The sequence below is a fragment of the Thalassophryne amazonica genome, chromosome 16 (assembly GCF_902500255.1).
Source record: "Thalassophryne amazonica chromosome 16, fThaAma1.1, whole genome shotgun sequence".
Taxonomy (NCBI): domain Eukaryota; kingdom Metazoa; phylum Chordata; class Actinopteri; order Batrachoidiformes; family Batrachoididae; genus Thalassophryne; species Thalassophryne amazonica.
In genome coordinates this window covers 35,004,793-35,076,881 of record NC_047118.1, presented here as the reverse complement: position 1 = coordinate 35,076,881, position 72,089 = coordinate 35,004,793, and the positions used below count along the sequence as shown (strand labels likewise).

The 72,089-nt window shown below is 41.5% G+C and overlaps 2 protein-coding genes across 2 annotated transcripts; one reads left to right on the top strand and one right to left on the bottom strand.

The window, feature by feature from the left end:
* The first annotated feature begins 14,911 nt into the window (after positions 1 to 14,911).
* On the top strand, positions 14,912 to 16,595 carry junbb (JunB proto-oncogene, AP-1 transcription factor subunit b). The gene has a single exon (XM_034190193.1). The coding sequence runs from the start codon at positions 15,199 to 15,201 to the stop codon at positions 16,192 to 16,194; it is 996 nt and encodes a 331-aa protein (XP_034046084.1). The 5' UTR covers positions 14,912 to 15,198; the 3' UTR covers positions 16,195 to 16,595.
* A 12,569-nt stretch (positions 16,596 to 29,164) lies between these two features.
* On the bottom strand, positions 29,165 to 57,987 carry rtbdn (retbindin). The gene is made up of 6 exons (XM_034190618.1): positions 57,872 to 57,987; positions 52,736 to 52,932; positions 52,519 to 52,618; positions 49,075 to 49,203; positions 38,013 to 38,109; positions 29,165 to 29,687 (listed from the first exon to the last, which is right to left on the bottom strand). Exons 2-6 carry the CDS (start codon positions 52,893 to 52,895, stop codon positions 29,334 to 29,336), a joined length of 840 nt encoding a protein of 279 aa, XP_034046509.1. The 5' UTR covers positions 52,896 to 52,932; positions 57,872 to 57,987; the 3' UTR covers positions 29,165 to 29,333.
* Between the last annotated feature and the right edge of the window lie 14,102 nt (positions 57,988 to 72,089).

Here is a 72,089-nt window from a genome sequence, read left to right as displayed (position 1 = left end):
AATCATACTATCATCTGTCATTCCCTTTAAGAGTTGTGTGTGCTGGAACTTGGCACACGGTTATTTCGATGGTGGTAGAAGTGAGAGATTATCTGGTGGGGGATCAGATCTGCACACTGTGCTGTGCACTGCTTTACCCCGGGTGTAATTTTTTTTTCGAAGCAAAACCTGCCGTATTCTTTTGAATGTACAAAATAAGACATTTGCTACTCAGCAGAGGACTTTTACCCAACAATGCAATTATAGTTGTGTGTTTAAAAAATTGCTGATGATGGTTGGATGTCACGCACAGAGAGCTCTAGTCAGTCATGAACTTCAGACTTTAAATCAGAGACAAACATCAGAAGGTGAAGTGTTACTGGACATCAGCTATTTGGGACAAATAGAGTGGTGCAGAGGAAAACATCATCAGGCTATCATGTGATGTTGACGGGGATGATGATGTAAATGATGATAGATCGCTCTATTAATAAACCTGGCAATAAACTGACCACAGTCACAAAAAAGAGAGAAGCTACAGACTTACAGATGAAAGGCCTCATTATGTCCAAATGAAGGAGTCAGCTGCTGCTTGAAGAGGGCACTTTACAAACACCCCTGATCCGACTATGCCTGCCTTCTGTCTGCGCTGTTTTCTGCTGAGTGGGTGTTTTGAGGAGTTGTGAAGGTCAGGAGAGAGACTGTGGGGTGAGATGGACTGCAGAGCTCCTCAGCTTGGAGCTTTGACCTCTGATTGGCCCTGACTCCTCTAGCTGAGCTGACTCACAGAGAATAAACCATCAAGCCGACCAAAGGGCTCGGCCATGTGGACAAGCAGAGGACAAATGGGCTGTTGCCTGGCTATGACAAACGGAGAGCTGTGCAGAGGTGGTGAGACACAATGGGATGGATTGAGAGGAGGAGGTGAAGAGAACTCAGTCTGTGCCATATATGCACCTCACTGTGAAAGCCTGCTTTGTTAAAGGCAGAATCCATAGGGGGAAAAAATAAGGGGAATTACATCTGTGTAGAAATGGTTCATTTGCATATATGCAGAAAGACTCCCTTCTTCTTTGTCTTTTAGTGAATCTTATATGCTAACCATTTTTTGAATAAGCCACAAAAGGTCACATGTTGATCCAATTATTACCTCCACCAACAGACAGGGGGTGCTAACTATTTGCTTGTGTTTGCAATAATTCCCAAGGCAGCAGGGTTGGAGTGGCCATTGAGAGTACCAGGATTTTTCCCGGTAGGCCGATCAATAAATGGGCCGATGGCTGCCTATTTTTTTTTCATTGTAACTCTCCCGGCCAGCAAGATTTGTTTTGTAGGATACGTCTGCCATTATGTAACTCTCCCGGCCTGTGAAATTTTTTTCATAGGATACTGCTGGCATTATGTACATTTCTCAGCCAAGCAGAAGGTCAGAACTCATTAATGCATAAAGGGGTGGAGCGCGCATGACTCTACATGTGACAAAAAACACCCAAACATGCCTTTCTATGAAGCCTGAACCACCTAACCTGGGTTTGGGTGTTTATTAGATCACTCTTGAATCTTAAATCCTTTCTCCAGCATCGTTTTTAAGACCAAGTGATCAACATACTGTGTAGTCATCATTTATTTTTTTCAAGGCTCCAGAATATAAAGGGATATTGTTCTGTATAGTACTGTCATTAGGGGCTTGTGTGTTTATATGTACTTCATTGGGGGGGAGTTGGCACAGTATCTGCTCGTGGATTGTAGTGGTGGGCCAATCTGGACCAAAAAGTCCAGGGCTGAATTTTTGTCCCAGTCCAGCCCTGGAAGGCAGGTTTTGGCAGAATTTTTTGAACAGATAGAGTTTACATTTTCTCCGTATTTTTGAGTGGGTTCCCTCTGGATACGCTGGCTTCCCGCCTCCAAAGACATGCAGGTTGGGTAAATTCGAAACTTTAAATTAACCACAGCTGAGAGTGTGAATGAGTTTGTCTGTTTGGGTGTGCTCACTGTTGGCCTATATGTGGTGCAACCCGCCTCTCACCCAGTGAGTGCTGGGATAGTCATACATATTCCAAAAAGCAGGGCTTAATTTGAGGGGAGCAAGCCAGAGCGCGCTCCGGAACCTCTGACGTTGGCTCCACCAACTATTTATACTGGATCCGGTGATCCGCCACCTCTCTTGACTAAGAAAATATTTTTTTAAAAATCACCGCGATTGCTCTCACTGCCACTCATACCGCCCTCCTGTCTGCTGTGCAGAATTGCGCCAAATCTGGCAACAGGTCCAGAGGCTACGTGTGCTGTTTTGATCCGGATGTTGACCGCAGCCGCAGAGCTCCGTGGCCACCGAGAGAGGACTTGGATTCTTTGCGGGTCCCGCATCCGTACCCCGGAGGCAGTGAGCGAAGGGAGAGCGGCGCATTGTGTTCTGCATGTGTCTGTTTATAATCTTCTCGCACAGAAGAAAAACAGAGTGTTTACACAGGAGAGAAAAGTGAGAAAATGTGATGGATTTCGTTTATCGCGGGTTATTTTTAGAACGTAACTCCCGCGATAAACGAGGGACCACTGTACATCATTAAACAGGAATTTGTACTCTATCCGGATTTGGTGTGACTAGTGTTATTAGGCCTACAATACATGCCCAGTTTATTTTCAGTGTGGCACACAGCGTTGTTCGCCACCGCCCTTCTTTTTTTTTCTGCACCGGAGCCACCCATCCTCTGCGCTCCAGGACCTCTCACTTTACAAATTAAGCACTGCCAAAAAGGTATAGTTTGGACTATTTGTGACTGAATGCTGTGGAGTTATTTGGTAAAAACAGCAAAACTGGTGCCAAAGGTCAATTTCAATTTGCACAGTGGTCAAAAGTTAAAGTTGCTTCAATTTTGGTAAAAAGGTTATGCAAATTAATGACTGGGCTAATATGAGTTTAAAAAGAAATAGTTTGGCTATCGTACATTTCTGTGTAAGCCACGGTAAACTGAGATTGGATTATAAGTGTTGCTTAGTCCAGTGGGTGGTACAGATTAAGTCAAAATTGGCTTTGGGCTCATTGACTATGCAACATATGAGCGGTGACTGAGAAGTTTTGAGCCTGATCCAGAAAAAGCAGGGTGTGGTTCTCCATCTTTTACATTCTGAGAAACCAACCTTTCTCAAAATTGCACCCAGTGAGTCAAAACTTCACACATTCTTGAGAAATGTTGGGTTCTCAAAACATGGAGGATTATGCCCCTACTTTTTCTGGGTCAGTCTTAAAACTTCTCAATCGCCGCTCGTAGCTGATCTCACTACCGACTTGTAAACTTTCTCCTTCACTCTTACAGATATCGTTCAATCACGTCACTCCTCGCACTCTCCTCCATCTGCTCCACCCTGCCTGCACTGTATTCTTCACCTCTCTACTGCAGTCTCTATTACTTTGAACAACTGACTTCAAGTATTAAACTCACTTACCTTCACCAATTACACTCCTAGCAATCTCACTGTTCCACTACGCTCCCTCTCATTTGCTGACTTTTGTTCCTCTTCTGCAGAATTAAAAACAAGAGATCTGCCCTGGGGGACCACTAGCTCCTGCCAAACTGGTATTGTAGAGGACAGGACAGGTATTCAGGCACTGAGTGACACTTGAATCCTCCTTGATGTCACCCAGCAAAAAAAGGAGGTGAAGGTCGGCACCCTCTGAACTTACATGACAGGGTGTGAGATTTTACGAGTATCCTAAATATTTTGGGTCTGTGGTGATTTCATGTCAAGTGTAAGTAAGTAAGTAAGTAAGTAAACTTTACTTAATTAGCGCTTTTCGCAGACAGGGGTCACAAAGTGCTTTTCAAGGTAAAACAATAAAAATATACAGTAAAAATACACACTCAGTACTAAAAGATTATTGGCCATGAAAAGCCTGTTTAAAAAGTGGAGTCTTTAGTTGCTTTTTGAACATCTCAGCAGAGTCCAGGGATCGCAGGGACAGAGGGAGTTCGTTCCAGAGACGAGGCGCTATGGCTTTAAAAGATCGGTCTCCTCGAGTTTTAAAGCAGGTTCGAGGAACCACCAACAGGTTCTGACCTGAAGATCTGAGGCTGCGGGCTGAGGTGTCGGGCTGAATCTAGTCAGCAATGTAATCATGAGCCTGACCATGTAGTGCTCTGAAAGTCAAGACCAAGATTTTAAAATTAATTCTGGAGGCAACAGGGAGCCAGTGGAGAGATTCCAAGATAGGCGTGATGTGGGCTCTCCTGTTGGTGCGGGTCAGAAGCCTCGCAGCAGAGTTCTGGACATACTGCAACCGATTTAGCTCCTTCTTACCCAGGCAAGTGAACAGGCTGTTGCAATAGTCCAACCGTGTGGAGACAAAGGCATGGATGATTTCCTCTAATTCTTTCTGTGACACCAATTGTTTAAGTTTGCCGATATTTTGCAGTTGAAAGAAGCAATTCTTCACAAGCTTGCTTGCTTGCTGAGCAAGAGACATTCCTTCATCGAAAATAACGCCAAGGTTTCTAAGGCTTGTTTTTGCCGTTAAGCCCAAGTCACCAAGGAGCCTCCTGATAACAGGAACAGCACTGTCAGGGGCAACAATAAGTGTCTCAGTTTTTTCAGAGTTTAGTTGCAGACGGTTTCCATTAAGCCACTTCTTCACCTGTGACAGGCAGTCAAATAAAGAGTTCAGTTTGTGGACTTCTGAAATCTTAAAGGAACAGTACAGTTGTAGGTCGTCCGCAAACAGGTGGTAGGAAATATCCCTAAAGCCCTGAATCATCTGGCCGAGGGGAAGGACATACAACTGAAACAGCAGTGGCCCCAAAACAAAACCTTGCGGGACACAATACTGTAAGGCTGCTGTTTTCAATAGTTTATGGCCAGCCAACACACTAAAGGTCCTCTCCTCCAAGTATGAGGCAAACCACTTCAGCACGGACCCCAACAACCCTACTAGATCGCGCAGCCGGTTGACCATAATGCTGTGGTCGACGGTGTCGAAGGTTGACTGTGCAGCAAAGGCCTATTTTAAAAACTGACCTGAATTAAACACTTAAAAAGTAGGCTATGGTTATTTCCCTCTGAACTTACATTATTGTGGGATATAGAGTATTGTGGGACGGACCTATATTGCAAATATCTTGAGTTTGCAACAATTTGGTGGCAAGAAATCTCATGGCAAAGGCCACGGATGCAGGCAGGGAGGCACACTAAGTATTTTTGCACAATGCAGCGCATTTTAAAGGATGATTCTTCATGACTTCACCAAATTGTACTTTTCAGCCACACTCTAGTATTTCTGTTTTTGAATAACTATATTTGATTTGGTGTAAGTGTTTTAGCCTTGACCATAGACTGAATATATATTGGACAAAGCCTCCTTGACGCCATCCAAAAGTTTCTGAACAGCAAGTTTGAAGCTCAAATGGGAGGCATCTCCAAATGTCACCATCTTGGCAGTGCTTGACTCCTGGCCAAACCATAAATGGGTAAAGAGGTGGCGCAGAGTGACCTGGGTGGGACAGGTGATGCCCACGCATGCCCCCATCTAAGCTTTACCAAACAAGATATAGCACTGTACTCTATTTATAACCTAAAACCACAGTGTTGGTGCACTGATACTGTAGCAAAACCCTTCAGTGTAAGTGATTGCACATCCTCATTGAGCCTCACCTGGGCTTATAGAATGGAGCTAAAGTCTATAAAGGTACAGAAACTTGAGATATCAACTTGTACTGCACCATACTGGGGTGCTATCCAGGGTCAGGGCCTGTCCATCAGTGAAGGCCTAAGCTGTAATATATCAACAGTTACATCCTGTTTTCCAGTGCTGTCTGTAGTAAATAACTGTCCTATACTTAAAGCATGGAGGAAAGATCCCTGTCTTTCCACAGGAGGAAGGGAGGTGAGCATTGAGATCTTCATAGCCTTGGCTGTGCAAAAGCCGGTACCTCTGCTAGTTTGTAATACAATGCTCAGAAACAACAAACACGGTCAAGTTCACAGCAGCCAGCAGCTTCTACCTACCTCAGCTAGCACCTGGCTGCCAGGAGGTGCTGCTCCATAATTATTCATAAATAAATAGGTTACAGTAGCTTAAACTTATCACTTATATATATATATATATATATATATATATATATATATATATATATATATATATATATATATATATATATATACATATATATATATATATATATATATATATATATAAAATCACCCAATACAGTTGTCATGAATGGAGAAACTAGCTTTAGTGATCAAAAACTTTTTTTTTTGGTACCAGGCTGTGAATATGTTTATTTCTACTTTAAAATAGGACATTTTAACATGCGCTTCTATGGGGAGTGACTTGCTTTTGGAGTCAACCTCAAGTAGTCATTGAAGGAACTGAAATATTTGGCACTTTAGTTTTGGTTTTATTTTTCAGCACCAGCTGTTGTTTGGTTTTGACCTTTCATGTACGAGTGTCTCAGCGTGATAAAGGTTTTTGCTGTTGACACATGGGAGCCAAAGATTAAAACTATGTGTGTTTATCTTTGTTATTGTTCTCTATCTCAGAGATGTTTACACTATGGTTAATAACAAACAAACAAACAAATGAAAAGTCAGTGGTACACTGACAAGTCTTGTCGAAAACTCTTTTTGCTCTTTTACTTTCAGTTTTTACGACTGATTCATATCACAATCCAGTTTTAAACCCTTAAGAATTATATCCATTTTGCTCCGTGAATATCATTAGTTTGCACAGTCTTCTTTCTTGCAGAATTTACCACCAGACCTCCTGATGGCGATTAAAACCAGGGTAAAAGTTGAACTGATATACGGTAGATTACTAGAAAGGTCTTTTTTGGTCTTTTTGCTCTGTTACTTTTGGTTTTTACCACCAGGTGGATTCAAGTCAAATTCCATATATAAATCCTTCAAAATTGGCTTCTTTGATTTGTCTTTCATCACATTTACTTCTGGTATTCACTCCCATCTGGATTGCTATGAGAAATTGGATAACTTTGTAACAAATGTTTCCATATAATGTTACAATGTGCAATAAAATTATCTTCACAAAAATTTGGTTAAACCTCATAACGCACATCTGTATCAAATAGCTTTAGTTATTTTGATTTTATAGAACTGCAACTGGTGCAAATATAGGTCGATGTGTATTTGAGAGTTTATATAAATGGGGAAAAAGTATTAAGATCTGGGTCAACTGTTTCATAATGTTTTGTGAGAAATTTATCATAAAACATTTTATCCCACATCTGCAAAATGCATGCAGTACAATATTTGAATCCAGGCAGTGTGAATGTACATCCAGTATTGATTGATTATGTTAATCTTTTATGTAATTTCAATGCATTACAGTTGTGCTCAAAAGTTTACATACCCTGGCAGATTTTTTTTTTTGGCCATTTTTCAAATAATATGAACAATAACACAAAATTTTTTTTTTTACTCATGGTTAGTGGTTGGGTGAAGCCATTTATTGGCAAACAACAGTGTTTACTTTTTTCAAATCATAATGACAACAGAAACTACCCAAATGAACCTGATCCAAAGTTTACATACCCCTGTTCTTAATACCATGCATTGCCCCCTTTAACATCAGTCTTTTGTGGTAGTTTGTGGATGAAGCTCTCTGATGACAAAGCTGCCACTGAATATGTTTTGGACTTTATTTACATCAGTTATGAAGAAATACAAACAATATGGCACTCTATAGTAAATCTGCATGGAGTAGACAGTTCTCAAAAACTGAGTGACTGTGCAAGAAGTAGAAGAGTGAGGAAAGCCACCGAGACACCCAGACAACCCAGAAGAAGTTATGGGCTTTTGTGGCTGTGATTGGAGAAATTATGCACAGTGCAAGCTTTGCATTTTGTATCATCAGTTATCCATCTTCATGATGAAGTGGTATAGAGGAGGCTTTTCTTAAAAAGAAGACCTGAAAGTTTAGCTACAAATTGCCAGAAGGTACATCTGAGATGCAAGCCTGGATTTGATCTGTTTTGGTGAAAGAAATTCCTTCTCTGCTCTACTCCACTATGAAGCTAAGAGTAGTGATGCAAAATGCAAAGCTTGCACTGTGCATAATTTCTCCAGTCACAGCCACATAAGCCCATAACTTCTCCGCCCACCCTCAAATGATACTACGGTACCCAATAGGCCCCAATTTACTTCATATGCACATGGCAAAGGGGGGATACAGCCAGCGACAGCTTTCGACTGCCTGCACTAAAATGCTGAATTTGCCGGCCGGGGTGTGTCAAACTGTGACCGACACGTGTCTATTGCTTGTATCAGTGACCCTTCGTGGAAAAATCTGCCTGCCATTGAGGCCACCAAACTTCACAAGTATTTTACCTGAAAGGAAGCCTGTTGTAACGACAAGAAAATGTAAACAACAATAAATCAACTTCATAAAATATTGGCAAAGAAATAGTCATTTCCTTTGCGGTGGTGCATTGCCCACAACACTCAAGATGGGGTGAGAGGATGAGGTGTTGAGAGCCGAGTGTGAGAAAGTTGGATAGAATGATCACAACATAACAATTAAGACCAAAAGAAGCACATTAATAAAAATAAATTAACATGGTATAAGCTTTGATTATACAATTACGTCCTCTGTTTTCTCTCTGATTGACCGTTTTTAAGGTAAAACTGTACTTTACTTTTTGCCACCAGATGGCCTTTGGTTTATTTTTCAAAATTTTGTGAAGTTTGACCCAATTATCAGTGGTAAATATTATTGAAACCACTTCAAATACCACAGATCTATAGACTCCACCACTCTGCATGCTTTCACCAAATTTCAAGCCAATCAGATGAAAAATACTCCAAATTTAAGGTGAACAAACAGACAAACAGACCAACAGACTCTTGTTGAAGTCATTCGACAAATGCTCATGAATACTCAGCCCAGTTTTTTAAAAAAATGTGTCACGAAAAGCACCCTCTTTTTGTGACACATTTTTTTTTTTATTTTTGCTATTCATAATCTTTTAATAAGTGTAACCATAACCATAGCGTAAGTGTGTACCCTCGCCAAACGTTAACCATGACTCCCCCATATCACCCCATATTTTGTACCCCCGTCATGAAATAAATTTGTGCCCCCATTACAAAAAAAATGCCCCATTTTCGTACCCCCATCACAAACCCATAGATTAATGTACTTTTTGTAACCGAGTCCCACGAACTGCCGTGAGACTGGGTTGGAGTACTCCACCTTATCCATGCCTGTTCTCACACATACACACTTTTTCTAATCTTCTGGTAAACATCTTTCTTCCACCTTCAGGCTTTGCCTTTCTCAAACTCACGCTGGAACAAAAGCAGGTAACACTCGGTTGGTTTTGGCTCCATTCCATGTGATCCCAAGTGCTAACATCGGGTTTGCTGCCAAGCAGCTCATCTTCCCCTGAACCTCTACAAAAGTTTGCCCCCCCTGCAAAAAAACCCCATAAAAACATCAATGCTGAAGCCTAGAGCGGCTCCCCTGTTAACTTCTGCAGGAAAAGCAGAACTCAGATGAAGGAATTTCTGTACATGACTAGATGGGAAAAACTCTAAATCTAAACAGTCTAAACAGAGATGTGACGAATCAAGATGTGACTAAGACGTCAACCACGTTTTTCTTTCAGTTTGCACAATAATTCAATAGCACATTTTATGTTTGCTCGATGATTCCACTCAAACTCCACTGCACATCTGTAATATCTACAAATCTATAACACCATGTGCATCTGCTGAGTGCACGTTTGTCTGTAGCACTGCTGGAGTAACTGGTGTGCGTTTGTCTTAACGTTTGGCCGCGTGGCACAGTGCCACTTCACAAATGTTCCCGTAAACACTCTGGCCCCTCTGCTGCTGGGCTCTGCCAAAATGTCACTGGCACTGTGGTCAACCTCTACCGCAATGCTGAGTAAAACCTGAAGCCATGCAGAGCAGAACAGAGCAAAAAGAACAGGCAGCTGCACACAGAATAGAATTTATTAGGGAGGTGGCAAAGTGGAAGCACAACACTGCCAGGAACTGTTGTTTTCCTCTGTTTATCCATATTCCCATGGATACTGACAAAAAGGCATTGAATTAATATAGTCATCTGGATACCAGACAATTACCTGGGATGTGCTCTTTATTATCAGGAGGAGAGACCCAAAAAACATTGAGTGGTTGAGTTCGATTTTAGAACGTAACTTTAGCCAACTTTCCGGCTCATTTCAAGAACATTACTGACTAACTTCTGTCCTAACAGGAGAATTAGCTTTAGGCCTAAACATGATAACAGGGTCTGGCTGAGCAAATATCTCTGTGTGTACCTTTTATAACAAGTACATGTTGTTACAGAGGAATTGTTCCAGCTCAGTGCCAAAGGGAAAACCTGCTGAAAGCTTCACCAGCAGTGGCGGCATACACACTGACAAAACCTCAAAGGTTAAATAATGAAAGGCTTTCAAGTATTTTAAAATTGCATTCTTGTTTGATTGTTAGTTTATGTCTGATATCCAGATTGCTGTGTTGCTTGTTATTGTTCATTTGTAAGTCAGTAACATCATGTCTGTTCTGTTCTTTGTCTCCACTGAACATCTGCAAAGAACTCATATGTTCCTGTTCAGTTTTCTGCTATAAATTATGATTATTGTTGCCAAGAACGTTATTAGTGGCGAAGATAGGTACAGAGTGACCCCCCGCTCCTCCACCCCACCCCCCCCCAAAAAAAACTAAACAATAAAAAACAACAACAACAAAACAAAAAAAAACAAAAACAGAACCCATAAAAATTGTAATAAATCCTGTAAAGGTCCATCAAACTTCAGTCTGTGTATGATCATTCCCCAAAGTTTTTGTTATCTTAGTTGCTTTGCATAATAAAAGTCATGTTCTTTTGAAAATGATGCTCCAAATAGGCCTCCAGGAAAAATGTCTTTTCATGGTTGACCAAAACATGTTGGGGAAGATGACTGGAGAAAAGTGACCAAGATAACTGATACTTTAGGGAATGATTGTACACAGACTGAAGTTTAAGTCCAGCAAGTTTAAAGAAATTCATGGACCTTTATAAGATTTATTACAATTTTTATGGGTTCTGGTTTTCTGGGTCACCCTGTAGAAAGCATCACTACAGTTATGTGATTTATGGAAAAAGCACCAATTCAATTTAATTTATTCAATTTATTCATTTTATATAGCACCAAATCACAACAGAGTTGCCTTAATGCACTTCACACAAAACAATTCAGAAAACAAAACAAAATGAATTAAAAGATTTAAAAAGCACAGTTAAAGAGTAAAAAAAAAAAGAGTAAAAAGCATAGCAACATACTATGCCAGTATGCTAGCCATACAAAAGGGAAAATAAGTACGTCTTAAGTCTGGACTTGAAAGTCTCTACAGAATCTGACTGTTTTATTGACACAGGGAGATCATTCCACAGAACAGGGGCATGATAAGAGAAAGCTCTATGACCTGCAGACTTTTTATTCACCTTCAGGACACAAAGTAGTCCTGCACCCTGCAAACACAGAGCCTGGGCCGGTACGTAGGGTTTAACTAAATCAGCTAGGTAGGGAGATGCCACTCCATGAACAATTTTATAGACTAGTAGAAGAACTTTAAAACCCAATCTCACAGGGACAGGAAGCCAGTGAAGAGATGCCAAAATGGGCGTAATGTTGTCAAACTTTCTGCTTCCTGTCAAAAGTCTGGCAGCAGCATTTTGAACCAATTGGAGACCCCTAATGCTGGACTGCAGTAAACCAGAAAATAGAACATTGCAGCAGTCCAACCTAGAAGAGATAAACACATGAATCAGGGCCTCAGCATCAGCCATAGACAGGATGGGATGAATCGTCGCTATATTTTGCAGGTGGAAGAAAGCAGTCCTCGTAATATCTCTAATGTGGAGGTCAAAGGACAACGTAGGATCAAAAATTACCCCAAGGTTCCTCACCACATTTTGCACAGAGATTGTTTGACATGCAATAAAAAAATAGATATCATGCCATCATTTTTTGGGGGGGGGTGCCCATCAACACATTGTTATTTACACAGTGCATCATAAACAAGGAAGTTGTGTGCAAAGAGGCTGGATTAAGTCTTTACATTGTACATGTGTGTGTTATAGAAATATCATAAAATCAGCCAAATAGAGCAGCACCTGACTATGGCAGGGTTTAGACCAGGTATGGCTCAAATGCCTCCTGTCTCCTCATTCACATTCTACATACAGTGTGCATGGCAACGTCTCATTTTTAGACAAACACACCCATGGGCATGCAGATGAAGTCAAGTATGTTTGGGATTTAGAACGTGGGCAACCAGTGTGAAACCCACAGCTGTGTCATTATGCTGGGCAACATTGGGCCTAAAGACTCACTCACTCAAGTCTCTGTAATCTCAGTGAAAGCAGATTGTAAGATTTAATTATGCAGTGACCCCAAGTTTATATTTAATGAAATAAAAATGACTGGAATCTCTTATTTTGATCTTTTATCCCAGGTGCTACTGTTTCACTAACCAGAATCAGAAATCAGAATAGCCTTTTTTCACCAAGTATCTACAAGAATATAAGGAATTTGACTTCAGTCTGAGCTGCACTCTCTCTGTACCACTGAGTCTAGATGCAAATTTTAGGCTTAAATCCCTCCACATTTGTTGTTTTAGTTGTTAAAAAACCCATTCATTGTCATCATAATCCACAACATTATTATTTTCATTATGTCCAAAAATGTATTTAAAATACAGCACATCTTCAAAAGTGGGTGGACCTTTTCCCTGGACAGGGGGAGGGGGGCTGCTTCCAATCCTTTGCCATTCTTGCTACGGGCCTGTTCTGCACTTGTTAGCAGAAAGAAAAGAGAGTACTTCATGATTGGCCAATAAGAAGTGTATCACATGTGCCAACTGTCAAAAACGGTCTTGGATCAGGTTTCATAATGCAGTCTAATCTTTTAGTCTACTAAGCATACTTAGTCAACTAAAGTTAGTCGCCCAACATTATCCGTCTAATCTCCGTTTCACACCGACGGCTAAATTTATAGATTAGCCATTTTACATTAGTCGCCAATTTTCACAGTCATAGCAGCTTCCATGAGTGCTGTTGCCAAGAAATGCCTCCAATGCGTGACAGTTTTGTTTATTTCCGGGTTGTCCATCTGCTACAAACATGGCCGTCCACTGCAGCAGAGGAGAAGCACACTTGACCTCAGCATCCGTAAGCATCTCCAATGGATTATTACGGTCCCGGAAAACCTGCTCTCACCGCAAGTTTCTCCTTCCTTCCTCCTCCATCAAGTGGCGGTACATGATAGCCACCTTTTTTGAGGTAAGACACTGAAGTTTTGTCGACTAAAATAAGATTAGCCTCCTCTGTACCAGGCTAAAAACTTCAGTCGGGTAACGCAAAACTTTAGCTGACTAGGCACTTTGTGCAACGACTAACGTCAAAAGATGAGTTGACTAAGTGAGTTTAGTCAACTAAAGAAGATTAGACCGCTTTATGAATCCGGACATTGGTGCTTATTTGAAGGGCAGCCAAGTTTAAAGATGCTTTTAAGGCGTGCACCATGGCGTGACTGATGAGCGAGTAGAAAGCACTGATGGAGCTCTTAGCTCTGCTGACACGGAGTTTATAAAATGGAGTGAGAGAGAGCACAGACTGAAGACTCTTGTTTAATTAATCCAATGCCAGTCAATCTAAAAATGCCTCTAACAGCCCCTATTACAATCGCTGTATTCAGTTCAGCACATTCCTACTTGGATGTGCACCATAGAAAAAAGTGTTCTCAGTTATAACAAAGCATAAAACTAAACAAGTTTCATAATCCTTGCAGAACAGATTTTTAGTACCTCCCCGAGAACAGAGTCACAGAGTTTTTGGAGAATGCACTCTGAGTGCTCCTGTAGTTATTCAACATAAAATACCTTGTTTGGGTATTGGACGTGTTCAACACACAAAAAGTTTCCCTTCTTCACAACAGTCAGACCTTTGAGGAATCACATTTCCTTTCTCTGTGATCTCAGATCATGAACTTGATAAGTCTACCAAACTCAAACATCAAACATGTCAGAGTTGAGGACAAAGTTCCTACAGTATGATCAAAGGAGGAGTACTTCCTGCAATATGTTCATCACCATACCTCCAAACCTGTCGAGATAATGATCACAGACACTTTTCTGTCACTCATGCATGTTTTTTTTTACCACATTTAAATGAATGTTGACGCCATCACTTAAAGCTACAAACAGTATGTTCGATCTTGGCGGTTTCTCTGGCCTCCTGATCAGTAAACACGGGCGGACTGATCTGCTCCTCCTGCTGAGACAGAAAGTCCCTCACTGACAGGACACGGATAGTGTTTTGAAGGAATGCTGCTGGAGCGAGGCCCTGTGGGCGTGGTTTCCCGGTTCTCCCAGAGAGGAACTGACACGTCACTGTGACCATATAAGGCTTCAGGACTTCCTTCTCTGGATGGATCGGTAGTTTATTTCATTCAGTTTATTTTAAATCGACGCCTTTGGACGCAGAAGAGCCAGTCGTTTCTCCAACATAACCACCAGTCTGATGCTGAATGAGATTGTGAAGAAAGCCGCGTTTATTGCAACGTAACAACGCATCTATTACACAGTCACAGCGCACGAATAAAGCACTGCGCTGATCTGAGCTATTTGATCTGACACATGTCACCGTAAAAGCGCGTATTGGAGACGCGCAATGCGCAAAAACCGGCGTTAAATCCAGGCGCGCTCCTCCTGTGTTTGTGACATGCGCTGCGCTCTGGTCGCTCCTCGGCGGCTCTTTCTTGCCTACAGGCTTGTTTACAGCAGCTGTTTCCCGGCATTAGCGTCATATGACGTCGTTTGAAACGGGCGTGGAAACTGGGGCCGCGTGGCCAATCACAGTGCGCACCGATCCTTGGCACCAAGCGTGCGCCCGCGTGTATATAAAGGGGCGCGGATCGCCCGCCTGAACACACCTCAGCAGGCACTAAGAGCGTCCAAAGATTTAAAGTTTTCCGACAGACACTGGACGAGACTTAAGTGAACTGAAACTGAAGGCAGATTTTTTTGTTTGGACGTTGGATTTTCACTGGAGTTATCCTTTATAGAAAAGAAAAAATATCCAACTTGCCTTTGGGACATTCGAGAGAAACGACGCGCCACGTTTGACGCGCGCGTTCTGCTGACACTGACATTTGTTGAGAGTTTCTATAAACAGCCGGTAAGCACACTTTTCCTGACTTTATGTCTACAAAGATGGAACAGCCTTTCTATCATGACGACTCTTTTCTGTCGGCTTACGGCCACTCAGATGCAGCAATACACGACTACAAACTGCTAAAGCAGAATATGAATTTGAACTTGACAGAACCTTATCGCAACCTGAAATCCCAGCTGAGACCCGAGACGGACCCGTACCAGGGGGGCCAGCAAGACGTGGGGTCCTTGAAGCTCGCATCCCCAGAGCTGGAGAGGCTCATCATCCAAAACAGTAACGGTGTGATCACCACTCCCACACCCGGTCAGTACTTCTACAACCGGAGCATCACCGATGAGCAGGAGGGCTTCGCCGAGGGCTTTGTAAAAGCCCTGGACGAGCTGCACAAGATGAACCAGATGCCTCCTCCAAACGTGTCGATCGGTGTCGGTGGAGTGACGACGTGTTCGCCGGCGGCCTCTAGCGTCTTCGGCTCCGCTTTGCAGCCCGAGCCTCCCATTTACACCACACTGAACGCATACTGCCCGAACACCAGCCTCTCTTCTTCCGCCTCCAGCTACCCCACGGCCACCATCAGCTACCTGCCGCCTCACCCGCAGAGCCACCCGCAGCAGAGCTCGACGCACGGCACCGCGCACCCGTTCCAGCACTCCCTCCCCGGATCAGGCCTCCATCCGCAGCGGCTGGTCGCTCTCAAAGAGGAGCCCCAGACCGTGCCGGATCTCCTCAGCAGCGACGGCTCCCCTCCGATGTCCCCGATCGACTTGGAGACCCAGGAGAGGATCAAAGCGGAGCGCAAACGGCTGAGGAACCGGTTAGCGGCGACCAAGTGCCGGAGGCGCAAGCTGGAGCGCATCGCCCGGCTGGAGGAGAAGGTGAAGGTGCTGAAGAGCGACAACGCGGGGCTCTCCAATACAGCGTCGGTGCTCCGGGACCAGGTGGCCCAGCTCAAACAGAAGGTCCTGACGCACGTCAGCAGCGGCTGTCAGCTGATGCTCACGAGCAAGTTGGAGGCGTTTTAAAGCGCAGAGACTTAAAGTGACTGAAAAGTGATAACACTGGAGTTGTGCGTGTGCAGCACTGGACTGTGACAGTAACACAGAGCTGTGTGTACTCTTAGGGTGAAAAGACTCTCTCAAATGGTACTTTCGGATGCTGGACACCTCAAAGGACCATTTAACCCTATAAAACATCCCAGCAGACACTGAGAAACACACCAAGTCTGGTTTACTAATTACAATATGGGAATGATTACTGTGTTTCTTTGTACTTTTACAATTGATAATGTTGTCATGCAATGCTGCATTTATTCATTGTGTAAATTATTTTGTTTGGTTGAGCCAAACTATAATGATGTCCAATGTTTACAATGTCTTTTTTTTTATTTGTGATGTGTATTTAAGTAAAGTGTCTTAAAAATGAAGTGCCTTTTTGTCTTTACTTCTCACAAACTAAAAACACCAGAGGAAAAAGTGGGGAAGAAAACAAAGGGTTTTGATGACATATTGAAAGCCAAATTCTTCTCACAATAAAATAATCTCCTTCCACTTCAAAATAAATAAATAAATAAAACCTCAATAACAATAAATAATAAAAATAGATTCCAGATAAATCAAATAAATAATCAAAAACATTAAAAAAAAGCCACAATCATGAACACGTCTCATTGGGAGAAAAAAATACATTCATAATTTTCAGGTTCAGTTCACTTTTAAAAGCAACAACAACAATAAAAGTGGTTGGTGGCTGCTATTTTTTTTAAATAAAAGAAATTGACACAAGATGCCCTAAATGTGAATGATGCAAATACTTTAAGGGAAATATTGCAGCACAATCATGCTAAACAAAGTGCTTCACATTACTTGCATACACAGAAAGTCTATATTTATATTTATTATATTTATTATTAGTGTTTGGTTGCTGTTTGTCTACCTGGATGTTAAGTGCAGAGCTTTACAATGACAATAGACCCTTTTTATTCTATTTACATATGAAAACCCATGTTTATCTTAATAAAACATCACATTTCTACAAACAAATCTCCAAAAAATAGCAAAAGGCACACAAATCCGCAATAAATTGAGCTTATGCATCGTTATCGTTGCAGGAAAAGGGCAGTTATTATCTCTAATGTGAGGAACACTTCCACAAACGCTATGGTTTCCGTGTTTTTACGCACAGTGCGTAGCTACGTAAACAGGCCTTTCCTATTTACGCACGGGGGTCTCCATATATGGGCATGTTGGTGAAAAGTTCGTCACAAGGGAGGATTTCTGGGAATCCCCGCCCAGGTCGAGCAAACTGGTTTCTTCACAGTAATCTTCCTCTGTGTCGATAATAAGGTTTCAAATATGCGTAAGGGAGGCAGAATTTCATTTTCTTATGCAACGCTGAAGCAAAGTGCAGCTTTGAAAGCTAAAAAAGAAAAGGTCAAATTGAAGAAACAAATTTTTAAACTTGTGCGACAATTTAAAAAAAATCGCACTACATTTCTCTTTTTTGGGGTGCGCGTAACCTTTAAGTGGCGCTCACTTGACAAAACGGAAAAAAGTTTAAAAGCATAAATGAAGGCTCGCACATGAGGGGAAGTGACAGCGGCTTCAGGAATGTCGGGGGCGTCGCAAGCTGCCACGCCGCTTGGCAGGAGCATGTAGGCGAGAGTGGGCGTCTGCGGAGCGCACACGAGCATCTGTGTGGATAGATGGAGCTGCCCGCTCCGCCAAGGACAACATTCTGGCGGGGACGCATCAGCGGCCAAATATGCGCTGCAGAATGGGCTTAATAAACGCGCCTGTTATAGGGAAAGTCCCTGCGCTAAAGTAGAGGAGAGTGAGTCAGTGAGCGCCCACTTAATGACCTGGCTCCTCTCCAGGGGTTTCCAAAGCTTTAGCCCAGACGCACGAACACACACGGACAGACCTTTTTTTTTTTTAACCCCCGCTTGGACTACTCCGACCCGAACGGTCAGTGCGTAAAATGGAGTTGTGTACGCGGAGGTCTCAGGAACAGGAGAGGGATTTCTGTCTGCGTAAACACGACAGTCGCTCTGTTTCCCACAAGAAACTCTAAAGAGAACCACTTCAGAAGAGGCTGCGGTTGTGCGCGCTCTCACCTCAGCTGTTTTGGAGAGGAAGGTATCAGCTTTCAGCCTAATTTCCATCAATAACAACGCCCCGTGATTTTTTTTTTTAATTTGACGTTTTTAATGTTTTTTCCACTTTTTGCCATGGAGGTGGAAACAGAACCAGGTTTACGACCACAAAAGTTCTAATTTTCTGACAAAAATAAACTTAAGGGGATGTACACGCTGTTGACCTCAGCGTTTTTGATTTATTCTGCAGCTTTGTGTGCGCAGAATCACCAGCTGCTCTGTATATATGACCACAAATCAAGTGAATGCTGTAAGAACGTCTATCCTGAGTACAGATTTAACACAAAATCTTTAAATGTCACGGCGGTGGGCTGATCTTCTCCATTTACTGCAGGCCTACTACACATTACAATGTGCGCACGCATCACCATCCAATGGAAGCCATGCTGGCACTCTGTCCGCCTCGGCCCACAACCCACACCGAGTGTCTGTGGGAACATCTGTGATGTGAACAGTGACGTACGAAGAGTTCTGGGTGGGTTTGATTTTCCTCTCCACGAGCCCCCTTCCCCTCCCACAGGCTCTCTCGCTCATTGCTTCTTTTTGATCTTCTGTTGTTATCGCAACAGCCATGAATATTCCTCCCACCAGCAGCCATCTGAACCTCTCACACAAACTGGAATGGAATTAAAAAAAATCTACAGTGCTCAAAACACAATAACACGCCTGTTTGGATGTAATTTGCGGTAGCTCCAAATATTTAATATGAAATGACAGCAGAATTATGTTTTTTAATGTGTTCAGGTCTTGTTGTTTTGTGTTCATAAACTATTACTATTAATATTAGCACCACGTGATCAGAAATGACAGAGGAAAATTTTACATTTTAATATTTGAGTGTGATGGTGGACAAGTGGTTAATGCGCTTGGTTTCAGTTCAGAAGGTTCCGGGTTCAAATCCCACCCCTGCCACATTTCTCCATGTAATGTAGAGTTGCGTCAGGAAGGGCAACTCAACATGCAGATCCACCTTTGCTGTGGCGACCCCAAGTGCAAACAAGGGAGCAGCCGAAGGGACTTACTTACAGTGTGATCAGTCACTTAACACGCGTGACACAGTTTGTAGGAGCATATTGCCATCTAGCGGTCATCGTTTGGAACAAAAGATATGACAAATTAATGAAGTAATCGCCAGCACTCAGCGGCATTATCACAATGTTTAAACGTGACTATGGTTGTAAAACAAAGTGGATTTACCCTTTAACACAATCTACATCACTCATCTCAAAATGAGGGCTCAGGGGCAAAGTGTGACCCTCAGATTAAATTACATTATTCATTTCATGTGGTTTATGTGCCTGCCAATATTTTTGTCTATTGTAATGCCAAATATAAACTGAGAAACACAATCAGTTGGGAGATAAATAAATCTCGTCCTGAATGGCAATATGTTGGGAATAAAAAGCATAGCTTTAGTCTTTATAGCATTCTGTGTTAATTTCTTGGCCTTGAGCCATTCACATTGAAATTGAAAATCATCTGACATTTTTACCTGAATCTCTGAAATGTGTTTTCCCAAGAAGAAAAAGTGCAGTGTCGTCTGCATAGAGTGTGACTTTGCTATGGCTGACAGAACCCATATATTTAAAAAAAAAAACAGGCAACTTTAAATTGATCCAAGTGGAAAAATAGGGAGTGAATTTGATAAAGCACCACCAGATTTATCTTTCTGACATCTGTTTGTAAAATAATCTTTGAAACATTAAAATTCAAACTTGTGAACACCTGTGACAACCAGCTTTTGTAGGAAGTTGCCTAGAACAGCTAAGTTTGGGGTTGTCAAAGTTAGACGGTCAAATTCCTAAATACATTCGTAATAACATACACTTACTTGACAATCAAAAGGAATTAAATAGCATTTTCTTTTAATGAACCAAGGGAAGAAGGGTCAGCTTTTCTTAAAAAAAAAAAAAAAAAACCCTTTAGAATTCACTAACAGTAGCCACTGTTGTAGAGCAACATCAGCATGCAGCAGTGATTTTTTTCTTTGATTTTATTTCTTTGAATATGTCTTGTCATTTTTTTTTTAGATAGGGTCCCTCTTTTGTCCTGAGGAGAAGGTTGGTGCATCACTTTAACAGTTTGACCCATGCAAAGAAGGTTGAACAACAAAATAAATGGATGAAATCTTCATTCCTGCACAGCAAAATCACCAGCGTTAAATTAACACTAGAAAGTGTCTATATGTGCCTACTCTTTTCAGTGTTAAATTAACACTGCACTAGAATGCTCTGCATTTTTCAGCATCTACACCATAACTTCACCAGAAAATAGACACTCTCAACCTATTTGAAAAATTGTAATAAATCCTACAAAGGTTCAGCAAATTTCTTGAAATTTGCTGGACTTAAACTTCAGTCTGTGTATGATAATTCCCCAAAGTTTCAGATATGTTGGTTGCTTTGCATAAAAGTCATGTTCTTTCAAAATTATGCTCCAAGTGATATGAAATGTTGGCAAAACAGGCCTCCAGGCAAAAAGTCTTTTCCGTGGTTGACCAAGACATGTTGGGGAAGATGATTCTTCCAAAAAATTACAAAGACATTTTGCCTGGAGGCCTATTTAGCCAACATTTCATACCATTTTGAGCAAAATTTTGAAAGAACACAGCGACAGTTGTGGTCACAACTAACCAAAAAGTTAGCTTAGTTAACCGTTAACTGAAAAGTTAACTTTTATAAAGTTAAACCAATAAAATCGTAAAAAAAATTATTGGAAGTTACAGATAAAAACTAAACCTATCACTTTCAGTATTAACTTCAGTACATGGCAACTCTTGACACAACAACTGATACAAGAAATAGTCAGTGCATCTGTCACCTCTCAGCAAAAGAGACCAGACGACCAGAGACAAAGAAGAGAAGAAAAAAAAAAACCATAACATTTCTTTACACTATACAGACCTGCTGGTCATTTCACAGGAGTCTTGCACAGGCAGACAGTTTTGAGTTATGGTTATAATTTTAAACAAACTAATTCCAGACATGTTATTGAAATTAACATCACGTCTGTCGTTTTACAAAGTGAAAATATCAGCTATATGTTTTAATTTTAAAATAATGCACTTATTTCGAAGGTTTTAGTGTTTAGACATGCATGCCACATTGCATTATGGGTACATTAGTTTCCTGATGTCAGTGGTTGGCTGGTTGGTATAACACACAGTTACTGAAACGTGTGGTGGTTTTTACAAATAAATCTGTATTTGTAAATATGTATTTTTTTTTTTCATTTGTAAAAAAAAAGGCAATTTTAAAACAGAAAATTTGGGCAATTCAACACTTTTAGTGAATGTGTGGCACACTGCCATGAACACTGGCAGTGTTCACGGCACTGCCAGTGTTCATGGCAGTGTGAGCAGCTCATTTCAATAAAATTAGAGCCATTTTTGTGCATAATACCTCAAGGCTGTAAATGTGACCTTGATTGTTGACCAATCCTAACCAAAATCAAATCATCTCTTCCCATCCATAGCCCCAACATACCTGCCAAGTTTGACCTGTCGTATGTGCATGAATACATGCAAGCATATTGTGTGTGGTGTGAACTTGTTGTTGAGCCCAGTGTAGTGCATAAATGGTGTCTGATGAGTACTCTGTGGGCACAATAAGACTGTGTCAGTCAGAGAATGGTGGCAGCGATGAGAAACAGGTTGAAAGTGTCTGTTTTCTGGTGAAGTTGTGGTGTAGATGCTGAAAATGTAGAGCATTCTGGAGCTGTGTGTGTGTGTGTGTGTGTGTGTGTGTGTGTGTGTGTGTGTGTGTGTGTGTGTGTGTGTGTGTGTGTGTGTGTGTGTGTGTGTGTGTGTGTGCAGCACTGCATTAACAGTAATATTTGTTTCTCTTTAACCGTCTCTGAGAATGTTTCCTTTCTGATTTAAGGGTTGACCACTGATTAAAAGCACCAGTAAACAAAAAAGAGATGGTGCCTTTTTAAAAATATAAATATTTTACTTTGAAGGTCAGATTTAGCTTTGACAGTCTGGAATAAAAATTTTTTTCAAACAATTTCTCTCTGTATTGATTCACCCATTTGTCTCTTGACAGGTTTGAGGTGTTTTGCTGTGATGATAATTTTCACATCGTCCCTCAGCCTCAGCAGTCCTGCTACATGCACACGTTTTGTCTCATCATCTGTCCTTTTTAACAGAAAAGAGCTGTGCATCAGTATCACCATGACACATAGTTTGTCTGCAATGTTCTAAAATTCCGCAGCTTGTGAGAGGACAGCATCACATCCAGGTATTAGTCACGTTTAATGAGTTTGACTGAAAGAGAGCTCTGCTGCATTGAAATAACAGTGTGCATTATCTACCCTGTAGCATCTTTTGAACTCGTTTTAATGAATTTGTACAATACTGGACCTTGATTTACACATACGAAGTAACAGTCCCTGTGGCCAGCAGGAAAGTCAGGGCTGCACCAATCTGACATTTGACCCCAATGACGTTGACCTTCACCCAAATGTTTGAAATCTGGCTGATATTACTATGGCACTTTGGGAATCCATCAAAGCGTGTGCCACATTTAGTCCAAATCAGCATAAAAATCAAAGTCTTTGACCTTGATCTTTGCCAAAATTAATTGTTTCAGGGCCATTTCTGGATCAACCTTCAATGAGATACAAAGTTTGGCAAAAATCAGCCAAAAAAGGACCTGGAAGGAGTAGGTCAACAAATAGACAGGCAGCCATGACCTTTGACCCAATGACTGACCTTTAGCACATATGACCACCTCTAAATGTGGGCCACATTTGATACAAATCAGAGTGAAAAATCTATATTTTGAGAGAGAGAGAGAGAGAGAGAGAGAGAGAGAGAGAGAGAGAGAGAGAGAGAGAGGGAGCTAAAAATGACCTGAGAGACAAGGCAAGAAGGGCTTTTTATGTAATCAAAAGGAATGTCAAAGTAGACATCCCAGTTCAAATCTGGCTGAAAATATTGGATTCCGTCATAGAACCCATTTCTCTTCATGGTTGCGAGGTCTGGAGCCAGCTCGTCAACCATGATTTTGCAAAGTGGGACAAAAAACAAATTGAGACTCTGCATGCAGAATTCAGCCATTCCATCCCCCGTGTCCAATGGAAAACACCAAACAATGCATGCAGAGCAGAATTAATTATTAAAGTTCAAAAGAGAGCAATTAAATTTTATGACCACCTTAAAAATAGCAGCCCCAGTACGCTTCATAACAAAGCCCTGATCCACAGAGAGACTATAGAGAGATGCCCCCCTCAGCCAGCTGGTTCTGGGACTCTGTACACAAACACAAACTAAACTAAACCAAATTATAAGAAAACAAAAAGAAAACTATGTGATGCATGGGAAAAAAATCAACCAAAAACCAGAGTAAATTGGAATGCTACTTGGCCCTAAACAGATTCTGTGGCAGAATACCTGAGCACTGTGACCAACCCAAAGCTCAGGAAATCCTTGACCATGTACAGACTCAGTGAGCACAGCCTGACCATGGAGAAAGGCCGCCACAGACAGACCTGGCTCCAAAGAGAAGACAGACCCACTGCACCCACTGCTCACAACACCAAGCTGCACTTCCTAACCACCTGCCAGCTGGACCAAGACATCAGAGACAAGTTGTGAATTTCAAATGGAGTTCAACATTGTGGTGATAACTTGACCTGATCATATGCAGCTATAAAAGACTATCTGACTCCTCTCCTCTTTAAGAGCAGAGAGGTCAGTGTGAGTGACAGCTGTGTGATGCAGGGTGTAAAGACACTTGTCATGAAGCATCAGCAGACTGAGGGCCAACAGCAGTGGGAAGACATCATAAATAGGCTCCGTCTGCTTTCATATCCAGAGGTGAAGGCTGTGTGTGTGTGTGTGTGTGTGTGTGTGTGTGTGCGCCAATACACCATGCTCTGCCTCAGGCCATCACATATTCACTGGATTTAATTGCTTTCAAGATGTACAGTAGTGTTCAGAATAATAGTAGTGCTATGTGACTAAAAAGATTAATCCAGGTTTTGAGTATATTTCTTATTGTTACATGGGAAACAAAGTACCAGTAGATTCAGTAGATTCTCACAAATTCAACAAGACCAAGCATTCATGATATGCACACTCTTAAGGCTATGAAATTGGGCTATTAGTAAAAAGAAGTAGAAAAGGGGGTGTTCACAATAATAGTAGTGTGGCATTCAGTCAGTGAGTTCGTCAATTTTGTGGAACAAATAGGTGTGAATCAGGTGTCCCCTATTTAAGGATGAAGCCAGCACCTGTTGAATATGCTTTTCTCTTTGAAAGCCTGAGGAAAATGGGACATTCAAGACATTGTTCAGAAGAACAGTGTAGTTTGATTAAAAAGTTGATTGGAGAGGGGAAAACTTATACGCAGGTTCAAAAAATTATAGGCTGTTCATCTACAATGATCTCCAGTGCTTTAAAATAGACAAAAAAAAAAAAACCAGAGACGCATGGAAGAAAACGGAAAACAACCATCAAAATGGATAGAAGAATAACCAGAATGGCAAAGGCTCACCCACTGATCAACTCCAGGATGATCAAAGACAGTCTGGAGTTACCTGTAAATGCTGTGACAGTTAGAAGACGCCTGTGTGAAGCTAATTTATTTGCAAGAATCCCCCGCAAAGTCCCTCTGTTAAATAAAAGACATGCAGAAGAGGTTACAATTTGCCAAAGAACACATCAACTGGCCTAAAGAGAAATGGAGGAATATTTTGTGGACTGATGAGAGTAAAATTGTTCTTTTTGGGTCCATGGGCCACAGACAGTTTGTGAGACGACCCCCAAACTCTGAATTCTGAACAATAAGAAATATACTCAAAACCTGGATTAATCTTTTTAGTCACATAGCACTACTATTATTCTGAACACTACTGTATACATGCAGTGACCTCTTAAAGATTTCAAAAAAGTCATGAGGCAAAAACAAATTTTTTCATAGTTCCTGAAAGGATGACAAAGTGGAGGGAGCACGTCAGTGGTGCAGCCAGAACCCAGAGGCTGTGAGGATTCTGCTTGCTGTCATGTCTATTTCCAGAGCTCTGAGGTTCATGACGCACAGTCCAAAAAAGGTGGAAACAGCTCTGCTCAATATGCTTTTTAGTATTTACAGAAAGACAATAGGAATGCCAAGTAACTGGAAAAAAAATCCAACAATCATCTCTCTGATCAAAACAATTTGTATAGATTTTCAAAAACTGTCAAAGACAACAAAATATACAGTATTGTGTAAATGTCATAAGCACACATTGACTCACACAGACGCACAGAAGATTTTTTTTATATTGTATCAAAGAAGAGAGTAAAAATGGTAGAAATTAACTGACTTTTTCAGAGTAATTAACTTATACCATCCTGAGTTTTTCCAATAACATGTACAGAAGCCCATACAGTGCCTTGAAAATGTTTTCACACCTTTGAATTTATGCCTTTTCAAATACAAAATATTGTTATTATTACTAATACTAATACTAATAACTCAGATGTCTACATATAAAAATTTCTAAAGTATCTTCCACGCAAACTCAAAACAAATCTCTACAAGGTGATATAAATTAAAAAATATATAAAAGGCAAGATAATGGGTTACATGAGTAATGGGGACCTTTGGTATAAAAAGTGTAAATTGTTACTTTTATTTCCACTTTTCTTCAAACAAGTCAGGGGATGGATACATGAACATTTCCAAGTCACTGAATATGTCTTGGACTTTATTTGCATCAGTTATGAATAAATACAAACAGTATGGCTCTCTATGGTAAACCTGTGTGGAGTAGACAGTTCTCAAAAACTGAGTGACTGTGCAAGAAAGAAAAGAGTGAGGAAAGCCACCAAGACACCCAGACAACCCAGAAGTTATAGGCTTTTGTGGCAGTGATTGGAAATACTGTGCACAGTGCAAGTGTTTAATTTTTCATCACCCCTTGTAGCTTCATAGTAAAGTGGAGCTGAGAAGGATCAAATCTAGCCTTGCATCTCAGATGTACCTTCTGGCAGCTGAACTTTCAGGTCTTCTTTTTAAGAAAATCTTGCTCTATACCACATCATCAAGAAGCTGTATAACTGGTGATGCAAAATGCAAAACTGTCCAATTACTTATATCCTCATAAAATGGAAGGACTGTGTGTAAAAATGGGCATAATTGCTAAATGGCTAATTAAATAATTTTATTAAACACCTTCGGTTAAAGTTAAAAGTATACACAACAAGCACATTTGAATGTTTCATTTCAGCTCCACTGAGATGCAAAAATATAAAAATGCACAAATGTCCAAATACTTGTGGACCTAATTGTAATCACCGAAGTAAGTAATAATAAGTAAATGAGAAACATAACGTTTTTATGATCATTCAGTCTAATAAATTTAGCTTTAAAAGTAAAAGGTCTTGAGGTTCTACATGAAAGTGCAAAATAAATAAATAATAATCATGTCATTTTAGAAGTTTAAATTTTTTTGCAGCAACATTGTGTTCAGATTTTGTTCTTAATAGTGTCTAAGACATTTGCACAGCAGTCTGTATCCACTCTAATGTAAATCTGTCTACAGCCTACAAACAGAGCTGATAACACTGTTGTATGTTGCGTTATTTTTCTGTTTTAATGACAAATACCTGCAGAGAGCAAAGAGGAGACAGGATTGGGATTACATTTAAGAATGTTTTCTTTATTGATAATATAAAGAGAATCTCACAATACAGCTCTCTTCTGCCAGTGCGCAATAATTGCACGGATTGTTTCCTCTTAAAAACCACATCTCTCCATCAGCCTCACTCTAGAAGTCATCACACATTTTAAAACAAACATCCACACTTAAACAGGTATGAATGCTGCTTATGTAGATTTCCTCTTTGTGTTACTGATTATAATCACACAGATCCCCTTATTCCAGGAACGTAATCCACTGTTAGAAAACTAAGTTACATTAATCGATAAGATAATAACTATGTAACGTTCTCCACTATGTTATACCTCAGGACAAGCAGACTGCACAGTACAGCATCACAACAGGAAGTTCTGCAGAGTATTTTTTTTTTCTAATACACAGATAAAGTCATCTAAGTGGTTGACGGGTGGTAAAGTCGCAGTGAAAATGTGTGTTTATGCAGTATGTAATCCTCTTTGTAATGATTTGTGGTGCAGCTGAATTTGACTTGTGCAGAAGCAGTGATATGACTTTATATAGTTACCATGCATTTATTTTACAGATACAGCAAACAAAAGAACCAACCAGAACCTGCATAAATAAAATAAATGGAAATTAAATATATTATGGTTTATAGTATGTTTGACTACGAATGCCAAAGCCCTTGTTGAATTTGAGAGGATTTACAGCAGCTTGTAAGTGCTTTTAGAATTTATCATTCGGCAATAGCTTCTTAACATAAAATTGTTCTTATTACCTCCACCAACAAATATTTCGTTATGAAATTTTTACTGAGGATTCATATCTTGATAGGCAAGAACTCATTAAATTTTTTGATTCTGATTAAAGGGCAAAGTCAGGAAAAATCTTGGAAAATTGGAAAAACGCCATTGAACGAATTTTCAAAAATTCACAACTCTGTCAAAAAAGACCTAATTTCTTTCATATTATGTAGGATGGTATCCTTTATTGACTGACAAAATTTGATGCAGATAATAGATTTTGTGGTCATTTAAATTTAACATTGAAAACCCTATTTAATGTATTTTTACATTATATCTTAATTAAACATGCCCCAATCACTCTCATATTTGAAAGTGAGGTGCAGACTGGCACTCACTATCACCTGACAAAGTTTGATCCAGATCTGATCTGGAGTTTGGATTTTGTGGACATTTGAATTTAATATTGAAAAGCCCATTTGATGTACATTTTGTATTATACGTCAATCAAAAGCACCTCAAACACTCTCATTTGTGACAATGAGGTGCAAACTGGCATTCTCAATGAATACGAGGTCTGTCAATAAAGTAATGGTCCTTTTTTTTTTTTTTTAAACTATATGGATTTGATTCATATGTTTTTACGTCGGAATGATGGCCACCGAGCGTCCTTAAAGCCGTCCTTAAAGCTGTAGTAACAGTCCTTATTCTCTGTGAAGCCCATAAAATGTTCGCCGAAAGCCAGATACATTTTTCAAATGGTTCCCAGGTGCCAGTCTCTAACAGCTTCTGAAAAAATTCTGATGGAAAAAAAGTCCAAATCATTCCACCATTTCCAGACAATGAAAATCCGACGAGGGGGCGGGACCACTCCTTCCACAAGGCGTGCTCACAGGCGAATGACATCACCGACAGGCGTGGAAAAACTCACGCATGCGCACGAGGGTTCAAGCTTGTCTGACGTAAAAACATATGAATGAAATCCATATAGTTGTTGAAAAAAATAAAAAGGGCCGTTACTTTATTGACAGACCTCGTAGACTATACTTTAACCACATAAGATCTGTATTGTGGATTTAGCAGAATATTTGATTTTAACAGTAAAAAGCCCTTTTGATCCATATTTTTTGTATTATATTTTAGCTTATGAAAACATACTTTTAACAGGACTTTGACCTTGAAATTTTTTTCCAGGGTAAAAATTTGTGGAAATGGAAACTAGTGTTGGCGGAGATTTGCAATCTATGAGTGCGACGTTCCAGTTTAAACTTGAATTACAAGTGGTACATGTTTTTTGTAAAGATAATTTTATACCGCAGCCGTTCCAAAAGTTAACATAATCATGAATATTCTTGGGTAAGTTCAAACTTTGTTGCAAAATTGACAAAGACCTATTTAGTTATTTTTATGGACCTCTCACAGCCCACCTGGGGCCTGTGGCCCACAGTTTGGGCCCACATCATCACATTACAGATCACACCGCATAATGTGGTGTGATCTGTAATGTGACAATGTGTTCATGGAATCTTAGGTTTGTGTGGTGAAGTTAGTTAAAGGAACAGTGTTAGACCGCCATCTGAATTGCAGAAATGTATTTCTTGTTTTGTATTGTAGGAGTTATGCACTTTCGCCTGCATATCTGACGACCTAGCATTCCTGCTTACGAGCCACTCCCACTACCCTCCATGTCGTACACCACGACCGAGCGCTTACGAAGCACTGAATTCCCCTTCCGGCTGCTCCTGGCCTGCAGCGGCTTGGTCTTGCAAGGGGCGCGGTAGTGAGGTGTCCCGGTTTTGGTGGTATCCAGTTCCTCTGGGTCATCCTGCTGGGCCCTGAGGGCGGCAATCACATCCTTATCTGAAGGACTGAGGGTCAAACAGCCGCAGGCATGACCACCGTCACCCTCGGCGCCACCGTCTCCAGTCTCTCTGAGCTCGTCTGGTGCGTCCTCCACTGTCATGAAGGCATCGCCCCACAGGCTCTCACACAGATCCCGACCGTGCTGGTACATCTGGACAAACACAGAAACATGCTCCTGTTAAAAAAAAAAAAAAATGAAATAAAGGAAGAAAAGAAAAAGTTGTCCTTTCTTGGTGAATGTTACAGGCAAACAATAAAACCTTTCAATTCTATTATTTCAAAAATAATAATAAGAAAAAAAATATATGGCCGTACCTCAGACCCTCATTACTTTGTGCTCAGACAAAAAACAAAAAAACAAGCAAACAAACAAAAAAAAAAATCTATATGTCAGGCAAACATGTTAGGGTTAAACATTTTCAATGTCAAATCTGTGTGTTCATGCCCAGCACTCAGGTTTGACCTTTGACCTAGACAAAAATGGCGCAGCTGCATTTTTAGGCCTCTGTTGGCAACAGTGACAAACATGTACTTTTAAATGACCTGCTGTCCCTCCATACGGTAGATTATTTCCATCACAGGTCGAACTCCAGTTTGCATGCATTTGCATTTTTTGGGGGCATATTTTCCTCTGCCATGGACGTTATGTGACCACCTTGTGTCTTGTTAGCATCATTACTAAAATGTTTTCAGCCAAACTCCATAACACTTAAATACATTTTTTGTTTTGGTAGTGATCCAAATTCTGGATTCTGGATTGTTTTATGTTTTTAACTTCCTTTAAATTAAGAAGTGAAGAACAAATGAGGAAACTGAAGAAACATCTCAGTGAGTATTTTTGAACTGTTTACATTTCTTTGAGTTAACCCAGATCCAGATGTGAATTCTGGATTATTTTAAACCTTTCTTTAATATGCTTAATTTTGCCAAGGAGGGCATGTGATGGCAGGCACTTGTTTGCTTGTCTCAAAAAAAAAAGAAAAAAAAAGAGAGAGACAGAAATAAGTAAATTAAATAAATAAATGCAGAAAATAAAGATTTTCAGGCAGAGGTGGAAAGAGGTTAATTTTTAATTCATATTTTTATTATGTCTGTCACTGATGTCCATATTAATAAAATTTTAATTTGTTTATTTGACAGGGACAGTACTTTCAGCACTGGTACATTTCAATACAAATGCAGTGCCGTGTATGCAGGACATTATGTTGTGTGGGCCGCCCGAAGAGGAGGTACTGCTGGCCAACACCAGAGGGCGCCCTGCCTGAAGGCGGGCTTCAGGCACCAGAGAGCGCAGTCGCCGCCTGGAGCATCCGGAACTCGGATTGACAGCTGTCACTCATCCACTCATCATCCACTCATCATGACGCACCCATAAAAGCCTGGAGAAGACACCACACCCACGCCGAGAAATCGTCGACCCGTACAGGTAGACTCTCAGCCGTCTTCACAGCTAAGCTTTTGTTGTGACGTTCTTTACTTCTGAGCTGGTAGCTGATAATCAGTGACTTTTTTGCGTTTGCAGTTTATTCCACTTGTGTCTGAGTCTGAGGGAGTTGGTTGGAGCCGGCGTTTCCGCTCTGCACTCCAGCACTCAAAAAGTGTATACTTGGTCTGCACGGTAACTCAAAGAACTTGTGAAAGCAGGAGGTGGAGGCGTTCTTCTCCTCCCAAAAAGGAGTCAATTGCTGATTGTTTGCTGGGTGTGTTCACTCACACTCACTCTTAACTGTTTCTGTTTCCTGCCAGCAGTACCCGATCTGACAGCTGGAGACGGTGGCCACCTGGGGACTCGGGATTGGCGGCTCCGGGGTGTTCCAGATCCGTTGGCGGTGGAAATCGTGTGGGTTCCGACTCCTCTCTGGACGGGCGTCTCCTATCCTCAAGCCTGCCCACACTACACCAACTTGAGATTGACTGTAGTATTGATTGTATCTGTATTCGTTGTGCACATTTCACAACATTAAATTGTTATTCTTGCATTCCCATTGACCATTCATTTACGCCCCCTGTTGTGGGTCCGTGTCATCACACTTTTCACAACACATTTAGCTGTTTGCAGTCCTTGTCACTGGTTAGGCTTTTAAGTGATAAAACACATTTTAATACAAACATGAAAAATACAGTGGGCATGAATATATATATATATATAGCAGTTTTCCACCCCCACCTGCACACAACAGATTCCTTTTGAGCCCTGGTGGAGATATGTGTTCTCTGAGTACCATGGGCAACACCTTGGGGTGGGCTTAGGTGGCAGGGGCCACCCCTTAAATCACACTACACTGTAAATCTGCCCATTTAGAGGTGAGACAGACTTAATTTATTGATGAGAAACTTGTCATTTATATGTGCAGAAGTGCAATAGTCATGTCATTTCAAATTATCCCCACGAAGAATTTGTGGTAAAATATATGAAAAGTGATGCACAAAAATACAGTCATAACAACACAGAAATCAAAATCATGGATTTTACTGCCTGGAAAAAAAAGGACAAAGATTTGTCATCATCATTATTATTATTGATATTCTAACCCTAATGGCAACCAGGGTGCAGGCGGCGCTGTGCATGTACATGGAAATTCACAAGAATATGCACAAAATACTCTACTTAACATTTAATATAATATTATGTGAAACATTATGAGAATATGTTGATCATTTAGGTTATCTGGGTGGGGTATCATAACACTTAGCCGACGAAGAACAAAGATGATTTTCTTACCACTCAGATGACAACTTATACTATCAGCACAGCCCAGTCTCACATTTTTTTCGTGCCCCTCTCACGAAAACACCCGATTTTAGTGATAACTTTTTTTTTATTTTGCGTTAATCCTACCTTTATCCCAACTCTAACCATAACCATAGCATGTCTACCCTTCCCAAAACTTAGCCCTAATCCCAACAGACCCCCCCATCACCCCACATTTTGTGCCTCATCACAAAATGAATCTGTGCCCCCGTTACGAAAAGCAGCCCATTTCGTGTCCCCGTCACGAACCCATAGCTGAATGTACTTTTTGTAATGCAGCCACAGACTGCCGTGAGACTGGGTTGCATCACCATTAAACCTGAATGTAATGTTTTGTTTTTAATCACGCAAGCAAACATGATCTCCATGCATTTGTTTTTATGTGCTCACATTTTAGATCCCATTCAAATCAATGCCACCCTAGGGCCTCCCTGGTTGAAAAAAGCCTGGACACGCCACTGCTGAGTGCCCTCCAGCATGGTTGTAGTTTGCTTGTGTCTCGGTCTATTCACATAATTACGCTACTTGACTCTCTGGTGACGGTGGCAGAGAAGAGAACACTGGACAAACTACTGGACATTATGGACGATGTCCGTCACCCTCTGCCCACCGTTATCAGCAACCAGAGGAGCCTCTTCAGCCACAGGCTGCACCTTCCCAAGTGCAGGACCAACAGACTGAAAAACATCTTTGTCCTTCAGCCCATCAGACTGTACAACTCCTTGCTCAGGGGGAAGACAGAGGACGGCAATGAGAGAAACAGTAGTAGCCAGTAAACCAGTATTGATCACTATATCTGGTATTTATATTGTGTATTTATATTTTCAAACTGTTGTTCTTTTTTGCTTTAACTTTTGATATTTTGTGTGCTTCTTACCCTGTGTGCTGCTGTACAATGCTGTTGGAACCTCAATTTCCCTGAGGGAGTCTTCTCAAGGGATCAATAAAGTTCTGTCTAATCTAATCTAATCTACTTTTTCTTTTAGCATTTTGATGACATTTTCAAAAGCAAATGCACCAGTTTTGCATAAACATATCCAATCTCACAGACAGATAAACAAGTTGAGCCAAGTAGGATCATGCACTGATACCGCGGTCCTTAGTCTCTCTGAGTAACAGACATGGTTACTGTTAAACACACATTATGACAGTTGTGATATATGTATATATATAAAAGTATGTATGAACACTGATAATCCTGTTGTAAAACTGTGGAAACTACATGCCCTGTGGGTGCTTTTCTAGTTGACTTTGAGCTGTCTGGGCAAAATTGGCCTTGAAAATAAATACCTGCTGCCAGGTGACATCGGCAGGGGGTTCGGTGGGAGAGAGAGTGTTACAGCCACCTGGTAGCTGCTCTCGTAAGCGGATTTTGTCTGTCTTTCCTGCTCGGCTCACATCAGCCTTACGAGCACGTCAATACAGGCGACCTTGAAAAGCCGACACTTCTACCTGGAAACCGTTACCTCGACAGGGATGCGGGATGCGAGCTCTGTTACTGTAGCAGGGTGATGCTGCCTCACACAGCGGGCGTGCAGGTCGTAGCACCTTTTGCTTTCCTACCTGACAGACATTCACGCTTTAAATAAAAGCAAAGGCATGTTATACTTTGCTAGAGGAGAAGCTCCTCTCCTTATTGCTGACATCCATATTATGCTTTCTGCAGGATGATCAAACAGTGGATTTAGAGGGATGCTGCTTAACAGCGCAGAGCGATGTTCAACATCTTCATGGACTGTGTATTAAGCCGATAATCTGAAAAATATCTGGAAAACCTTATTAGTGAAGCAACAAACACATTGCGTATATGTTTTTAAGCCCCCATGCTTCCTCCAAAGAATGATTCATAACAGTTATTAAAAGGTGCTGCCTGTCTGGGATTAAGCTGACAGTTAGGCTCACGCAACTGAAAAACAGGACTCAGCTGCCATTTCCCTTAAGCTGCCTTCACCCAAGATCCTACTGTGCAAATATCACTTGAGCCACGGGTCTAGAATGGAAATGTCACTTGAGCTCAAGTGAATTTGGCTTAAGGTGGCTCAATCAGTCTTTCCATCCTACATCTCTGGCACATGGTGGCACAAGTGATATTTGCATAGTAGGGCAGCAGGTGAGGGTGGCTCAAACAAACCGGCAGCTCACAAGTTCACTTTCTGAGCTGCAAATTGGCAGCGAGGTACATCAACCTGGATTAGGTCTCATTTTGTCTCTACCTGATTTGCACCTTATTTCCACAAAGTCTTACATTTGTCTTTCTTAGTTGCTGTTCTGGCTGACTCTAAATCTCCTTGATTGTCCTTTGTCCTGTTTTCTGTAGCAATGTCTGCTTCATTTTATCACTCTGTGTGTGTGGGCGTGCGCTGGTGTGCATGTGGTGTGGTTTAATGGGGTTAGTTCTGATTCATGCAGGGTGCTTAGGGAAGATAACACTCTTTTATATGTTGTTAGAAGGACAAAGAGGATGATTTCACTCAGTGATACTCTGTCTGGCTCCCAGGTGTTATCACGATGACACATTTGTGTTCTTCCCCTGGCAGATTTGCTTCACTGCCAAAGTTAATTCAGTTTAAGTGCACACAGCTTAAGCTGATGTGGTGTGATTGAACAAGCAAAATACTTAACTTTCCACAGGCACAACCATTATCTTACTCATTTTTATTCATGTCTATCCTTCTTTGTCCTAAATCCTTGCATGAAAAATGAAGAAAAAGAGAATTGACTTAAATAACTAAATTTCTTTCTCAGCAGCAGCAGCCTGTTGAAATGTGAGGAGATGGAAACTTGAGGCTGCAGTTACCATGCTGTCATTGCGGAGTCACTTGTACATCAATATGTCATGTTCCAACTGCAAGGGTTAACACAGAAGTGACAAAAGCTAAGGAAAGGGCATATAGTGAGCTGTACAAGAAGTTGCACAGTACGAAAGAAGAAAAATGTTTTTACCATTTGGCTGGACAAAGGGACAGAGATAGATAGGATGTGCAGCAGGTTAGGGTGGTAAAAGATGCAGATGGTAATGTGCTGACAAGTGAGGAGCATGTGTTGAGAAGGTGGAGGGAATATTTTGAGGAGCTGATGAATGAAGAAAATGAGAGATAGAAAAGGCTATCTAGACAGGTTGATGCATGAGATCAGACTGGAGTCTGATGCTTGCAGATGACATTGTAATCTGTAGTGAGAGCAGAGAGCAGGTTGAGTCTAGCCAGGAAATGTAGAGATACCCTCTGGAGAGCAGGGGAATGAAAATCAGTCTGCGCAAGACTGAGTACATGTGTGTGAATGAGGGGGAGCCCAGCGGAATAGTGCAGTTACAAGGAGAAGAAGTGGTGAAAGTAGATGAGTTTACATACTTTTGGTCAACTGTCCAAAGTAATGGAGAGTGTGGTAGAGAGGTCAAGAAGAGAGTGTAGGCAGGGTGGAGTGGGTGGAGAAAGGTGGCAGGAGTGATTTGTGACAGAAGAATTTCTGCAAGAGTGAAGGATAAAGTCTAGAAGACAGTAGTGAGACCAGCTATGTTGTACGTTTTCGAGATGGTGACATTAACAAAAAGACAGGAGGCAGAACTGAAGATGTTGCGATTCTCTTTGGGAGTGACGAGGATGGACATGCTTGAATGAACACATCAGAGGGACAACTCAGGTGGGATGGTTTGTTGACAAAGTCAGAGAGGCAAGATTGAGATATTTGGACATGTGCAGAGGAGGGACCCAGGGTATATAAGAAGAAGGATGATGAGGATGAGCCACCAAACAGGAGGAGAAGAAGGAGGCCAAAGAGGAGGTTTATGGATGTGGTGAGTAGGATAAGGGTTGTGCCTGTAGAAATTTTGTTTTGTCAGCCAGCACCCCATGTTTTCCAGTGACTTGGCTGCATACATTGCCAAAGGTATTAATTTATTTCATGCACTTGAACTATTCATATCATGGGAACAAATGATAGTTGTATGCATGCAATAGCATTTTGAGAGCTATGCATTTTTTTTCTATTTTGTCCTATTCATGGCCATTTTCAAGGCTCTGCGGATGTGTGAATGTACACCTCCACCTCATGCAAATTCTTCATGGTTATCTGGTGAAATGTGACCATGGATGATTGTGTAATTTTTTTTTTTTTTTGTCTTTTTGGCTGCTCCAGATATTAATGTGCAAATGTGCATGAGTGTGTGCATGCCTGTGCACCCCAAATGCGTCTACCTACTCGTAAAAATATATATGCAACATGACAGAATGCATGTTGTGATGCAACATAGGAAATACGGCAATAATGGTACATGGCTGAGGTTTTGAACATGTTTTAACTGCTGCGATAGAGTCTGAACTCACAAACATTCTGCTCAACCATATTTCTACTGCAGCTGCTCCAAAAACATCACAATCACCATGCTGCCGTGCCTTTTTCATTGATCTTGATGTAATGCACATTTGTATTACCTTATCAAGTAGTGTGATGGCTTTATAGAATGTGTGTGTACTGTGAATTTCAATCTATTTAATTTATATAGCGCCAAATCACAACAAAGTTGCCTCAAGGCACTTCACACAAGTGAGGTCTAACCTTACCAACCCCCAGAGCAAGCACACAGGTGACAGTGGTAAGGAAAAACTCCTTCTAATGATTTGAGGAAGAAACCTCAAGCAGACCAGACTCAAAGGGGTGACCCTCAGCTTGGGCCATGCTACTGACACAGCTGACAATACAAATACACAGGAAATTTTTGGGAGGCCATGCTGGTGTGCAGGATGGGAGGCCTGCAGAAGAAGACGCCCACTCCCATCTCTGGATGGAGCCGCACCTCAAACGGAGAGAAAAAACAGAATCAGGCGGCAGAAAGACAACAAATACAGTATAATTTTCAGTATTAAGCAACAACAACAACAACAACAACAAAACAGAAGAAATACTAAAGTGATCGCTGGCCACTAGCCCTAAGCTTCACTTAAAGCACCAGACTTTAGATAAAGTTGGGGCCGCGGCACGCTCTGTTTAATAATAAAATAAATTTTAAAGGGTAGGAAGCATAGTGTCATACTATGGAAGTATCCTCACCATATTAAAGACAATGTCTTGATAAACATCTACTTTGAGACCTGCTTAAATGAAAATAGGCCAGTGTATAAACAGACAAAGAACAAAGTATTCAGACAGAAACACACTGAAATACTCTGCGTATCTGTGCAGTTATTATAAATATATCCCTTACAATTTTATCAAATATTCCCCAGAGAACCTTAATCATTCTGACACCTGGTTATGTGTGTTTGTTTGTTGGTGTGTAAGTGAGTGAAACAGCAAAGAAAGAGACATACAGATAGAGGGAAGCGTCTGGTGTGTGACGTTCTGCTGTCAGCCCCTCAGTCACTCCCATTCTTTTTAAATTACCCATCTGGCCTCTGCGCACTGAAGCAGGACCAAACCTTTTCACGCTTCAGCCCACAGCGCTGCCTCGTGCACTTAACTCTTCATTGACTGCATTCTGTGGTGACCATCATTACCACTCTGTGACCTTCTGTCTGCAACATCTGGTGTGGATAATCTTTTGGATCAATGAGCTTCAAACAGGCAATGTGGCCAGAAAGAGGAAACCTTTGCTCAGGTCGGACCGCTGTGAAAAGCATGATGATTGCTTTGCTTCAGACATGAGTTTGGAGTCAGTACATTAAACCCACTATGAATGTATGTTTGTGGTGGCTGCTGTCTGTGGTCAGTCTGTGGTTGAGGTCTTACCTGCTGATACTGAACACAGGTTCCAGTACAATTCTGTCCTCGGGGATCTCTCGCCCAGTTACGAGCACACGTTAAATCTGTCCTGCAGGCATCAAACCTGGAAAGAAATTACATGTGCAAAGTTTTTACAAATAGAATTAGCTTCCTTCAGCCATTATAGTGCAGCAGATAACTGAAACAGTCGTTCAAATGGTGAAGCAAGTACCAAATTTGGCACAAATACTCCTTAGACATTACTTTTTTGAAAACAAAACAAAACAAAAAAAAAAAACGACTGGCCACTTGAATTTTCAATAGGCAGCCAGGTAGGGGTTAATTGAAGAATTACACAGGGGTCAAAAATAAAAATGCTCCAACCATATAGAAAACTATACCACATTATTTGTCTGATCATAAAGAGTCCAAAAAGGTATAGGTCAGACTATCTACGACTGAATGTTCTGGAATTATGGGGTAAAAACAGCAAGAATGGTGACAAAAGTCAATTTCAGTTTGTACAGGGGTCAAAAGTTAAAGTTGCTCCAGTTTTGGTAAAACGTGGTGCAAATAATTGGTTGAGCTAATAGGATTAATAAATTGAATAGTTTTGACTGTGTTGAATGCTTGGTCTCCAAAGTAAAGGTCAAACAATGTCGACGTCCATTGGATTCTATGACATGTGACATATGTTACCCTGTAACTAAGGATGACACATGGTGCAAACTATTTCTTTTGGAAACCCTATTAACTCAACCAATAATTTGCACCACTTTTTTTTTTTAATCAGAATTGAACTAACTTTAACTTTTGACATCTGTACAAACTGAAATTGACCTTTTGTTGTGTGGGCCGCCAGAAGAGGAGGTACTGCTGGCCCACCACCAGAGGGCGCCCTGCCTGAAGTGCGGGCTTCAGGCACGAGAGGGCGCAGCCGCCACGGACACAGCCGGGAGTGACAGCTGTTACTCATTACTTCCTGACAGCTGTCACTCATTCTTCATCACCTCACTCCATAAAACCCAGACGTCATCTCCACCTCATCGCTGAGATATCGTACTTCATTGAAGGTAATATCCTCAGCCGTTTGTGTCTTTTGCAATATATCTGTATATTCGTTGTGCACATTTCACAACATTAAATTGTTACTTTTTGGCTCATCTATTGACCGTTCATTTGCGCCCCCTGTTGTGGGTCCGTGTCACTACACTTTCACAACAGGATATCTCGGCCAGCGTCATGGACTCCGAGGGGCGTCACCCGGCTGTTGAACGACCAATGGGAGAGCAAGGAGCGCAGGCGTCTGCAGGAGGCGTGATTGGTGAGCTGCAGCACATTCTCACCGCCTTTACGGCTCGGTTGGATCAAATGACTGAGCAGGATATGAACGTTCCAGTGGTGGTTCAACAACCCCTCCCACCATCCCCTGAAGCATACATAAGCCCTCCTGAGCCGTACGGAGGTTGTGTGGAGACGTGCGCGGACATTCTTATGCAGTGTTCGCTCGTCTTCGCACAACGTCCCGTCATGTACGCGTCAGATGCTAGTAAAATAGCTTATGTGATTGCTCTGCTTCGGGGTAAAGCACGCGCCTGGGCTACGGCGCTCTGGGAACAGAACTCACGGTTGTTATCAGCATACACTGGGTTTGTGGGGGAGTTCAGAACAGTGTTTGATCACCCTAACAGAGGAGAGACCGCTTCAACTGTGCTGCTGTCAATGAGACAGGGACGCGAGGGCGCTGCCGCTTATGCAGTCAACTTCCGCATCGCGGCTGCGAGGTCCGGCTGGAATAACGTTGCGCTCCGCGCCGCCTTCATAAACGGACTGTCGTTGGTTCTGAAGGAGCAGCTGGTAGCTAAGGAGGAACCGCGGGATTTAGATGGGCTTATCGATCTTGTTATACGGTTAGACAATCGGTTGGAGGAACGCCGTCGGGAGCGAGGCGAAGGACGTGACCGGATACGCGCCGCCCCTCTCCCTTCCGGGTTCGAAAAGGGGCCGCCCTCCCCACGCTCCACAGCCGCAGCGCTTTGTGGGGCAACAGCTCCCCCTGCTGACGTTGTTAGGGAAACGCACAGGGCCAAAATGAGGAGGTTGATCCGTGGAGAGTGTTTTCTCTGCAGCTCAACTGAGCACACACAGAGAAACTGCCCCAAACGGCCAAAACGACAACACTCGCCCTTAGAGACTGGGCTAAGGGGGGGGTCAAAACATTCAAGTGAGACACACACAGATTGCCACACGACTCCCAGTCACAATCCTGAGCGGGGATTTAACCCTTCAAGCCCGAGCACTGGTGGACACGGGGTCAGAAGGGAATCTGCTAGACAGCAGATGGGCAAGGGAGGTAGGGCTCCCTCTGGTGGCGCTTCCTTCGCCATTGCAGGTGCGGGCACTAGATGGCACCCTCCTCCCTTTACTCACACACAAGACACAACCAGTAACTCTGGTGGTGTCTGGAAACCATCGGGAGGAGATTGAGTTTTTTGTAACTCCTTCTACCTCCCGCGTGATTTTGGGCATCCCATGGATGTTGAAGCACAATCCCCGGATTGATTGGCCGTCTGGGGTGGTGGTTCAGTGGAGCGAAACCTGCCATCGGGTGTGTTTAGGATCCTCGGTTCCTCCCGGTTTACAGGCTAAGGAGGAGGTCAAAGTCCCTCCCAATCTGACGGTAGTGCCGGTTGAGTACCACGATCTTGCTAACGTCTTCAGCAAGGATCTGGCACTCACCCTTCCCCCGCACCGTCCGTACAATTGTGCCATTGATTTGGTTCCAGGCGCTGAGTTCCCGTCCAGCAGGCTGTACAACCTCTCACGACCTGAGCGCGAATCAATGGAGACCTACATCCGGGACTCATTAGCTGCCGGGCTGATCCGGAACTCCACCTCCCCGATGGGGGCAGGTTTCTTCTTTGTGGGCAAGAAAGATGGCGGACTCCGTCCATGCATTGATTACAGGGGGCTGAATGAGATTACGGTTCGCAATCGATACCCGTTGCCATTGTTGGATTCCGTGTTCACCCCCCTGCATGGAGCCAAAATCTTTACTAAGCTGGATCTTAGAAATGCGTATCACCTGGTTCGAATCCGGAAGGGAGACGAATGGAAGACGGCATTTAACACCCCGTTAGGTCACTTTGAGTACCTGGTCATGCCGTTCGGCCTCACCAACGCCCCCGCGACGTTCCAAGCCTTGGTTAATGACGTCTTGCGGGACATCCTGCACCGATTCATCTTCGTATATCTGGACGATATTCTCATCTTTTCTCCGGATCCTGAGACCCATGTCCAGCATGTACGTCAGGTCCTGCAGCGGTTGTTAGAGAACCGACTGTTTGTGAAGGGTGAGAAGTGCGAGTTTCACCGCACCTCTTTGTCCTTCCTGGGGTTTATCATCTCCTCTAACTCCGTCGCCCCTGATCCGGCCAAGGTTGCGGCGGTGAGAGATTGGCCCCAACCAACAAGCCGTAGGAAGCTGCAACAGTTCCTCAGCTTCGCTAATTTCTATAGGAGGTTCATTAAGGGCTACAGTCAGGTAGTTAGCCCCCTGACAGCCCTGACCTCTCCAAAAGTCCCCTTCACCTGGTCGGATCGGTGCGAAGCCACGTTCAAGGAGTTGAAACGACGGTTCTCTACTGCGCCAGTTTTGGTGCAGCCCGACCCTAGCCGCCAGTTCATGGTTGAAGTGGACGCCTCTGACTCAGGGATAGGAGCCGTGCTGTCCCAGAGCGGAGAGACCGATAAGGTTCTTCACCCGTGTGCCTACTTTTCACGCAGGTTGACCCCGGCTGAACGGAACTATGACGTCGGCAATCGAGAACTCCTTGCGGTGAAAGAGGCTCTTGAGGAGTGGAGACACCTGTTGGAGGGAGCGTCTGTGCCATTCACGGTTTTCACTGACCATCGGAACCTGGAGTATATCAGGACCGCCAAGCGGCTGAACCCCAGGCAAGCCCGCTGGTCACTGTTCTTCGGGCGTTTTGACTTCCGGATCACCTATCGCCCCGGGACCAAGAACCAGAGGTCGGATGCCTTGTCCCGGGTACACGAAGAGGAGGTCAAAACTGCACTGTCGGATCCACCGGAGCCCATCCTGCCGGAGTCCACTATCGTGGCCACCCTCACCTGGGACGTGGAGAAGACCGTCCGGGAGGCCCTGGCACGGAGCCCGGACCCAGGAACAGGTCCGAAGAGCCATTTATACGTCCCACCAGAGGCCAGAGCTGCAGTCTTGGACTTCTGTCACGGTTCCAAGCTCTCCTGTCATCCAGGGGTGCGAAGGACCGTGGCAGTTGTCCGGCAGTGCTTCTGGTGGGCGTCTATGGAGGCCGACGTCCGGGAGTATATCCAGGCCTGCACCACCTGTGCCAGGGGCAAGGCAGACCATAAAAGGTCCCAAGGACTTCTCCAGCCATTACCGGTGCCTCATCGCCCCTGGTCCCACATCGGCCTGGATTTCGTCACGGGTCTCCTGCCGTCCCAGGGCAACACCACCATCTTCACGATAGTGGACCGATTCTCCAAGGTGGCCCACTTCGTGGCCCTCCCGAAGCTCCCAACAGCCCAGGAGACAGCAGACCTCCTGGTCCACCACGTCGTCCGTCTGCATGGGATACCCACCGACATCGTCTCTGACCGTGGTCCCCAGTTCTCCTCACACGTCTGGAGGAGCTTCTGCAGGGAACTGGGGGCCACCATGAGCCTCTCGTCCGGGTACCATCCACAGACGAACGGACAGGCAGAGCGGGCCAACCAGGAACTGGAACAGACCCTCCGCTGCGTAACATCCGCGCACCCGACGGCCTGGAGTAACCATCTGGCCTGGATCGAGTATGCGCATAACAGCCAGGTGTCTTCTGCCACCGGCCTCTCCCCATTTGAGGTGTGTTTGGGGTACCAGCCCCCATTATTTCCCGTGGTGGAGGGAGAGGTCGGTGTGCCCTCGGTCCGGGCCCATCTTCGGAGGTGCCGTCGGGTGTGGCGCACCGCCCGTCCTGCCTTGTTGAAAGCCCAGACGAGGGCCAAGACCCATGCAGACCGCCGGCGGTCCCCGGCCCCTGCATACCAGCCCGGGCAGGAGGTGTGGTTGTCAACGAAGGACATCCCCCTGCAAGTACAGTCTCCAAAATTGATGGACAGGTTCATCAGCCCCTTCCGTATCCTCAAAGTCCTCAGCCCTGCCGCGGTGAAGCTCCAGCTCCCAGCTTCACTGCGGATCCACCCGGTCTTCCATGTTTCCAGGATCAAACCTCACCACACCTCACCCCTCTGTGCTCCCGGTCCGGCGCCGCCTCCTGCCCGGATCATTGACGGGGAGCCGGCTTGGACAGTGCGCCGGCTCCTGGACGTCCATCGAATGGGCCGGGGGTTCCAATATCTGGTGGACTGGGAAGGGTATGGACCCGAAGAACGCTCCTGGGTGAAGAGGAGCTTCATCCTGGATCCAGCCCTCCTGGCCGACTTCTACCGCCGACACCCCGACAAACCTGGTCGGGCGCCAGGAGGGGCCCGTTGAGGGGGGGGTCCTGTTGTGTGGGCCGCCAGAAGAGGAGGTACTGCTGGCCCACCACCAGAGGGCGCCCTGCCTGAAGTGCGGGCATCAGGCACGAGAGGGCGCTGCCCACGGACACAGCTGTCACTCATTCTTCATCACCTCACTCCATAAAACCCAGACGTCATCTCCACCTCATCGCCGAGATATCGTACTTCATTGAAGGTAATATCCTCAGCCGTTTTGTGTTACAATATATCTGTATATTGTGAGTGTTTGCAGGAGTACCGGTTCCTCTATCTGTGGAAGCTGAGTGAGTGCAGGACGGCACTCTTTTCCCCTGAGGAATCACTGCGGTACTCATCACATATTGAGTGAGAGGTGGAGGTGGCATTCCCACCATTGTTGTTACTGGGTGTACACACACCCACACTTGACTGTCTTTGTTCTCGCCAGCAGTACCAGATCCGACAGTCGGAGACGGTGATCACCTGGGAATTCGGGACTTGGCGGCTCCAGTATTCACCAGGTTCGGTGGTGGCAGAAATCGTGTGGTTCCGGCCCTTCTCAGGACAGACGTCTTCTATCCTCAAGCCTGCCCACACGTCACCTTTGTAATTTGACTGTAATCATATTCTGAGATTGTCTGTATATTTGTTGTGCACATTTCACAACATTAAATTGTTACTTTTTGGCTCATCTATTGACCGTTCATTTGCGCCCCCTGTTGTGGGTCCGTGTCACTACACTTTCACAACACCTTTGTCACCATTCTTGCTGTTTTTACCCCATAACTCCAGAACATTCAGTTGTAGATAGTCCAAACTATACCTTTTTGGAATCTTTATGTTCAGACAAATAATGTGGTATAGTTTTCAATATGATTGGAGCATTTTTAATTTTTGACCCCTGTGTAATTTGGCAAATGACCCTTACCTGGCCGCTTATTGAACATTCAAGTGGCCAGTCATTTTTTTTCAGAACAATAATGTCTAAACGCAACGCGTCTCATTGAAAATAATGCTTTTTAGACCGATTTTTGACGCATCTGACGGATTCAGTGTGAAAGGCCCTTATTTCTGCCGAATTTGGTGCATTACTATTATTGGCTCATGAATCACAATAATATTTCTAATATGTTATAGAACAAATATGAACCCGGTGCAAAGAACTATTCTACTGAAACAGCAGTTCTCACAGATTAAAACAGTGTGCACACACATTACGGGTTGAATAAAATACATCTGTCTCTACTAAACCCTTTTAATGTGATACAGTGGCCATGAAAGGCAGCAACATATCTAAATCTTACTATAATTTTAGATATATTTGTTTATTTGTGAGTGTGTTTGATGTTTCACTACTTCTCTGAAGTGTTTGGGCCAATTTCCATCAAAATGTGCTGTGTGCATGTTGGTTGACCCCAGCATTGTTCTGAATGGGTTTGTTTTAGTAAAGGTCAAGGTCATTGGATCAGAATTTTGGTTTGTCTGTCTGTTTGTTCACCGACTCCTCCCAGGTCCTGTAGCCAATTTCCACCCAACCTAATAAGAGGGAAACAGTCAACTCCAGAGCTGGGGTCAAGGTCATTGGGGTAAAAGGTCAAAACTATGGGTTTTTTTGCCACTCCATTGTCCATCAAACGTGACACACACATATCGATGGGCTTTAGAAATGCCCAGGCGATGTTATCACGTTTACCATAGTCCAGTCACTGAGGACAAGGTCATGTCTATGTGTCTGTCTGTTTGTTGGTCTGTTCCTTCCGGGTCCTTTTGCTGATTTCTACCAAACAAATATTCTGAATTCTTAGATGAATTTGGTGCATTCATCTCTAACTTGTCAACTAATGCAGATAACATTCTGATCATTGGTGACTTTAACATTCATATAAATAAGCCTTCTGATCCCCTCTGCAAATCATTTATCGAAATTGTGGATGCATTAGGATTTCGGCAATGCATTCGGGATTCTACGCACATTAGTGGAAATACCCTGGATCTGGTTCTCGTATGTGGCATTGCTGTCACGAATATTGAAATCATGCCTCTTACATTGGTGGTCTCTGATCACTCACTTATTAAGTTTACAGTTTCGCTGCCGTGTTTAGTGGAACAACAAACTTATATATCACTACGGTGATGCATCAACTCCTCAACTAAGACTGAACTCGAAGCTAGACTGCCTGATGTCTTAGCTTCACATCTGACAAATACCCAGTCAGTAGACAGACTTGTGGATAGTTTAAACTCAGTGCTAAAAACTACACTCGACATAATTGCGCCACCTGTGTTAAAACCGCACTCCCCCAAATCACAGTCACCTTGGTTCAATGATTACCTACGTGACCTCAAGCATAAGGCAAGAGGTCTAGAACGGAAATGGCATTGTTCAAAATTAGAAACATTCCACCTTGCGTGGCATGATGCTGTCTTCGACTATAAGCAGGCATTATTAGCTACAAAGTGGACCTATTACTCTGATTTGATCAACAAAAACAAGCATAACTCAAAGTTCTTGTTCAACACGGTGGCAACACTTATTCATGGACAACCACCTGTAGTTCGCTCTCCTTTTACAGCACAAGATTTCTTGGATTACTTTGAGAAAAAAATAGAAGACATTAGGTTAAACATATCGCAGCGTGCCTTAACCCAGCCACTACACCATGCTATTGAGGTGGGCGCCACTACTGAGGTATTACCTAGATTTACAGAATTTGATAGTATCTCACTAGGCATGCTAACTCGTAACGTCAACAAAAGCACAACCTGTTTATTTGATCCTATACCAACAAAACTGATTAAGCACCTGTGGCCCACTCTTGGGCCGACTGTGCTGGAAATTATTAATCTTTCTTTAACTTCTGGATCTGTTCCTAAATGTTTCAAATCTACAGTGATTAAACCATTACTTAAGAAACCTAATCTTGACCCTAGTGTACTGAAAAACTATCGGCAGATATCAAATCTATCATTTTGCTCTAAAATTCTGGAAAAGGTGGTTTCACGGCAGCTCGTGGACTATCTTACTGAGAATAATCTCTTTGAGCCACTGCAGTCTGCTTTTAGAAAATATAATTTCACTGTGCTGCATGTGATACAGTGGATCATCATATTCTACTTGATAGGCTGGAAAATCATTTTGGGATTACTGGGAGTGCCCTTGCATGGCTGACGTCATACTTGACCAGTCATTCTCACTGTGTTTTGTACAGTAACACTACCTCTAACCTTAGTGACATGAAATTTGGGGTTCCACAGGGGTCTGTCTTAGAAGATTGCCTTGCAGCAGTGAGAAGTTGGATGTCTAGAAACTTCCTACTTTTAAACTCTGATAAGACTGGTCCAGTGAGACATCGGCATCAATTTGACCAGTTAACACTCAGCCTAGGCTCGTGTATCATACATCACACTGACAAAGTGAGGAACCTTGGGGTAATTTTTGATCCTACGTTCTCCTTAGGCCTCCACATTAGAAATATTTGTTATGTGTCGGACGCAGCCCGGAGAACCGACCAGCGTTTGAAGGACCCAGTATAAAATAAGCAGAGCACGGTACAAAGGATAACAGAATTTAATGAACATAACAGTGCTGTGAAAAATATAATAGTGCGCGGTCTGGCATGGTGGATTGCGGTGCGCTCCCAGCAGCGCTAACGGTCCGGAGCCAGAACTGGTTCGGACCCAAGGACCCCGCCGACACCCCCCAGGTGGCCGCGACAAACCGAGTCTGTGAAAGAAGGAATCATTATGTGAGTCCACACTCAACACACAGAGAGAACGCTCAAAGGTGTACAAACAGCAAACACTTCCTGGCTTAATTACTAATCAGCTTCCCACCCTGCAGGCATAGAACATTGAGTTCACAAAACTCCACAGCAGTGGAAGCTGATTAAACGACTACATACAGCTCAATATAATAAGGTGTGAGGGACACCATATTTACTGACTGTATAAATGTTAGTCACAAAATCTAACGTACCTCAGGAAGTGTGCTGACGAGCGTGAGATTCATCCCATCCTATCTATGGCTAATGCTGAGACCCTGATCTATGCATTTATCTCTTCTAGATTGAACTACTGCAATGTTCTATTTTCTGGTTTACCGCAGTCCAGCATTAGGGGTCTCCAATTGGCTCAAAATGCTGCAGCCAGACTTTTGACATGAAGCAGAAAGTTTGACCACATTACACCCATTTTGGCATCCCTTCACTGGCTTCCTGTCCCAGTGAGATCAGATTTTAAGGTTCTGCTACTTGTCTATCAAATTGTTCACGGACTGGCACTTCCCTACCTAGCTGACCTAATTAAACCTTACGTACCAGCCCGGGCTTTGTGTTCTCAGGGTGAAGGAGTACTTTGTGTCCCTAGGGCGAATAAGAAGTCTGTGGATCACAGAGCTTTCTCTTATCGTGCCCCTGTTCTGTGGAATGATCTCCCTGCGTCAATAAAACAGTCAGATTCTGTGGAGACTTTCAAGTCCAGACTTAAGACGTCCTTCTTTTCCCTTTCGTATTGCTAGCATACTGGTACAGTTTTGTTTTACGCTTTTTACTCTTTTATTTAATTTTATTAGGAAACGGAGCGTGCCGCGGCCTCAACTTTACCTAAATTCTGGGTCTTTTAGTGAAGCTTAGGGCTAGTGGCTGGTGATCACCTTAGTATTTCTTCTGTTTTTCTTGTTGTTTAATGCTGGTAAATTATACAGTATTTGCAGCTCCATCCAGAGATGGGAGTTGTATTCGTGTTGGTGACCCTCCTGTCCTGTGCACCAACAGCATTTCTTGTATATTCGTCCGTGAATTGTTCTGTGAATTGTTCTGTAATTTATGTCTGTAGCATGGCCCAAGCAGAGGGTCACCCCTTTGAGTCTGGTCTGCTTGAGGGTTCTTCCTCAGAGGGAGTTTTTCCTTACCACTGTTGCTCTGGGGGTTAGTTAGGTTAGACCTTACCTGTGTGAAACGCCTTGAGGCAACTCTGTTGTGATTTGGCGCTATATAAATGAAAATAAATTGAAAATTGAAAATTGAAAATTGAAATTGAAACTTGGTGTGTCAGTGAAGTGTAGCAACAAAGCTGGCATTAAAATATAAATTTTGTTAAATGTTAAGGTCAAATAATCTGATTTTCAACCTGACTTGGCACACTCTTAGGCAGAGTCCAGAATCGCCCTAGCAAGGTCATCCAGATTTCAAACACTTGGGTGCAGGTCAAGGTCATTGAGGTCAAATGTCAGATTGTTGTTGCATTTACTGTCTTCATGTCCATTGGTAATATCACCTATTTAAGAAAACACTCGCAAATACACAGAACATCTGCATAAACTGAACATGTAGTTGCATCAAAAAAAATGTCTTGGAAACTCAGAAAAAACTCGCAAAAACTGATGTGTCACAAAGTGACGTCTTTAAAGAGAAGAAGCCGCTGCGTCATAACATTAGGTTTTTCTGACAGTTTGTGTATTTTGTCCGAGCCGTCTGTCTCAATGTGATTTGTGCAGTAATCTCTGTTGACAGTCTTATCGGTGCTGAGGGACAGATTCAGGTTTTGATTTAGGTTTCCTCTGTAATGTGTTTGGTAGCATCACCAGTCACGGCAGAAGCTGTGGCACAGCGGCACAGCCTGGATGTACGAGCGGCGGTGAGGATGAGGCCAGCGGGCAGCATCAGGGGAGCATCGGTAAAAACAGGACACGCGCTTCAGGAATCCTTCACACCTGAGGAGAAACAGCGGGGCAGTTACAACTAACATGATATACAGTGACGCCTTCATTTAAAGGTTTTTTTTTTATGCATCAGAGCCAGGAAAGGTTTGCTGTCATCACAAGACAGTCACAAGCAAAGCTGTCACCTTGTTGTTGAGGTTGGTGTTTGCTTTGTGATTTAGTGGATTCAATTTCTCATGTCTCTGTTAATCTCATTTAATAAGACTTCCTCTGTTGTCTTTGCTGTTACACAGTGTGAACTGACAGCCTCTTATTTTTTCAGATTCTTGTTATTTATTCAAGATGAACTAAAAGAAGACTTTTGACACTTGCCAGGAAAAATTTCATCAAGACATTTCTGTCTGAATGGAATAGTGATAAATGCACTGCAAAGAAGAGGTGTCTAAAAACAAAATAAAACCCCAAATCTGAGGGAAAAGGTCCACAAAACAATAGAAATTATCTGTCTATGCAAGAAGATAATATCACTTGATAAGATTCTTGAATTAGGACTGTTAAATCTATAAATAATCATGTTGAACACTTAATAAGAAATTAACTCTTAAAGAACGATAAATGATCTAACACTTCTAAATCTAAGTTTTTTTTTGTAAGAACCAAATAATTTGCAGTGTGCCTTAAAGAGCAACTTCATTTCATCCATTCAAATGTATAATATATCAGCATGTTCATACAAAACATCCTCAAAATGTCATACTTGATATATTTTTCCTCCTTTTATTGGTTATTGCGAAATCTCATTTGAAATGTCCAAACATTCATATTACAATAACAGCAAATATGAAAATTAAAAATGTATATTTTATTCAACAAATAAATTAATTATCAGGATATCAACAGTATTTTCAATTACAAATAAAACCAAGCACAACTAGAGCACCGCACTCATAGAGCACAAACCTCCACCTCCAATTCTACAATTTTTTACCTTGGATAAATATTTTAAGGTCAAAGTCCTCTCTCTCTTCTTGGGACTCCGACAAGGACAGTCACATTCCTCCCCTCTCCTCTCCTCCTTTCTGCTCTCTATCTCTGCTCCGACCTTCAAAGTCCCAGCTTCACCAGACTGTGAATTCTTCAAATTATGATTTGGATTAACTATGGAATTGATCAGCTGGTCTCTTAATGCCATTGACAGCATTTGTTTTCGACAAGGAGATCAGGGTTTGGGGACCCTGTGTGCCCTGATGGAACCTACCCAGCGGGCTTTGCTCTCGACGCCTGAGAGAATGGAGTGTGACATGCAGCTCCACTCTCTGTGGAAGATGTTGAGGATTCAATCATATTCGCTTTTATGGTGGGAGGTTTGGTGCTGATTGGTTTGTGTGCTGCCCTGACCCACAGGAATATTAGCAAGATGGCTGCTTCCAGAATTTTGTCCCCTCATCAGGCCGTCATAATTAATGAGTTGGGCAATGCTGTGTAATCTCAGACTGCGTGAACTCTTGAACTCAAACGCAACATGGATTCAATCTCGGAGCAAATCACTGCATTGTAAAGGAATTGTACTGCTGAGGACCAGAGAATATTCTTCATAAATTTGGACTCTCGACGGTCAGGGGTGCAGTAATAGAATTCTGTATCTCTCCGCCAAACATCAACATGGCAGCCTTATTGGCTCCTGAAGGCCAAATTCCCTGCTCTTCCCCCAGAAGGATCTATAGCCTTGGTGAAGGAATTCGCCCCCCCCCCTTCTCATCTACCCCCTCCCCAGCCTGCTGTTGTCCAGCAACATCAGACTTTACACACACACAAGGACAGAAACTGCCAGACTTTACACACACAAACAGACAGAAATTGACAGAAATTTAAGTCATCTGCACACGATGCATGTCTCCCTCCCTCCATTCCTATTACCCCCCCGCCCCGTGTCTATCCACTCCCCCCACCCTGGCTTTCTCCTTGCCACCTCGAAGGCAGCGCGGTTTTTACTGCTGCAGCCTTCAACCCCCAGGCTGGGTGGCGCGGGCCCCTCCTGCTGCGGCCTTCACCCACTTTGCCTCAATTCGGAAGATGGACTACTTCAAGTTCAGTGCACATAAACAATGTCAAATGTATATGTGTTGTCTTTAATTTTGATGTGTGCTATTATTATGGTAAACAAGTAATAATTGTGGATTAATTGCTGTATCTTGTCTGAGGTAATTGGAGTGTAAACGTAATTGCCCTTTTTTGGGATCAATAAAGTTTGAAGTCTGAAGTCTGTTAGAAGTGACTTTTCATAAGCTAAAATATAATAGAAAATATAGATCAAAAGGGCTTTTCAATGTTAAAAAGAATCAAATATCCGCTAAATCCGTAACATGAATCAGATGTAGATTAAACTTAATCTAGTTATTGAGAGTGCCAGTTTGCACCTCATTGTCACAAATAAGAGTGATTGAGGTGCGTTTGATTAAGATATAATGCAAAATATACATTAAATGGGGTTTTCAATGTTAAATATAAATGGCCACAAAATCTGTAATCTGGATTGGATCGGGCTCAAACTTTGTGAGTCAATAATGGATACCACCCTACATAATGCTCTCAAATATGAAAGAAATGTTATATTTTTTTTGACAGAGTTATGAATTTTTGAATATTTGTTCAATGTTAAAGATAGGATTTTTTTTTTTCCAATTTTCCAAGATTTTTTTTCCTGACTTTGCCCTTTGCCCTTGAAAACTGAATCAGTTCTTGCCTATCAGGATATGAATCTTCAGTAAAAATGTCATAACGATATATAAAAAACTGTGGGCTCCAGGCTGTTCACAAACAAACAGACAAACAAACAGAGGCGATAACATAACCTCCTCCAACTTTGTTGGCAGTTGTAATAACAACAGTGATAAAAATGTGATTTCTTATAAGCATGACAAAGACCATTACTGATGATCACACAGTGATAAAATAATTGTAAAAAATCGGATTAAATGCAACATGATTTTACTCTAAAATCAGATAAAAATAAGGTACAAACTGTTTTATTGATAAATACTAGATAATAAAATGTTTTAAAAATTAATTTTACATTACTTTTTACATTTTAGTGTATGTAAGACATTTTGATTTTTTGACACAATTCAATAAAAATGATGCAGAATTTCGCAAAACAAAGTAAAATTGACAGTAATATAAGCCTTATGTTGCATCAATTTTAAAATAGATTTTAAGTTTGAAAGTTTGACCAGTTCACACAATAAATATAAAATAAATTTAACATAACAAAAGATAATGGAGCCTGAGGCAAGATTTTCCCAACACAGAAATAAAATAAAATAAATAAACTATGAGAATGAAGTGTAATTTGTAATCGATACGTACACTGAGCTCAGTAGGCCACATTTGTCCCAGGGTTCATTCTGATTACTGACTGAGGGAACATGAGACATGTCCAGAATGTCTTCCTCTGTGCAGCAACTGTCTGTCAACACCAAGGACAGGAAGGAGTTCAGCCAGCTGCCAATCAGATGATTTTAACAAGTTTTTATTTTAACAGAAGCACAAGGACAACAACAACAACAAAAAAACATCCACTCACTATCAGAGTACAGCGCGCACTCTGTCAAGTGTGGCTCTGGGCTGGGCGTGGCCTTGGACCGGCCATCACGAAGACACACCCCCTGACAGTGGGTTCGACCAATGAGCATAGCTCCCAAATGCACACAAACCAATAGCAGTGAGGGAAAGGTGACGCCCATCTTTTCAAGCAAGAACAGGTGGAAAAAGATTTCAGCACTGTGGACAGCGACAGAAGAAGAAAAACATTTAAAAACATAAAATTTTAATTCAACACACTGTAGCATTTTATAGCGTGATGTTCAATTTTTGTTCAGATTATTGTTTATAAAATGTACAGAATAAGGTTTACTCTTGATGTAAATATTATGGAGTGACAAATTGCTGATTCAATTCTTGTAATATTTACAGGGATACGGTGGCTGAGAAAGGCCACAAGAGTTCAAAGTAAGACAACACTAGCAAATGCAGAAAACACAAATACAAAAAACAAACAAACAACAAAACAGGTAGTTGCATCAAAAAATTACTTACAAATTGAGAAAACACTTGCAAACACAGACAACACAAGCAAATATACACTTCAGCAGGTGCAAGAATTTAGTTTGAGAGAACATGTGCTGCAAAGTCACACAGTACATGAAAAAGTACAGCTGATTTTGAGATTTCTACTACTTTTACTGACAGTTAATACATCAAAAAACTAAATTACAAAATGTGAAAATATAGGTTTGTTTTTTTTAAAGTGAAATCATCAATAAATTGAATAAATCAATTTATTCACCTCTGCAAACCAGCTATGTGCTTTTGCCCAAAGACAGCACTCCACCAGTAAAAGAAACCCCTTTTTGTGTTGTTTGTACTTCTATTGCGTTGTGGCTAATTATGAGGTATTTGTGTTTTTGTGTGTTATCTGAATTTGTAGCAGACACTTTATCAAATTAAACTGTGGCTTGTTTTGAAGGTTTTATCTGTTTACGTTTGTTGTGTTTGCAAGCATTTTTTTCAATATGCAAGATGTTTCTTTGATCCGACTACCTGTTGTTAAATTGATGGATATGGTTTTTGTATTTGTGTGTTTGGCATTTGCTAGTGTTGTCATAATTTGGTAGTGTTGTGGCCTCTTCCAGCCATCACATAAATATGGTTGTTTTACATCAAATTACTGTATATTATATTACTACTGCTGCTGCTACAACTAATAAGGACAACATTCAGGTACAGTGCACACCTCTTAACCTTGCAAATGTAAAGCAAAGTGATTTACTTCAAGATAAAAGCGATCAATGATCAATATAAGCAGCAATGTTTTGGATAAAATGCATTTAAAATGTTAGATAGGAAGGAAGGAAGGAAGGAAGGAAGGAAGGAAGGAAGGAAGGAAGGAAGGAAGGAACTTCAGCTTCAAGTTTATTTGATTTTAAGAGCAGCAAGAGAACATCTAAAGGACTGAAAACACAAGGTGTGAGAGAGTGTGCAAATGAGAGCAACTTAGCAATAAATGTGCTTAAAATCTGTTTTGAAAAATTCTTCGACCCTTTAGTTCGGTTAAAATTGGAGGTAGGTGTGCACACTTTTTAAATTTTACTTTTCAGGAATCTGTCAGCAAGATATTGAATAAGTTATATCCTCTCATTTGCAATAGTCTAATATGTGAGAAGCGATGAAGAATCAGCAGTACTTGAGAAACTAGTATAAGAACTAGGATTATTGAAAAACTAGAGTAAAAAGTAGGGTTACTAAGCTGCTAGGGTAAAAAGTAGGGTTATTGAGAAACTAGGATAAAAAAACAAGGGTTATTGAGAAACTAGGGTAAAAATGACGGTTATTGAGAAACTAGGATAAAAACTAGGGTTATTGAGAAACTAGGCTAAATCCTAGGGTTATTGAGAAACTAAGGTAAAAATTAGGGTTATTGAGAAACTAGGGTAAAAACAAGGATTATTGAGAAACTAGGGAACTAGGGCTAATTACTAGGGTTATTGAGAAACTACAGTAAAAATTAGGGTTATTGAAAAACTAGGGTAAAAACAAGGGTTATTGAGAAACTAGGCTAAGTACTAGGGTTATTGAGAAACTATGGTAAAAATTAGGGTTTTATTGAGAAACTAGGGTAAAAACAAGGGTTATTGAGAAACTAGGGAACTAGGGTTAAAACTAGGGTTATTGAGAAACTATGGTAAAAAGTAGGGTTATTGAGAAACTAGGATAAAAACTAGGGTTATTGAGAAACTGGGGTAAAAGCTAGGATTCTTGAGAAAATGGGGTAAAAATATGGGTTATTATTTGCAAAGTCAAATTTACACTTTCACGGAAGAACACACTTAAATTTGTGACCTCATATTTTATCTGCTGCCAGTGTCCCAACATTTTTGGCAGCTGCATCTCTTTTTAATGAAAAAGTTATCAAGCTCCACAGAAATGTATTGTGACATCAGCATGCCTTTGGAAATTAATGTATTTTTAAATGCTGTCACACAGAAGAAGCCTATAACCTTGTACCGGCCATAAGGTGCTTCACTGACCACCTGATCACCAATTTAAATTCAAAACAAAGGCATCCTTACAAATGATTTCAACCATAAACTCAGACAATCAATGCATCGGCTTTAAAATAACCTGTAAAAACTTTAATCAGGGTTGTTTCAAGACTCAGTAGATTGCACACTTCAATCATACAGTGATTTGTAGGAGATGTCCAGCAGGGATTGTTTAGTTCCTTGTGTGATTTGTAAGTGGTGACCCAGCACAGCAGACTCAGTGAGCTTTATTAAGTGGGACTGAAGCCCCACACTGAGAAGGATGCCTGGAGTGTGTGTGTGTGTACTTTTAAACATTGATACTAGGAGGTCAAAACGCTGCATGCCAAAAAAAAAAAACAAAACTAAAAAAACAAAAACTAAAAACAAAACAAAACAAAACAAAAAAGCATGTGTTTCTGAGTTTTAAAAATGCCTTTTATAATGAATTTACAGTTTCAGGAGGAAATGTACCTGAAACCCTAAAATGCTCACATCTCCCACTAGATGGCGACAAAAGCTGTTCAAATGTGCAGCATGGTCTGGACTGTTTATTCATTTGAGAAGTTAACGGCTGGCAAAAATAAGGCGGCCAATAGCCAAAAATCATTTTACAGTTGTGTCCCCTTAAACGTAAGGGCAACATGCTTGTATGTTATTGTTTTGTAATTTAAACCTGTCACTTGACCACAACAAACAATTCAAACAATGAGCTTCTTTTTAAAGGGATCTTGATCGCTAAGAACACTAGAAATAATAACTACATTTGGTTCCACTACAAATAGAGTTCAAATCTACTCTATCAGCTCAAACAAGTAGTTCAACTCAAATAACACTTTTTTTTTTTTTTTACTGTGATAGATTTGCTTTCGCTCTGTGATAGAGTTCATTTTGAGTGAGACTAAATGTAGTCCCGGCAGAGTAAATTTTACTTTGTAAAATCTACTGTAAAGGCTGAGAATCATCCTGCGATTACCCATAATTCATTTGTCTATATGGCCAAATGCAAGAACGCGGTCCTAAATTTACACATAATGACATTCGGCCACCCCTGTGTCATTCTGGCTGGAGCAGAGCTAAACCTGATTAAAATCACGAAGTTCACTCACAAGGGTGCAATTTAGAACTAGAAACTGGGGGGGAGACAATGTGCGAAACATGCCGGGCCGAAGCCCATAGGCTGGAGGTCTGGGGGCCGCTTTAGGCCCCCAGGAACCAATGGTTTCTAGATAAGCTCAGATGCATTTTGAGCATCCAGAACAGTAATTTTAATGTACTGAGAAGACCATAAAGTGGACACCATTTGACTTATACAATTTGAAACTGTGGATATAAGTACTTTATTCTGAGAGTAGCCAGCACTGATTTTATTAACATCCTGGTGTAAATAAGGTATCACCACATGTGTAGAACTCAAAAAGAATGATAGGTTGAGTTCTCATAAAAAAAAACAACTGCAATGTGGTAAAATGTATTCATAAATATGAAAGAACAGGCTCTTAATAATTATTAACTATCGCATACTGTATTTTATTTTCTCAAGATTTGTTTTTGCATAAGTTTGAAAAAACAACAGATCATAAGTTTAGGATAAATTACTTATCATGAATTTAATTTTCGAAGTGGCACTAATGACAACACTCATACTGAACATAATTTCGCTTGCATAGACTGATTTTGGAGATCAAGCAATAATTGCAGATGGGCTTTCTGAGGTCCCAGATACCTTTTCTGATTTCCTTTTCTAACTTTTAGAATTTAGTAAATTAGCATATGGTCCATTGATACTTATGCGTAGACACTAGTCCCTAGAGGCAACTATTTTTGGTTTCAAATCTGGGCAAATGCAGTCCCAGAAAATTCAGAATGTGACAAACAAGAAACAGGTGTAAACAAGTCAATGCTGCTAAAAATACAAACTTGCAGAAACAAAGATACTATTCTGACATGGTTTTGCACATAAGACTGACATGGTTTGTGCATAAGACCGACATAGCATGTTTCAAGTACACACATATATGTCATAAGGTGGGGGGGACATACCATATTCTGTCCCACCTGGTTGAAAAGGTGGTGGTGGGGGGGGGGGGGGGGGAGGGAGAACATGTCCCCCCTATCCCCCACCAAATTGCGCCCATGAGCTGGATGAGACACACATGACAGGCATGTGTGTAGGTTCAGAGATAACCTTATTGTCAAAGTACGCCACCTATAGGAAAGACAATGAACCTAAGACTAGATGTGACAAGGAAAATCAGGGAGCTAATTAAAGTGATCCTGTGGTACAATTTGGATAAACAAACCTACTGTGAAGACTATATATATATATATACAATATATATTGTATATATATATATATATACACAATATATATATATACAATTGGTGCTGATTTGTGAGTTTTATCAGTGACCTGAAGGCACTTATTACGTTATACGTTATTTTGTTTTTCTGTAACACCTAAATCACAGATCTATGATGATGATGATGATGATGATGATAATTTTAATAATATCTTCTTGAGAGCCTGTAGTTTAACTGTGATAATGTTATTTTAAGGTAACACTTTTGCGAGTTATAAATATAACGAATTATTTATCTGACAGTTTTTAATTAATTAATTAATTAATTTTTCGTACCTGTTTGTGGAGAAAAGGATGATCCGTCTGGATTGTTTTCCTGCTTCTTTGTCTTTCTTTTTATCCTTTTGAAAGAAAACAGTCACCAGAAGGCTGTTCGTGATTCTCTCTGTCTGTTTGGCTCTGCGCGCTGCTGCTGCCTCCCTCCCTCTCTCTCTCTCTCTCCCTCCCTCTCTCTCTCTCTCTCTCTCACCACCGTGTTACTGATTTAAGGACATTTGAGTCCAGCAGGCAGACCTCCTCCTCCCCTCCCATTTGCTGTGAAGAATCTTCCCTCTCTGTCGCCTCCGTCGTGCGCTTCGCTCCGTTACGCGCACAGAAAACTCAGCCTTTAGTCTCCAAAGTACCCCCTCACCCCTGCCCACATTTGATGACCCCCTCTCCCTAAAATAAAATAACTACAAAAATCAATTTATGATTTTCTTGTCCTTAAGGGATGCTGCGTCACGTCACGTGCTGCATCTGTCCTCCACACGCAGGTCGGTTTTATTTACCCTCAGATGAAGGTTGGAGAAGAGATTTAAAACCGTGCGTTGTGCTGAGAAGAGGGAATTTAAACCTCTGTGGAACAAAACCCCATGAACCCACCAGTACCTTGACACTGAAGCTGCTGTCCAAAATCAATCACAAAACCTGAGCCGGGCTCCGGCTATTTACTGGATGGTGTTTTCTTCAACACGTGGGTCAAACTGATGGATGGTGTGTCCTCACCAGTGATGCTCTGAGAGGAAGGACAAACATTTTAAAAAGCAGTTTGTTTACCCTTAAAGTGGGCTTGCAGCAGGATATTACACGGAGGATGCAGCCTGTTTGTATATTTTTCCTCCACTGTGGCATTTCTCCTGCTTTTTAATCTCACCTCCCTGTGGAGCTGCTGTGCCATCCTAATCCCTTTTTCTCTCTGTCCCTGATTGCCCTCCCAGGGCAAGCAGCCACGTTGGAGCAGATGGAGAGCGTCTTGTGCCCTAGATAGAAGATCCCGAAACTAAGACTGTGAAGTTGGTGGCATGCTTTAGACATGATTGGTTTTGGCACCAAAACCCAGTCAGAGACATAAGGAAGCAAACAGATTGGCCACTGAATAAACACACACTGAGTGCAGATGAACAGAGGACTCAGACTGTGAGGTGAATGACAGAATGAGGGCCGCGCTCTGCAGGGCGCCAGTTGTAACATAATACATGTTCAAATAAATGGTACCGTTTTTCCAAAATTAGCCATAAATGAAGGAAAAAATAAAATAAAATAACAAAATAAAACCTGCTTAAACTCACATTTCCATGACACCGAGTTTTATAAAATGTACATAGAAATATTTCATGTGAATATCTTTAATATAGTTATTTTTTACTACTTTAGTTTAAATGGAAAAACGTCCAGAGAGTTTAGGTGAATCCAAATATGGCCAAACACTGTTTCTTAAAAATGGAAAAAGTAGAGAAAATGTAAAAACTCAAGGCTGCATATATCTTTTTGAGTTTAGTCAACCCATAAACATAACATCTAACTAATGTTTTAAAGTTGGAAAAACTCATAAATTTATTATTGTAGCTGTTTCATTTGGATTTCTAAGTTTTCTCAACTTCTTCTTCAGTATACAAAAAGTGAAAAATCCATATAGCATCACTGTAAATGTTCGACATGTAAGTTAATATATCAAACAGAAACATTGTGCCACAAGAAAGTGTATTTTTTAAAGCTTTTATTTTAATACAACCTTTTACCAGGACAGATACTTTCCATATTAACTAAAGTGTCAAAGAAATATTCCTGTATATTCGTTTTGTTTCCTGTATATTCGTTTTGTGAATTGTTTCTGTGAATTGTTCTGTATTTTGTGTCTGTAGCATGGCCCAAGCAGAGGGACACCCCTTTGAGTCTGGTCTGCTTGAGGTTTCTTCCTTAGAGCGAGTTTTTCCTTACCACTGTTGCTCTGGGGGTTAGTAAGGTTAGACCTTACTTGTGTGAAGCACCTTGAAGCAACTCTGTTGTGATTTGGCGCTGTATAAATTTAAATAAATTGAAATTAATTATATATTCAGCTAAGCATTTAGATATATAGCTAAATATTTAAGTGCAAAATAAACAAACTATTTAGTTTAATAGTCAATTATATATTTATATATTTATCACGCACACACGCATACACACAGAAATATATATGTATATAGTCTATTATATGTGTGTGTGTGTGTGTGTGTGTGTGTGTGGTGCTGACGCCTTCTCATCCTCTTTATATTATTATGTTATTTGATTTTCTATTTTCTGTTTCTTCAGCTTTGTAAAATTTTGCAAAACCTTGTAATTGTTACAGTGGCCTAAGCAGAGGGTCACCCCTTTGAGTCTGGTCTGCTTGAGGTTTCTTCCTCAGTACCACCAAAGGGAGTTTTTTCTTACCACTGCTGCCTGTGTGCTTGCTCTGGGGTTGGTAAGGTTAGACTTGTGTGAAGCGCCTTGACACAGCTTTGTTGTGATTTGGCACTATATAAATGAAATAAACTGAAATTCAATTGTGTGTGTGTGTGTGTGTGTATGTATAATCTGCTGAATGTTTTTGCTGTCATTATGGGTCAGTGTGAACAAATTGAGTTGTTACTTTGAACATGTGTTTGTTTACAAGTGTCACACTGTAGTGAGCGGTCTCACGTGGGACACTTTTGTCCACCAAACTGTTTGAAGGGTCATTGCTACTTTATTTTTGGGGGTTAGAGCAGAGGAGAAGAGGGCACACAAACAGCTCTCTATCTGGTAATTAGAGGAGGAATAACGATATCCTTTGTGCAGGAGCAATTCAGGGAGCAGTGAAGGAGGACAAACACATCCGCTGCTGCTCTCTGTGTACAATTGCTGTCATTCTCTTTTAATAGGTTCCAGGTTCACTGCTGGAATTTCAGTTTTGGGACAGCCAACTGGTGTTACTCATCTTTTTAAACCCATGAACTTGCGGGATTCATTTCTGCCATTCAGTGTATTTGACAAGTTCAACTGACCTATTTCTTCATGCTCTCCATCTACTCTACTCTTCTTTCTATGCAGTCTTCCTCCTGTCCTTCCTCTAAAACTTTATCTGCAGCAGTTACAGTAAAGAAAACATGTTTTTTTTTCTTACCAATTTTCCTTCTACAATTCCCCCCCTTTACAATTTGCAAAAGCAACACAGCCATCCTGGATTACATCCTGGTTTGTAAGGACTTTTGAGGTGATGTTGTGGATTTACTTGATACTAATTTCGGGTCAAGTTTTACACAGATGTTTTATCTAAGACTAGGCAAATAAGTGGTTACTACTAGTAAAAAAAAAAAAGAAGAATATAAAAGGTGCTACAGTCAGACCCTTCTGTTGGCCAAACAAGCACAACGAAAGATCTCTGCCCATCTGCTCTTTCTTTCCGATCTGTCTTTAGTACTGCGCCATTAAGTCCCTGGTAGTTGTTTTGGTCGCTTGTCCCTAGAAAATGACGACATCTGGTCACAATGAACTAACATGCACTGAACAAAAGTATAAACGCAACAATTTTTTTTTTTTGGGCTCCCATTCTTCATGAGCTGAATTCAAAGATCTAAAACATTTTCTACATTGTTCACAAATCTGTCTAAATCTGTGTTAGTGAGCACTTCCCCTTTGCCGAGATAACCCATCCCACCTCACAGGTGTGGCATATCAAGATGCTGATTACACAGCATGATTACTGCACAGGTGTGCCTTAGGCTGGCCACAATAAAAGGCAACTCAGAAATGTGCAGTTTTGCTTTATTGGTCGGGGGGAGTGGTCTGGAGGGGGTCAGAAAACCAGTCAGTATCTGGTGTGACCACCATTTGCCTCACGCAGTGCAACACATCTCCTTCCTTCCATCAATCTTTGTCTAATCAGACCAGAGAATTTTGTTTCACATGGTCTGAGAGTCCTTCAGGTACCTTACCTTTTGGCAAACTCCAGGTGGGCTGCCATGTACTTTTTACTAAGGAGTGGCTTCTGTCTGGCCACTGTACCATACAGACCTGATTAGTGAGAGATAGTTGTCCATCTGGAAGGTTCTCCTCTCTCCACAGAGGAATGCTGGACCTCTCATTGAGTGACCATCGGGTTCTTGATCACCTCCTTGACCAAGTCCTGCTGGATCCGAACCTCATCCATTTATGGATGATGGAGGCCACTGTGGTCATTGGGACTTTCAAAGCAGCAGAAATGTTTCTGTACCCTTCCCCAGATTTATGCCTCGAGACAATCCTGTCTCGGAGGTCTACAGAATCAGAATCAGAATCAGAATTCTTTATTTGTCATTGTTCCTCAGGGGCTCAATGAAATTCAAAAACAGCTCTAAAAAGAAAAAAAGTGCAAAAACAAAACAAAAACAAAAACAAATAATGCATAGTGCATATAAAAGTTATAAAAAGACATATAAAAATATGAAGTTATAAAAAAGACTGTTACAGTGGGGTTGAGGCGTTCAGGGCAACAACAGCTCTTGGAAAGAAGCTGTTTTTCAGTCTGTTTGTTTTACTCCTTATTGTTCTAAAGCGCCTCCCAGAAGGTAAGAGTTCAAATAGGTGGTGACCAGGGTGTGAGGAGTCCCTGACGATGCTGCAGGCTCTCCTGAGGCAGCAGGTGTGGTGAATCTCCTCCAAAGATGGGAGAGTGCAGTCAATCAGTCTCTGGGTGGTGTTAATGACCTGCTGAAGCTGCTTCCTCTCTACTGCAGTGCAGCTGGAGAACCACAGCAAGATGCCGCAGCTCAGCACAGACTCCACAGAGCAGCGGTAGAAGGACAGCAGGAGCTCAGATCTCAAATTATTCTTCCTGAGAGTCCTCAGGAAGTAGAGTCTCTGCTGTGCCTTCTTCAGGATCGCTGTGGAGTTAATAGTCCACATCAGATCCTCGCTGATGTAGGTGCCCAGGAACCTGATGTCTTGCACCATCTCCACCCTATCCCCATTGATGGTGATGGGCTGAATGTCTGGTTTACACTTCCTAAAGTCAACGATAAGCTCCTTTGACTTGGAGGTGTTCAGGGTGAGATTATTATCCGTACACCAGACAGACAGACGCTCCACCTCCACCCTGTAGGCAGTCTCATCTCCTTCTGAGATGAGCCCCACCACCGTGGTGTCATCTGCAAACTTAATGATGGTGTTGTTCGCGTGGGTGGGGGTGCAGTCATGGGTGTAGAGGGTGTAGACCAGGGGGCTCAGCACACAGCACTGAGGAGAGCCGGTGCTGGTCCTCAGTGATGAGGACAGGTGGTGGCCTACTCTCACCCTCTGGGAACGGTCCGTCAGAAAGTCCATAATCCAAAAACAGGTGCTGTCGGGGAGACCCAAGTCCCTCAGTTTGCTCACCAGCCTGCTCGGGATGATGGTGTTAAAGGCCGAGCTGAAGTCCAGGAAGAGCAGCCTGGCATAGCTCCCCCGCTGCTCCATGTGGGTCAGCGTGATGTGCAGAGCAGTGGCGATGGCATCCTCTGTGCACCGGTTGGCTCTGTAGGCAAACTGGTGGGGGTCGAGTGTGGGGGGCAGACACGAGATGATATGACGCTGTACCAGTTTCTCAAAGCACTTCATGATGATGGGGGTGAGTGCTACTGGCCAGTAGTCATTGAGGCTGGCGATGTTGTTCTGTTTAGGCAGAGGGACAATGGTGGAGGACTTCAAACAGGGTGGGATGGAGCACTGGGAGAGGGACTGGTTGAAGATGATGGTGAAGATCCCCGCCAGTTGGTCTGCACAGTCCCTCAGCACCCTTCCAGTCACACCGTCAGGTCCAGCAGCTTTTTGGGGGTTCACAGACAGTTCCTTTGACTTCATGCTTGGTTTGGGTTCTGACATGCACTGTCAAAATAAGTATTTGATCCACTGTCAATTTTGCAAGTTTTCCCACCTACAAAGAATGGAGAGGTCTGTATGTTTTATTGTAGGTACACTTCAACTGTGAGAGTTAGAATCTAAAAAAAAAAAAAAAAAAATCATAATTCCCATTGTATGATTTTTAAATAATTCATTTGCATTTTATTGCACGAAATAAGTATTTGATCCACTAGAAAAACAGACTTTAATATTTGGTACAGAAACCTTTGTTTGCAGTTACAGAGCTCAGATGTTTCCTGTAGTTCTTGACCAAGTTTGCACACTGCAGCAGGGATTTTTGCCCACTCCTTCATACAGATCTTCTCCATATCTCTTAGGATTGGCGTTTCAGCTCCCTCCAGGCTCGGACTGACCCTGCACGTTTAGAAGTGTGTGGGCCGGCCCTCCCATATTTATAGAGATTATGGAAATATACAGTGTTCTCGAACCGCGCGCTGCTGTCAACGAGAAAAGTCCGTGATCGGTGAAGCTACAGCATTTAATCGGCGCAGCTGCAGAGCCACGTCCTGAATTTGTGTCAAAATAAAAGTTCTATAGTGTTTCATACACGGCACAGTCTTATTCTAGGTTTCAGTTTTGTTTCCGTTTGATCACACAACGGAGACTTACATAGAGCACACTGATTGACATGACCAACAGCCAATGACAATGGAGAAGCATACAGGGTGGCCAATCAGATTGCAGGAAGAGCAAGCGGCCGCTCCCGCCCCTGTGAATGGATTGAGTCCTCGGCGCCTGGGCTTTTCTACTGATACAAGGTTGGAATCGTTTCTTTTCAATCAATTTCAATCAATCAATTTTATTTATATAGCACCAAATCACAACAAACAGTTGCCCCAAGGCGCTTTATATTGTAAGGCAAGGCCATACAATAATTACGTAAAAACCCCAACAAAACGACCCCCTGTGAGCAAGCACTTGGCGACAGTGGGAAGGAAAAACTCCCTTTTAACAGGAAGAAACCTCCAGCAGAACCAGGCTCAGGGAGGGGCAGTCTTCTGCTGGGACTGGTTGGGGCTGAGGGAGAGAACCAGGAAAAAGACATGCTGTGGAGGGGAGCAGAGATCAATCACTAATGATTAAATGCAGAGTGGTGCATACAGAGCAAAAAGAGAAAGAAACACTCAGCGCATCATGGGAACCCCCAGCAGTCTAAGTCTATAGCAGCATAACTAAGGGATGGTTCAGGGTCACCAACTATAAGCTTTAGCAAAAAGGAAAGTTTTAAGACTAATCTTAAAAGTAGAGAGGGTGTCTGTCTCCCTGATCTGAATTGGGAGCTGGTTCCACAGGAGAGGAGCCTTTTTTTTATCTTAATTAACTGTGCTTTACTTTTATTAATCTTTAAATGCAACAGCTACGGACTTCAGCTCCTTAATTTGCTGCTGTGTGAATCCTAGCAGTGGTTACACATTACCTCTCTCTCTCTCTCTCTCTCTCTCTCACTCACACACACACTTTGGAGACACAAAAACTTTATTCCGCTTGTGTGCATTTGCTTCCATTTTGTCAGACCTGGCGCCAGAAAAAAAATATTAAGGGGGCGATGAGTTTATCACAGGGGGCGGGGTCGCCCCCCCCCCCAAAAAATAGTGCGCACCGGAGGAGACGTGCGCTCCTGGAAAGCTCGTGTATTTACGCTGCATCGTTGTAAGAGACTGACTAAGAGTGAAGAGTGATGGCAGTATTTTTTTAAATTATTATTTGAACGTATAGACGCTCGGTCAAGTGATCTCCTGCATACCACAGAGCCGGTGTTCTGTCGAGATGAGGTGCACCAACTTTCGACACTCTGAGCTCTGACGTACCTTCGCATTGTCCAACAGGAACGACGCGTCGGGCCAAAACACGGAAGACTCGTGGCAGAAACCACTGATTTGTACAAAATGGATTGGACCAATCCGATTGGTGCAGAAACCACTGATCTGTACAAAACATTAACGTGTGACAGGACTGCTCATTTATAGAGCAGTTTTCTGAAGAAAAATCATTGGAAATGTTTTTTTGTTGTTGTTAACTCAAAATTTCTGATTACTGTTAAAAAAAAGTTTATAACACTTGTAATTAAAACAGGTAAATAAATCAATAAATGGTTCTTTAGAAACCTTTCATCTGTATTAAAACCACCTGTTATTTCAGATTAGATAATTTCTTGTTTAACATAAGGAACTTCAGACATTTATTTTTAGACAAATAAAATAATATGGAAACTTGTATATTTTTTGAAGTCTGGTAGATTATTTATATCTTATTTCAACCAGAAAAACAAACACTAAATAAATACAAGTGTTTATTATAAATGCAAAAGGAAATAATTTAACAATGACTGCAGTGTGATTGTAAAGTAGGATTTCTGTGACATAAACCTCATGATGTTTATATATATATATATATATATAAACCTCATGATGTTTATATATATATATATATATATATAAACCTCATGATGTTTATATATATATATATATATATATATATAAACCTCATGATGTTTATATATATATATATATATATATAAACCTCATGATGTTTATATATATATATATATATAAACCTCATGAGGTTTATATATATATATATATATATAAACCTCATGAGGTTTATATATATATATATATATATATATATAAACCTCATGATGTTTATATATATATATATAAACCTCATGATGTTTATATATATATATATATATATATATATAAACCTCATGATGTTTATATATATATATATAAACCTCATGATGTTTATATATATATATATATATATATATAAACCTCATGATGTTTATATATATATATATATATATATATAAACCTCATGATGTTTATATATATATATATATATATATATATATATATATATATATATATATATATATATATATATATATAGTCATTTAAACTTGTAATTTCATCAAAATATGTAATTGCCTTTAATGTTATCAGGACGCCCCCTCGTGGTGCCAGGTCCGCGTTTTGTACTATGATCAAGGTGAAATGACAGTGAAAGTGTGTGTTTAGGTGTGTGTTCATGGTGTTTAGGTGTATAGTATTTGTTCATTGGGGGTTCGGTATGAACGGGTGGGTGTGCGTGTTTGGGGGTGGATTCGTCGGGCCAATAGTGGGCTGGTCCAGAGGAAAAATGTCAGGGCCGAAATTTGTTCCCAGTTCGACCCTGGCTCCCTCCAAAGATTTTCTATTAGTTCAGGTCTTGAGACTGGCTAGACCACTCCAGGACCTTGAAATGCTTCTTATGGAGCCCCTCCTTAGTTGTCCTGGCTGTATGTTTGGTGTCATTGTCATGCTGGAAGACCCAGCCATGACCCATCTTCAATGCTCTTACTGAGGGAAGGAGGTTGTTTGCCAAAATCTCATGATACATGACCCCATCCATCTAATCTTCAATACGGTGCAGTCATCCCCTTTGCAGAAAAGCACCCCCAAAAAATGATGTTTCCACCCCCATGCTTCATTGTTGGGATGGTGTTCTTGGGGTTGTTCTCATCCTCCAAATACGGCGAGTGGAGTTGATGCCAGAAAGCTCTATGTTGGTCTCATCTGACCACATGACCTTCTCCCATGCCTCCTCTGGATTATCCACATGGTCACTGGTAAACATCAAACAGGCCTGGACATGTGCTGGCAGGATTTTAAACCATGACGGCGTAGTGTATTACTAATGTAATCTTTGTGACGGTGGTCCCAGCTCTCTTCAGGTCATTGCCCAGGTCCTCCTGTGTTGTTCTGGACGTTCTCAGAATCATCTTTACCCCACGAGGTGAGATCTTGTATGGAGCCCAAAACCGAGGAAGACTGACAGTTATCATGTGTTTCTTCCATTTTCTAAGAATTGCGCCAACAGTTGCTGCCTTCTCACCAAGCAGCTTGCCTGTTGTCCAGTAGCCCATCCCAGCCTTGTGTGGGTCTACAGTTTTGTCTCTGATGTCCTTAGACAGCTCTTTGGTCTTGGCCATGGTGTACAGGTTGGAGTGTGATTGATTGAGTGTGTTGGCAGATGTCTTTTATACAGGTAACGAGTTCAAACACATGCAATTAATACAGGTAAAGAGTGCAAAATAGGAGGGCTTCTTAAAGAAAAATTAACAGGTCTGTGACAGCCAGAATTGTTGCTGGTTGGTAGGGGACAAATACTTATTTCATGCAATAAATTCAAATTAACTATTTAAAAATCAGACAATGTAATTTTTCAGAATTTTTTTAGATTCTGTCTCTCACAGATGAAGTGTACCTAAGATAAAACGTACAGACCTCTCCATTCTTTGTAGGTGAGAAAACTTGCAAAATCGACAGTGGATCAAATACTTATTTGCCCCAATGTAAGTACATGTGATTTCTTAGTTTGTTTTATTGTTAATAAATTTGCAAAAATCGCAAATAAACTTTTTTTACATTGTCATTATAGGGTATTGTGTGGAGAATTTTGAGAAAATAAATGAATTTCATCCCTTTTGGAGTAGTGCTGTAACATAAATTGTTGAAACAGTGAAGTGCCGTAAATACTTTCTGGATGCATTGTAAATAATATATTGAAAGAGTTGCTTCAAATGCCAGATTCTGAGGCTTGTTGTTGCAAATTAGAGGAAGAACATGCTAAAAAGTGTCTTGAAAAAGTGTATGAAAATTGATTTAAAACTATTAACTTTAACAGCACTACTGTTTCCCCTTTAATCCTTATTTTGTATGTTCTAAAAATGTGAATGTGTATTTATTCTGCAAATGTAAATGTTATGTGGGTTTAAATCCAGTGAACAAATTCAAATTAGACATGTACAGTAGGATTTAATCAAACAAAAACATTTTTTCCATCAAACATGGATTTTTTTAAAAAGGTGATTTTCTGTCCAGTTTTCTGCTTTTTGTGTCATTTTGTCATTGTGTTCCAGTCACTGCTCTCAGTAAATCAACACGAACAAACAATGTAGAAAAATAGTTTTCTAATAATTAAACATCAACATATAAAAAAACATTATTGTCATCATCTACAAATGGGGAACATTATTTTTCTAAATTATAAAGCAAATCAAACAGTTAGAAAAAATAATAATAAAAGGCAAATGTCTGTCATGAAGAGCTTTAGAGTGTCTTTAATTTCTATCCAGTGAATTAAAAAGAGCTGCAGCTATGAACATAATTACTGCTTGTTCTCGTTGCTCTTTACTGACATTTCAATAAGTTGCCACATTTATTGTTTATGCAAACAACAAAAGCCTCACTTCACCCCCAGTGGTTGCATTAGTACAGCTCTTCACCCCCAGTAACCAGACCCACTCCTACATCTTCAACACAACCAGACCCTCAGCCAATGCAAAACTTAATTTGAAACAACATTGACTAGGGTCTGTCATGGGATTTGATATGAGTTGACTTTTTTAACGATATCTTTGGAACATCCAGATGGTATCAGTTGCAGTGATACATTTTTTCTGCCATCTGTACAAAAGTACGAGTGGAGAGCAAAGTATATGTAAAAAACATGAATTTTCTTGTTTTTTCCCCCCCAACATAAATACAAATTCACAACATGCAAGAATAGATGAAGAACACTAAAACTATCAGAGGTGTCAAATCTGGCTTCAGAAAGTAAAAACCCTCACCTAAAACAGGTGATCTCAATAATTAGCTCATCCACCTGCCTGAAGAGCTGAAGTAATTACAATCAGCTGGTTTATTGGGAAGATGGAACAAATATGTGGCTGGACTTTTACTTTCTGAAGCTGGATTTGACACCTCTGAAAACTATATGCAGATGCTAGGAAAAACAGTTAAAATACACAATAGTATCATCTGCATAGACATCCATTGTATACTTGCATCTTTGTTTGCACAAAGATTATTCATATGAATAAAAATAATAGTGTTCCATGTAGTGAAACCTGAGAACTAGTAGGCACTCACAGAGTGCATACCTCCACGGAGTCCACATCTTGCTTAAAACCTGTTCTGGGTCCTGGACTGAAATTATGTTCTGGACCAAATAATAATTAAAAAATCCTTATTTTCTAGGATTATTATCATTATCCATTTGCTCACCAAATTTAATCAACATCCTCTCACAACATGTTGAGTTAAATGTTGCTATGGTCTTCTGATCACTGTCCCAGAATATATTCCGAATAACTTCCAAAATTAAATAAATTATTTCCCAGAACATTATCTATGTGCTCACCACATTTCCCTGAAATCTGTTAATTAATATTTGAGTTATCCTGCTAAAAGAAAAAACAAATAAACAAAGAGAAAAACAGACAGACAGTCCTGACAATATTATCTCCAGATAAACCAAAACCTTGTAGTAATTTTTTTTTTCAGAACTGTTTGGTCTACCATATTAAAAGCTTTAGTTAAATAATTAAATGGCAATCAATACCAAATACTGATTTAGTCAAGGTTCCCTTCATCATGAGGAGTCACAGTATCAGATCTAACATCCACTTTTCAGAATTTGTAAACAGTATGAATTAGATTTCGGGCTTGTAACAAACTGGAAAAAGGCTATTGTCATAGTCATGTCTGCATGTCTGTCCACAGCGATATCTTCAAAATGCAACCAGCAACTTCAGTCAAGCTTGGTGTTTGGTTGCAACACAGGTTATGTCAAGCTCACAGGTCTAAGATCAAAACAGAGGTCATTGTCGTAAATACATGAATGGCCATATCTCAGAAACTACACAAGATACTGAAATGTGGTTTTCTGCATAGACCTCTATTCTCTTGGTGATAACAAATGTATCAGACCTCTGACATCAAAGATTTTATGTGATTCCACCAAGTGAAGTTGAACAGTTAGCTGGTGGTGGCGAGGCATTTCAGTTGTCTAACGCATTATTTAGTGTTTGATACATTTTTAAAACTGGAGCATATAAGAAAGGCTGAATAATAATAAAGTCATGCTGAAAAAAGGCTGAATCTGTGCGGAGCTGTTAATAAATAATGGTATCATCAACATAGAAAATATTTATTCACCTCAAATTTGTTCTCAAAAAGATTATATTACAAACAAATAATAATAGCAGTCCAACTACTGAGCCCTGTGGTACACCACTGAAGAAAGACAAAAATGCTGATGATGTAATTGTCACTGAAAACACTGAATTCTAATATTTAATTTGAAAACCCCGCAACACTGTTTACCCATGATAATATAATACTCTGTCTCATATGCCTCCTAGTTATTAGGTCTAAAATGTTTAGATGAATAAAAAAAATTTACACTTTCCTATCCTTGTCCAATTCGTCTAATGCTTCCCGGTGGATCCCAGGGATCAGCCCCCCCCCCCCCCCCCCCCAAAAAACATGGCGTCACCTCCATGTGGGCTCACCACCTGCAAGGAGAGTGACAGGGTCTGGTGTGCTGCTTTTATTTGTACTTGCAGTGGACAGGAACAAAGGCACTCATGGATTGACACTTGGTTATCACTCACATGAATAGAAGTAATAATGGTCTAAGTATTGAACCCTGTGGTACAGCAATGGAGTACTAAAGGTCGGACAGGAGATGTCACAATATTACAAACACTTTGTTGGTCTAATCAAGTTCCATGTGTTGGGAAGAATGTTCCATGACAGTTGGCCTCTGACCACTTGATGATACAGCGTACATACCTGAAAAAAACTGAAGGTCTTCATATATCCGTCTGGGGAAGACATGCATCATGATATAACACATACAGTTCAGATAAACAACGCATGTCACCCACATACAAATTTCAAATGCAACACTCGCCATCCAAATTACATAACTGTACTGATCCATGCAATAGGGCAAGACCCACCCACCTGTGGGCCGGTCAAGCAAAGGATTAGAAACATAGGTAGGGTGCTATGTCAGGGCTCTTGTATGCAACTCTGGGGGGGGGGGGGGGGGGGGGGTTGCTGCAAGTTCCAGCGCTGTCGCAATGACTCTCTGTTCATTCTGTGAAGGCATCTTTTCAATACAACATCTAGTTTTGAAGTCCGTGTCCTGTCAGTCTCTCAGTCTTCAACTTCGCTCACCACATAAAATTACCGGGGGGGTTGCCAGGCAAGAAAATCCCCTACAAATAATAAAACAAATAAAATAAGTATGTTTCATAATTACAGTATGTGATGGAATATATTAAAAGCTTTTGATAAACTAATGATTAGTAATATGGAAGAAGCTTTTTCCTCTGTGTGGCTTTAAATGAAAAAAGCACATTTAATATGTCCCAAGTTTACGAAATGTGTATCCTCATAACAGAGCCTTCACTTTATCACATTTCTCATATAGAGATTATTGCATTTTATAAAGGCCCTGTTATTGATCTTTCTTCCTGTCATGTCAGTCATGCTCAGATTGTATTGTATTTTGATTTATA

Excerpts from the sequence above, each read along its gene's own strand:
- rtbdn (XM_034190618.1), bottom strand. The coding sequence starts at position 52,895 with ATGGGCGTCACCTTTCCCTCACTGCTATTGGTTTGTGTGCATTTGGGA. Across the intron at positions 52,619-52,735 it reads GTGCGCGCTGTACTCTGATA|ACAGTTGCTGCACAGAGGAA; the intron begins GTGAGTGGATGT and ends TGGTGTTGACAG. Across the intron at positions 38,110-49,074 it reads CACAGCTTCTGCCGTGACTG|GTTTGATGCCTGCAGGACAG; the intron begins GTGATGCTACCA and ends ATTTCTTTCCAG.
- junbb (XM_034190193.1), top strand. The coding sequence starts at position 15,199 with ATGTCTACAAAGATGGAACAGCCTTTCTATCATGACGACTCTTTTCTG.